Raw genomic sequence first — 59,575 nt, forward strand, 5'->3', positions numbered from 1 at the left:
GTTTAATTTGGGAATAACAAGTTCTAAAAAGGTTATATTTTTACAAATTTACAACCGATAGCGTCGTGATAACAAAGAACCAACATAAGAAAATTACGAAACGGCATAACAAGTCTAGTTAAAAATTCGATTATATATACTTGATCACATTAAAAACCCATTCCCACAAAAGTGAGTTTTGAGCCTTTATTGAGCATACAAATATACATCTTTAGACTAAATGCTCATTTTTCGTTTCTTGTGTGAATAGCCGCTTGGTTCTTACAACTCTAGAACTTGCCACGACGATACATTCCCGGTCCTTACCAACTTAAACCCAAGTAAGTAAGTGATGGAGGCATTAGGACTAACCATATTTTTCTTTCTACACCATTATTTTTCATTTTTTTTACCACCTACCCAAAATCCCCCTAGTTAGCCCCTTTGAGCCTAAACCTTTCATTTCATTACCCTAAAACCTTTTTACCCACCAAAAACCCTTTTTTATTTTTCACCCTTTATTTTAGTAACAAGCTCGGTTTTTCGTAAGCTCGCTATTTTATGTGACCTATCAAAAAAAAAAAAAAAGATGATGAAGTCAAAAACAAACAAAAGCTATATAAAAGCTTGTTTGGAGAAATACTTCAAAATAAAAAGTCACTAAAAACAAGGTGTGTTACGAAAACCGACGCTTTTTACGATTTTCGCCCTTTTACTGACCACTAACCCAACCACCCACCTTTAACCCAAGCCTAACCCTTCACCCAAAAAGTCCTCTTGATATTTATAAAGGTAAAAAGTCAAAAAGGAGGAGGATTGATTGCTTGGCAAGCCTATGGAAGGCGTAAGTTCCATGTCGCTCTCGAGTGATTCACTAAAAAAAAATACACCTTCGGCCGAGTGTTGAGTGATCTCCCGTGAGGTATGTGAACTTGTATATAAATGGAATTTTAATAAGGCATGCTATGCCCGAATAAGTAATTTATCTTGTGAAACGTTCTAAATAAATCATAACGAATAGGATTGTAAATAAATAAAAATAAAACTTACAAAGATCTTGGATTCCCGACACTCTATGACAAGCCAAAAACTTTCTCTTCTACCTATTCCATTTGGGAGTGTAAGCCACATTTAAAGAGTTTTGCTTGAGGACAAGCAAAAGTTCAAGTGTGGGGGTATTTGATGTGTGTAAAATACAACATATAAATCACATCAATTAAGGCATAAAACTAACCCTTTTTAAGTACTAATGTTGGAAAAAGAGTGTTTTTGTCTTTCTTTTGTATTTTCAGGATGAAATGAGCTCAAATTCACAAAAGAAGCAAAAAGACAACTAATTCTAGCATAAATACAAGAAAAGGAATAAAAGTAGACTGCCCGGACCCTCAACAGCATCCTCCAAGGCAAAGAAGAGAAAGCAGAAGTCTGAACACGCCCCGTGCACAGCCAGCACGGGGCCGTGCCCAAGAAGCAGCATAAAAGACAAACTTATAGAAGCTTCCATTTCCCACCACGGGGCCGTGTCCAGCGGGCACGGGGGCGTGGTGAAAGTACAACAGGTGCATTAATTGTAATTGCGAATTACAATTAATGAGGAGAGAGAATGTCAGACGGGCACGGGGGCGTGTCCAGCGGACACGGGGCCGTGCCCAGCCTTCTGTTCAGCCTATAAATAGGAGTGCTTGGTTTCATTCCATCTCATCCCTTGGCACACCACCTCTCTCACACTTCATCCACCACCCACCACCACCATAACACCATCATCCACCACCATCATCCATTGTCCATCGTAGAGTGTGTGAGTCGTCTCGGGATCCAAGATTGATCGTAAGAGTTCTTGACAATCAAGGCCATGTTTGCCTAAGTCTCTTACATCACTTGGTGAAGACAAGTGTTTAGTATAATACTTTTTATTTTTAATCTTTTGCACTTTTTATTTGGTTTTGTATTAGTGACTTTAATAACTAGTTGCTTATGTTGAAGGTGATCTTTCCTTATCGTTTGTCCGTGGTGTCTTGGCATTATTTCACTGTCTATATAAAATAAAAGATTTTCACCATTCATATCTCCACGGTTTATATGGAGGTATGTTGGCTACCTGGTCGGGGGTTAAGGGAACGGTTTGGTAAGGGTCTTGCCCTTGTTCAGCGTTTAGAGGTCCTGCTTGGGACCTGGGTCAAATTTAGTAGGATCTCCTTCAATGCCCATAGGTATTGGATGGCGGGGATCCAAACTCTTTGACCCCCTCATAAGTTAACTACTATTAATACTATAACCCGGCTATTTAGGACTGTATCCCTGCTGACTCAGACTACTTAGCCGAGGGTAACGTCACCGCCGAAAGCGGGGCCTATCACAATTTGCATTAATAACTTAATTCATTATCTTTCAATAATCCGACCCTTTAGGATTGTATACTTGCTGACTCAAACTACTGGGTTGAGGGTAACGTCGCCTTCAAAAGAGGGGCCTACTACAATAACTAAGATAATCTCTTAAACAAGTGCAAAAGTGCGAAAATAATCAAAGGTTATACTAATACACGTGTCGGATCCAAGTGATTCATCTTGTCTATCTATTTTTATTTTATTTTATTTTTCAGCATTTAGTTAGTTTTTATTTTCTTAGTTACAAACATTTTTCTCACTTTTTGATTTGATTAGACGTTGAGGATAAACCGGTATTAAAAGCTCTTGTGTCCTTGGACGACCTCGGTATCTTACCAACACTATACTACGTCCACGATGGGTGCACTTGCCCATATGTGTGTTTAGTGTTAGTAAATATCGTGTTTTATAAATTTAAAACTTGGCTAAAAGTGTAAAAGGGGCTTAAATATACATAAAAAATATAACACACTTCACGCACATCACAAACCACACAATATATGAATGCACAGCGGAAGCATAAAGATAATTATATTTCAACCATTGTTTGCAATATCAAAGTATTACGAATAGACGAAAATGTATCCACAGGGGATCAAATAAAAATATAAGTATTGTTCAACAGACGAAGGCATCTTAAGCTTGCGAGACTCTTTAAGATGCTAGGGAGCTATAGCCAGCCAATTTCGTTTAGTACCTGCATTTAATCTTTTTGGGAAAATACGTCAGTTTACACTGGTAAATACATTCAACTGACACTTTTGTAAAATGTTTAATAAATGGTTTAAATGCACAAGGCACAAACTCTTTATAACTTGGGATAATTTATAATTAAATCTTGTAAAGAATTACATAAGCCGAACCGTGCGCGCAAAAGGCGTAACGGGTAACCGTAAGAGTCCTACACTGGTTTTCTAAGTCAATATGCTTTAAAGAGGTTGTGGTATCAGTAGGACACCTTCCATAATGCCCGTAACGAGTTTAAGTTCATATTATGCCCCGTAGGGGTATTTCGGTCTTTTTAAAGATTATAAAAGAGGTTTCTGAGTTCTACAGGAAATCTGAGTTTCCCGAATAGTTCATAAAGTCTAAAATACTTTATTTATTATTTAAAATCAGTAGCAACTGGAATCGGGTCAAAAGACCTTGTAGAACTCAAGTTATGGCCGAAAAGGGTATATTCGGTATTTACCGAATCGTTGCCATAACTGCAGGTTATGAGCAGGTTAAAAAAATAATTAAAAATCTTTAAAAATCCCAAAATATTATTTTACATCAGTGAGTAAAAGGTTTGGTGTCGAAATCTGGGTTTAGATAGGCGTTATGCTAATTGCGCTACTAAATTACTAAAGTTTCCGTAATTTGCGCTATTTAGCATAACTCCTATTCTGGACCTCGGATTGAAGTGAAATTTTAGGGACATGCTTAGAAATCAGTAACTAAGGTTATGATTCTTTCACATGTCCGAAATTCTCGTTTTAAATCAAAAAGGGCGTTACGGTCAACTTTTAAGCATTTAACGGAAATGTGTAAAAGACTCGGACAAACAACGAACCGGTCACAGAGGTTTATACCATCATGTAACTTGGTCCTAAGAGAGTCCTAAGGCATATCTAAATCATACTTTAATGGGTCAGAACTGAAGTCAATGCAAAAGTCAAAGCTTTGCGACTTTCGGCTTCGAACCGGGTCAAAACAATAAATGGTCGGATCAAACAAGCTTAGACTAGTTAATATACTTATAATCATGTTTTATGAGTGTTTAAACAGGTTACATATCATCTACGTTACTGATTATGCAAGAAATCGCAAAATAACATTTCTGTTGACTTTTTCTAAGCACGTTTGACTCGACATTCGGACTAGTTAGAGTGGGAATCAGAGGGTGCCCTTTTAGGGGTTTAAAGCCCACATGATTACCAACATATAACTATCTTTGATTCGACAAACCACTGGACCATTTGTGATTTATCGCAAAGTCAATCGTAAATTACGACGGATTAACTTTTAAGCTAAACTAAGCAAAAACTAAGCCATAAAAGGGTTGGCATACTTACAGAAGCTTGGTGCACGATTTGGGATGATAGAAGAATGGTTTAGAGCTCCAGAGATGGACTAGAATGCAGATTTGAGGTGTGTTTCATTTGTGCATAATGCCTTGCCTTTTATAGTGAAAAATTTGGCTTAGGATCATTACAACTCACCCTACAATGGATCATGGATGATCAGCAGGTGGCCCTGGGTGCTAGGGGTCATGTAGAGGGCGCCCATGCTTCATTAATTGCCTCAATGATCGTTCACAAGCTCAAACAGCAAGTCTGTCCAAGTATTCTGCATCTGGGACTCGTACGCGGCCCGCATTAGGATTCAGCAACTCGGACGCGGGCCGCATGAATCCTAATGTCAGAAAACGTATCTTCAACTGGCGCGCGGCCCGCATTAGCTCACCCAAAACCTTAACGCGGCCCGCCTGAGGGTTAATTTCCAAGATTTTCAAATCTTTTGTAATGATTAACCTGACCTTTCGGTTTCGAAGGGGTAACTTTGCGATTTGGCCCTCGATTATTTACCACTAAGGGCCTCGTGCCTTTTACCCGCATTGTTAAGTCCCTGGTTAATTTAATTACTATCCGAAAAGCCTTAACTTTTATTGTTGACGCTTTTAACCCCTCGCATACGAATTTGATCATAACTTTCTCGTTTTAAAACGGAACTTCGCGAAATTTATATAGTATATTCTAGTGAGCGTATTTTACTGTTATAAAGCCTCGGGTTCGTCAAAGGGTCACTCAGAGGTACAAATTAAATATGTTGACACAATTAACCCCTGTAGCTTGTAATCTCTCACTTTCTCCCGCGTTTCGCTCCGTACGATCCATGATTTATTCGTTTGAAGGTACTAGCATTATTTAGGGTTACTATATAGTATATTTACCCTTCGTTGACATTTATAACCCTCGAATTTACATACTTTCATGGTTTGTCAACTTTAGTCCTTTATTTAATATTTAATGCCACGTGTAAACTCATGACACGTGTTAACACATTATTGGACACAAAATTTCACCGGCCGGACTTGGGTGATTCCTATCCAAACCGGTGAAGCAAGTAAGAACCCACGTTCTACGGTTTAACTCGCTGTCAAAATACCTTAAAATCATGACAAATAATCAAACAGCCAAGTGTTAGACGAAAGGCCGACCAGGTCAGAATTGCTGGCCGAACGGCTAGGCCGTTCGAACGAACAGCCAAGCCGAACGGACATACCCGCCGATCGGCCGGGCCAGCCGATCGGCTAGCACTTGGTTCCACACTATTCACTTTTCAAACTTCATGAAGTATGCTATTGACGAGGTGACGATCGAATATGCTAATCGATTGGTAAACATTACTCTTCGGATCATGAGATACTATGCTTCAGCACTTAATCGATTTTGCAACTCGTTCGTAGTATGGAGTGCCAGCCGATCGAAAAGGCTGTTCGATCGGGTGACATCCTGTTGAGAACTACTTCTGAAGTTCCTAGAAGATCGGTTAAGCCGGCCGATCGAACAGACCGTTCGATCGATCGACCTGAAAGGTAAGAACACTTCAGTGTTCTCAAACACTACAACGAAAACTTCAAAAGTTCAAACCATCATACACAAACACATCAGAGGAAGAAACAATCCACTCGAATGGCCCAGCCGATCGAGCCTACCGGCCGATCGAACAAGACTGTTCAAACGGACTTTCAAGCCGATCGAACAGCCCGTTCGATCGAACCTGCTGTTCGATCGACCAGGCTATTCGATCCATTCACACTTGTTTACATTTCCGCGTTACTCATCATTATGCTATCGAACTATTCAGGCTAACCCTACTCTCAGCGCTCCCTTCAATTCATAATCAATCACTGTGAGTATGCTCGAATCCCTTTTTGCTTTAGCACTTTTGGGTGTTACATACGTTACTTATCAAAATCACAATCGAACACACTATTCAAACTATTTGAACGCTAACCGATTGCATGTATTACGTGACTAAATGAATGCTTGTTGTTATGTTTACACGTGGACTGCTGTCTACCTGCCTTAGCAACATAGTACTATAGTTTGGACTCAGCACCCGTTCTCACGGGGGTTGTTAAGGACAATTTCTTGCATTGATTACGGTGGTAATCATGTATTGCGAACTGTCTTGGACAGTCAACCCGCAGTCGTTGGTATCGATAGATCCATGTCGATAATTAACATGCATCCTTTCTCTCTGTATACGTGCTGGTTATGTGTAAACTATTCGAACTCTATATGCTATTATCAAACTTGTATGCTCACCTTTACATTATATGTATTGACTTTATTTTAACGTATGTGACAGGTGGTTAGGATGCTTACTTGCTCTAACTGCTGTGAAATCGAGGCTAGGAAAGAGTCTAGAAACCAAGACAATTTATATTTATGTACTTAAATCTGAGTTGTCGGAACATGTTTTGTTTGAAGGATATCTATGTCTGTAATAACTAAATTTATCTTATGGGTCACGGTATGGGACGTGATATTTAAACTATTCGGTAATAATAGTTGTTATGGAATTTCTTTGAACAATCTGTTTCGCTCAGTGCCATGCCCCGATGATTCCGCCATCGGTTGGGGTGTGACAGTTCAAGAATCTCAAAATGTATCACAAGGTGCACCAAGTGAGAGTGAAACTTAGTTAGGTTGATTTCAATGGTTTAAGACTTGTTTATGTATGGTTTAAGACTTGTTTATGTATGTTTATGTATGGTTTAAGACTTGTAAGGCAGTTCAACTGCAGTTTATGTTTGTAATGGTTTAAGACTTGTAATGCAGTTCAACTGCAGTTTATGTTTGTGCTGCAGTTTATGTTTGTAATGCAGTTTATGTTATGCTGATCTTGTGCTGCAGTTTATGTTTGTAATGCAGTTAATGTATAATGCAGTTTATGTTATGGTGATCTTGTGCTGCAGTTTATGTTTGTAATGCAGTTTATGCAGTTAATGTATCATACACATTGAGTCTCAACCACAACTAAATTTCATTAAACATATCAATACAAACACATGCAGTTAATGTATCAATACAAACATTTAAAACCCTAACAATCTACTTCCAATGAGCATCATCATTTGACCATTCGGAGTCAGAAGAATGCTCCCCCGGGTACGGATCATGGTACCAATCATCCTCCGGTGGTTGAACTGCACATTCCCACCTATCCATTTCCAACTCTTCTGAGTCGTAGTCCGCTGCTGGATCTGGAAGAGACGCTTCATACTCTGCTTTCAACACTTCTATCACAGCATCATAGTCATCAAACCACTCCTCCTTCAGCACAGATGGCACTAAGTCCAACTCATTGTCAGCCACTTCCTCAACCAATTCGTTATTCTACACATTAACGGCAACATTCATAGCATTAAAGTGATACTAACCAAAACTTGTTCAATGTTCATTCATAACCAACACAAGACACATAACCAACATTCATTACATTAAGAGACTCTTACATTAAACTAAAAATACACATAAACAAGCACAATCATTAACCAACTAAACAATAAACACATCTTCAAAAACATCACTTCGTTAGCTTTCTTAATTGCCAAATCATATTTCTTTCCATGCTCCTTAACAATGCGGGTATTACCTTCTCACAAGCAGAGCATGAATTTGAAGGTGGAGATGAAGGTGTATCAGCCCACCTTATAAATCCATAATCTTTCTTATGTAAAAACAAATCAATCAGGAAATAGCTATATAAACTTCAATCTTTCTTCTATAATTTTAACTTACACAGCATAAGAAGCGTCGATTTGGGTTAGCTTCCGTCTTTGATACCTTGTACCAAGTAGGTGCACCACAAGAACACAGGAATTGAGAAGCTTCCCCGCCAGCTGATTTCTTGTTGGAGCTTGAAGCTGATTTTTGAGACATCTTCACAATAGTTTAAGACTGGATCAATCGATTAGGGAATTAGGGTTAGGGTTCGTATCATATCAGTGTTCTTATGAATCAGTTTGATCAATTTAGGGGATAAGGGATTATATGTATAAGGTCATTAAGGGTATATTGGACATTTAACAATAGTCAAACAGTCAAACAGACGGCAGCTTGACAGAAGTACTCAGAGTGTTATGAATTTATAAAGTCAGGGGCTCAAAAAACCAAAAATTTAATTTAGAGGCTCAAGTTGATGTTTGGGACATAACACAGGGACGCAAATTGCATTTTTCTCGATTTTTCAAATAATCGCTTAACTTTGCGACATAAATTTTATGTCCGTCACAAAATACAAAATACTGTCCGCCCCCTTTTCTTTCTTCTCGAACACAAAAGAACCCTAATAATTCTTTAAACCCTAAAACTGTTCTAGAAACTTGTCGTAAACATGTTTGGCTTAACTTATTTCTGACTTATTAAAAGTCCTTTTCCCTCAAAATAAGTAAGAATTTCTTACTTCTTGACTTCTTGTCTCACAACAACAGAAAATCCAAACACTAAAATAAGTCCTTTTACCCACCAATAAGTCAAAAGTCAGAAAAATAAGGAACCCCAAACACCCCCAATACTCATCTCTCCGACAAATTGATTGGCATCTGAGAAATGTTAGTCGGCAGGACCACCTCCCGGATTGCAAGGACCGTCGTTACTCGGTACCGAACCTCTTTAATCCTCAATGGCGGACTTAACAATCATCTCCCAATTTCAACCTTTAGAAATCAATTTCACTCGCTTTCTGATTCACAAAACAAGGTAATGAACGACATACTGATTTCTGTTCCTAGGGTTTATGTGTTCATTTGATTAAGCAGTTAGGGTTTTATTAGGGTTTAAGGGGTTGTTGTTGTATGTAAGGAGTTTTTGTAACCAATCTGTATCATGTACAACGGTTTCATGTTAATCTATTCCAGATTTGCTTTATATACTCCCAAGTTATTAGTTTTGATCATATTTTAGTTTTTAGTTTATTATCGGGTGTGAATTTCTGACACGGGCCGAAAACACAACACGAAATTCGCAGGTTTGGGGTTTAGTCTAAACGGGTTTGGGTCAGTAGGTTGAACCCGCAAACCCGTTTAGCTAAACGGGTCAAGTTCGGGTCAACCCAGTCGGGTTGGTGGATTGACTCATTTATGATTTAACCCATTTATATTATTTATAATTTTTTACAATATGTTTTTTGTCATAAATTAAATTGGATGTGTATTTTACCTGCCATTTGTTTACAATTTCTTGTTTTCGCTAGAACCTATTAAATTAAAGTATGTTATTATAACTTAAAAAGAGAAATTGGCATAAGATTTATAATTTATATGTAATTGTATTATATACATTTGTGTTTTTTTAGTAAATTTTATCTTTATAATATTAATTTGAAGAAAAAAAATAAAAATGTTAGGGATGAACGGGTCGGGTCGGGTCGTGTTCAGGTTCATATGTATGGCACTGTTTTCGTGTTTGGGTTCGTCTAAAATTTTCGGGTTCGGATCGGGTTGAACCTACCAACCGGTCCAACCCGTGAACACGACCTGTTTAGCACCCCTATTATTTGTATGTATATTGTCTGATGAGGCTTATTGTCAGCTTAATAGGTCAGCTGTTTAGTAATTGTATGGTGCATTTCACATAGTTGATCTCTAAGTTATAGATTTGGCACTCTTTGATTCACATAGTTTGTAACTGTTACTCTCAGTCTGATCAAAATTGCAACAATCTGTATATATTTTTTTCTAATTTTGCATGAAAATTGCTAGATTTTCTCAACCATAAGTTACCTGTTTGGCCAGTGTATATAAATGTTAATGCTATTACTTTTGTGCCACAGAAATGTTTGATTATAGTCACACGCTTCTATTAGATGAGAATATGATATCGCAGGAGCGACGAGTAGTTACTTCTCTTGATCTTTTGTGGTCTGCTGAAACCATAGTCGTGATGAATAGATTAGTGTCGGTAAATCTTAAGTAACCCTGTGTTTTGACTAATTGATTGGGTAACTAGTCCTGTTCTACCGTGTACGCAATGTTGTGGCTTACTAAAAATTGGTTTTTAGTGTTTTCATATAAGTGCATGCAATCATGTGACTTATTAATAATTGGTTTATAGTTATTCTATAAAGGCTTCTAATTGTAAGAAGTGTAAGAAGGATTTATAGAGTGACAAGTGTCCAATAACCTAAAATTAAACCCACTACATCACCACCCAAAACCTAAACACCCCACCACCACCACCACCCAAAAATAACCCCCCCCCCCCCCAAAAAAAAAAAAAAAAAAAAAAAAACCTAAAAAAAACTAAACACCCACCCCCACCACCACCCAAAAACCTAAACCCCCACCCCCTCGTTTTTTTTTTTTTTTTTTTTTTTGGGGGGGGGGGGGGGATGGGGGAGGGGTGGGGGTTTAGGTTTTTGGTGGTGGTGGATGTTTAAGGTTTTTTTTTTTTTTTGTGCGTAGTGGGTTTTTTTAGGTTATTGGACACTTGTCACTTTATAAATCCTTCTTACACTTCTTACAATTAGGATCCTCTGTATTTGATCCTAATCCATAGTTTTTAACATATTAATATTAAACGGAGTTCCGCGACTATAGTAGCGCTCTTCCTGATGTGTACGTGGTGTATTTATTATTAGGCCATGTGTAGTCATAAAGCCCTTTTGGGGGCGTTATGCGACACGTGTCGTGCCACGTCAGCAAGGGGCTTTATGGGGCGTTATGCAATTTGAGGCCGTAGTCATAAAGCCCCTACCCATCATTACCTATTTAATAATTTTAAGTTTTATTAATTAATATAAAAAAACTCTTCTATTTTTGATTGGCCAACTCAATTAATCAAACAACAATAACGCCGCGAAAATTTTCAAGCCCTCCACCCATTTTTGAAACATAGCGCCGGTGGGGGCGGTGTGGGCGGCGCCATAGCGGCGCTATGGCCCTTGGCCGCGCCCCACTACGCAAGACCTTACTATTATCATTCTAATTTGGACAGGAGAATTTCTATTTTATTACCAGCCTCTATATAGGAATAAAGTTCTTAATTTCTTTTGCATGTTTAACCAAATCTATATATACATAAATCAGAGGCCTTCTCAATGATCTATCATTATTTTTCTCCGAGTCCGTTACATATTCTGTAAATCCAAATTTACAATGAAAACAAAATGTTTAATTATTTTAAATGAACAGTAAATGTTGAGTTCACATCAGTTGTTGAAGAAACCAAATGAGGATGATTCTATTTTTGTTGGATTTAACACTCTCACTTTCATATGATCGCAATTGAGGCAACAAATTCATGCTTACATTTCATTTAGTGCGTGCGGAATATCTGAGCAATCTAGATTCTCATCCATAATATTTCCATGGAGATTGTCAGTCTACCGAATTGTTAAACTTGCTAATTCCGCCTTTTGTTCCAACAATCAAGTTGTTCTAGAACATAGTAGTGTCAGCAATTTGCCTTATCTTCTATATTCTAGTATTAACTAGTCACCATTTTTTGAGTAAATTACAAAAATCGTCCTTTATGTATGTCACTTATTGCAAACTGTGTCCTTTATCTTCAATAATTACAGAAAATGTACTCGATGTTTGCAAACCCTTGCAAGTTATGTCCTTTAGCCCTAACTCAGTTAATTTTTTGTGGTTAAATCTGACCAAATGGACCACACATGATGGTATTTTGGTCATTTTATTCTCATGTGGGGTCCATTTGGTCAGATTTAACCACAAAAATACCGTCATGTGGGGTCCATTTGGTCAGATTTAACCACAAAAATTAACTGAGTTAGGGCTAAAGGACATAACTTGCAAGGGTTTGCAAACATCGAGTACGTTTTCTGTAATTATTGAAGACAAAGGACACAATTTGCAATAAGTGACATACATAAAGGACAATTTTTGTAATTTACTCCCATTTTTTTGCACCAAGTTGAAAATGATATTGACATACTGTTATATTTCTGTTTTGGGCTATATATCATATGGTTGGCTAGCATTTATGCATATTGATTGATTCATACCTTCTGTTGTATACTAAATAAGATCCAGATTCTAGTTCATTTTCATGTTTCATAAAAAATATTACTTTTGTAGAGTAATAATGATAACCTGATTAGGTAGGTTGCTCCATCTGGTCCCACTTTTGGTTCAGCGGGTTGTAGGTTTCTTACCCGTGATCTATTTGTTGCAGGTGATAGCAGGTCAAATATCATCATTGTATAATTCTACTTGCAATCTGTCGGCTTTTCAAAGGTTCGGGTTCTCGTCATCTGCATCTCCAGAATCCAATGAGAAGGAAAGTGAAAATGGAAGAACAACTACAGGCAGCTCAAATGATGAAAAAGAAAGTGCAAATTCTGATGACAAAGGACAAGGTTTTTTTGTTATTAAAGACCCTAATTAATAATATTTTTATATGTCTAATTTTTATTAAAATAAATCATATTTTTAATATTTATTTGAGTGCCGTATAGGTGAGGAAGACTTGACAATGGAGGATCTGATTAAACTTGTAACTGAGAAGGAGGAACTTTTGAAGATAAAACAAGAAGAAATTGAGAAAATGAAAGATAAAGTTCTTCGAACATATGCGGATATGGAAAACATCATGGACAGGACCAAAAGAGAGGCGGAGAACTCAAAGAAATTTGCAATTCAGGTTAAATATTTTGTAGGGATCGGTTTGCTCAGGCTCGATACAAACAGGGCACAAAAAAGTAATTCGACATAGTCCGGTGGTCTAGTAATTAGTATTTAATAGGTATTAAAGTAATAACTTGGAGAAGGATTCTTATTGTTATTTATAGTGATTATTGTTTAGTCTTTTTGGTTGATGACAAAATTGAGTCAATCTCTTGTTTCTCGAATTACAGGCCCCTATTTTCTTTCTTGTTCTTATCAATAGTGTTCGCTATAGTTGTTTTTTTTTTCTTAATATGTTTCATGCACTTATATTGATGTTTATGCATTATATGTTGCAGAACTTTGCAAAGAGTTTGCTGGATGTTGCAGATAACCTGGATAGGGCTTCTTCGGTTGTAAAAGAGAGTTTCGCAAAGATTGATACATCTAAGGACACTGCTGGAGCTGTTCCACTTCTGAAAACACTTCTAGAAGGTGTTGAAATGACTGAAAAACAGCTGGCAGAGGTAACATATCCCTTTAAAACTAGTTGGGTCGGGTTGACTCGTCAATACGCTAATGTTAATAATAAAATGAGCTTTATACTAAAGTAATGTAATTTAAGAGATTGATGAATATGTTGGCTTCAGGTTTTGAAGAAATTTGGCGTGGAGAAGTATGATCCAACAAATGAGGAATTTGATCCAAATAGGCATAATGCAGTTTTTCAAGTACCAGATGATACAAAGCCTCCTGGTACAGTTGCAGTTGTGCTCAAGGTATGCTACTACTACCAGATCAATTTTCTTTCTTTTTTTTTTTTTATAAATATTTTGTTTTTCTTGATGATCTTTCTAGTTGTAATTCGAGACTTGATCAAGTTTTTCGACCTTTGGTTTTGCAGGCGGGATACATGCTGCATGATCGAATCATACGACCTGCCGAAGTTGGTGTGACCATAAAGGCAGATTAAAATAACAACTGGTGTTAGATCCTGATATATCGTCTCTTAACTGAGATTATATTAGATTTTGAACATTTTATCATGTTAGCATGGTGCACTCCTTTGCTGAGGAAAAAAAGCTTTATTAAAACTGAACTTTTTATTGACCTCATTTTTTGTAGAAACTGTAATAATACATGGTTACATTGAGGAATAGGGTATAGAGATCGTCTCAAATCGCCAAATAAGCAGAACCCAAATGGGTTGAAAGCAGGTTATTTTTTTATTACAGGTCAAAGGGTGTTTGATTGATAAGTAAGCGGATTGATATCGACATCTTTATTATAAGGTTTAGTTATGGAAATCTAAAGCTGGTTCTGCATTAACTTCACTTAAACACACACACGGGTTATTGCGCCTAAAACATAGATGAGATACTACTATCTACACCACACTGAAGGTTAATTACATTAGTCAAGGTTATACCACAAGCAGGCCTACTAGTAGATTACTAAATGCCATCTTTTCACAGTCTTGATAACATAATGGTGGTGACCTCAAGACGCAAAGCCCCTCTGTGCGGCTTTCACCCAATCAGCCACCTTGTTGTCACCACCTAAATCAAGGTCTTCATCGTCATCACCACCTGCATCTGAATCCATTGGCTGGTTATTCAAGTCTTTGGATGCTTCTACATTCTTCTGTGATGCCTGTTATATGCATGCTCAACCAGAAAATTGTGAGACAGTTAAGAACACAGATTTCCATATATGCAACAGATGCTTTCCACCTAACAAAACAATGCTCAACAAGAAATTCTTAATTCATGGGTCGGGTCGTCAGGATGACCCATATTACTTTTATCCCAACAAAACTTTGTGATAGAATCTGAAATTCAGATTTGATTGAAACAAGAACAAACAAGATAGATATCCAATTCGAGAAGGATTAGGTCTCCAAATACAAGGTTTAAGAACCATAATTTTTATATAATAAACATCGACCCTGAAACATTACCTATTCTGCCTTATTTAACATGAAAGAAAAGAAAGTAATTAACTGCTAGAAACTGCCCACTACTTGCTCCCAGAACCGTTCCCCCCAAAACCCATTATAATTAAATGGGTCAAATACCCATCTGGAGCTGCCCACAAGACATGGGTCGACCCATGGGTTTGTATCACTTTGTTTTATAAATAATAAGCTTTTTTCAATGAAGGGGTATTCTGGTATAGGAGGTTGTATATTTATTAGTTTTATTTTACTCATTTAACACAATAACATCAGTTGACCCATTTATTAGAAGGGTCGAAGTTGCCAACCTCTAGCGACTAGCTAGCGATCACAACAACAAAGATGCTGCTTAGGAAAAAAAAAAGTTGATAAAAAGTAATCTTATTTTTGCTTCATCACCTGAGGTTTTTCTGCAAGAGAATAATCAAAGCTCTTTTTTTCATTATCATCACTTTCTAAAGTATCTTGATCAGGAGATTTCTTTGGCTTGCTTGCTTCTTTAACATCAACATCACCCTTCTCAGCTTCCTTTCGCTTACCGTCTAGCACGACAATCTGCACAAGCATTTACAAAACTTAATATAACATATTATACAAATGTTGATCATCATTTCCAGGGCTAGGTAAACAGTAACAATAAATGAATAATTTAATAACTGCAGCCTAATTTCAAAGCAATTTCCACTACCAACCCCACTAAAAAAACAGAAATGACAGAATGTTAACTTGTCACCATCAGCTTTATGTTGGAATCATATTCCAACTGAAAACCACAACCCTTTTTACATAAAGAAAACCTAATATACATCATTCTGCACTTTCCACTTTCTAGTATTCTTGTGGTATGTTGTAATACCAAAATAATCCACACATTTAAGCAGGGTTTACTCTCCATTAGTGGACAAAACAGGGCAGAATATCCCCAAATCCACCAAAGTATATCACCTTGTCCTATAGTCACAAAAGCAACTAATACAAAAAAGTAACAATTAATTATAAACATCAAATATAACCATTAATTTTAAGGAATTTAATCACATACATGCGGTACATGGACTTGATATAGTCATATACCAAATCAAGACCATCAACTATCTTCAACTAGACATAATTTTGGTTATGATTCTCTACAAAATTCAACCTAAAATATAAAATTAAGATTTAATGATGCATATTTAATATCAAAATCTGTTTATAATTCTCTACAATACTCAACCTAAAATATCATAATCCGGTTATCTTCTCTACTTAGTTTTGCTATCCAGAAAGTGCTTGTTGCCCGTTTGCCTTCCGTTTCGATGTATTGAATAATTTATTTACCAAATATAAACCAATAATATTAATTACGTCATTAGAAATTTACAACATGAGCTGCGCCGCAATCCCTTTTTGAATAGCAAAACCGATCCCGAAGCCATAGCAAAATTAACTAGTGATATTACATATTTAATAGCAAAATTATCAGTACACAATCTCACTTAACATTAATTTGTATATACTAATGATGCATCTGTATATCTATAACATCAAAACAAGCTCATCAATTCGAGTAATAACCTATCAATTAACACAAAATTAAAGCGTTCCAACTCATACGACACAAATAAATCAAACATAACTTAAAACCCTAAACTGAGACCAAAATTCAATATACCGGTGCATAACGTATCTTCCGCTTCGGCCTCTCTTCCGCAACAGACTCCGAGTCACGACCGGACGGAACCGGAGTCCAGCGGCGAATACGAATAGCAGAAACGTTGCTGTTGTTGGAGCCATTAGAGTTAGAACTGTTGTTATGGTTGTATGTGATAGAAGAAGATGAAGATGAGACATTGACCCACTGCTTCTGCCATCTTCTGACCGGTCCGGTGAAGACCGGTGCCGAGCCGTAGCGGGAAGATGGACGGCCAGTACGCGAACCGATTCCTTCCATAGAGAGTGAGAGTAGAAATTGATTGTGTACGCACAGAGTACAACTGTCGTTGAGTATATGGTATTTGGAGGAGTATGTCTGTGGTTGAAACGACGTCGTCAGACGTGGGTTTAGCTGGGGGTTGGGACTGCCACGTGTGGGTAATGGAGGGAATTGTATGGATTTGGACCCTGTACTTGTTTAACATATGCAGTTTCGTACCTATTGTTTTTTAGTGATATTTATTTTCACTTGTCTCTTTCATGTAACTCATCTGCATTTCAATATTTTCATAACTGGACCAGAATCCGACGTCTCACCGGTTTACTGGTTGCATCGGTTAGATCAGTCGAACCGTGTTTAAAAACCGGTAGCTTAATAAATACCATATGAATATATTTGAAGAATACAAACTCTAAATCGTTTATGGAATTTCAAATATAATAAATTAACATTTGGTGAAAACATACTAAAACAAAAATGATTTAACAAGTTAATGTACGATTATAATGGTTTTAAAATTATTAAAAAACATGTAGTTAAAAATCTTTATATATTTACTAGTCACGTACCCGCGCGATGCGGCGGGAGTGGCAATTTACAATAGTATAATTGTTTACCGTTAGTTTATCCGTCGTCTCGTGATATATTGTATAGTACTTAAGTTAGTTTTCTTATTCGTGATATGATGGCACTGGTTTTTCTGTTAGTTTATCGATTCTTTGGTGATCTTCTACAAGAAGAGTACAAAACAAGGAAGTAGATGTAATTAAAAACAAGAAGAGTTCAAAATAGTCAAGTAGCTGGACAAAACAATAAAAACAAAATGTGGGGAGTCTCTTGTATCTCTTCCTGTTTTACCAATACATCCGTTCGCTTATGACTTTCTTGCATCTTCTCCTCTACTGTACCAGATTTCAACACATAAAAAAAATGTTAGACACTTACAGTGATTTAAAATAGTAATTAAAATGTAATTTCTGGAAGCAAATAAGGCACAACATCTACTAACTTACCTTCTTTTTGATAAGGATGCGATTAATTAATCACGCAACACTTCCTGGTAGACAACATTTGATGTGTAAACTCCGCGTTGTTTGAATTCTTTGGCGAGATGTACCAACACCTTCGTACTTTGTCTTGAAATCCCTCTTGATAACGCGACATAAAGTTGTCCATGTGAAAATACAGAATCCGGTAGATAAATATCAACGTTCGGAATTGTTTGACCTTGAGCTTTATTAATCGTCATGGAAAAGCTAAGTCGAATTGGAAATTGTTTTCTTTTCAGCTTGAATGGGAACATGTCATCTTCAGAAAGGGTTAGAGGGATTCTTGGCAAAAAAACTCTTTTTCCGGCATGTTGACCAACTGCAATTTCCGCATCAATAACATTTCGCATGAAACCCTTACATATCAACCGCGTGCCATTACACAGGCCATGTGATGGATCGATATTACGTAACAATATTATTGGGCATCCAATTTTTAAATGAAGCTTATGAGGCGGCAATCCACTAACATTTAGCGAATTTAAGAACTCGACCGGATAGAAGTTGCGCTGATCGTCTTCAGCTTCATCAAAACTGTAATAAACTTTTTCCTCCCCTTGAAAAATTTCAATCATTTGATTATTAATCTCGTCAACACTATCATTTTTAGTGGACAATATTGCTCTAGAGATTATATAATCTGAAGAATATACATTATCTTCAATTGATGGAAAGATGGCATGGATCAATTCTTTTATAGCGTTTTCTTTGTTGTTGCACTGAATTGTCATGTCATCGGGTATGCGGATATAGTTTCCTTCGATTGGTTCTTCAGTTCCATCGCCGACTCTTAAAAGAAATTTAGAAAACCATGGATCTTTCAGCGCTCTCATATTTATGGTCAACCGCATCTTCTTAGTCAAAGACCAAAGAGGTGACATTCGTACGCTGGAGTCTACAATCTGTGCTCGAGTGCCACGTTTGATAACCGGCAACACCTGTCTGAAGTCACCTCCCATAACCATTATCTTTCCACCAAATGGGAGACTAACACCTATAATGTCTTGGAATGTACGATCGACTGCCTCTATCGCTTGTCGTTTAGCCATCGACGCTTCATCCCATATGATTATTTTGGCAGAGCGAATCAGTTTAGCGGCCCCACTCTGTTTTTTAATATTGCACATTGAATTATTTTCAAGATTAAGAGGAATCTTGAATCTCGAGTGAGCCGTTCTACCTCCTGGCATATTATTAGCCGCTGCACCTGATGAAGCTGTTGCGAGAGCAATAAGACCACGTGACCGAATTTCAGCAAGCAAGGCAATGTACAAAAATGTTTTTCCAGTTCCACCTGGACCATCAATAAAGAACACGCCTGGAAGATCATTATCAACATGCATCATGATCTCATCAAACACATTTTTTTGGTCCGGATTAAGTGAATGTTTGGCACTCAAGTGTTCAGGTTCCAAAACAATCCCATACTCTTCTTGTAACTCACGATAACCTGCATCTTGTAAGTTAACATCGTCAGTTATCTTAGGAAGGTCGAATTCATTGAAATTTTTACCCATGGATTGTACCAAGACACTTATTTCGGTAAGAACCATATTTTGAACTCGTTCTATACTTTGACAGTGTAACCGATGATCTTCAGATAGTGAATCAAAGTGGTCATTCCATAACTTTCGAACATCTCCAGGTTGGCAAAAAATCATTATGGTCGCAAATAACCTTCTAAGAGCATTGGGAAACTGAAACGTAGAGGCTTCTTCGAGACATTGTGATAGATATTCATCGTCTTCTATTAAGCCTAACTCAAGAGCTGCTTTCCGAAATGTCGCACACCGTTGACCATTAACTGTGCAAAGATGTTCGAAAGAAGTAGGCCCTCTGACATTTGACAAAAGTAGGCGTAAGTAGTACCTTTCTCCTTCGGCTGGATTAGCGGAAACGATACGACCTCTTTGTTTTTTACCGAAACGACGACTCCAACGGCGTGTGCTTCCATTCCAAGTATAGTGTTTTGGAAAATCTTTATACAAATGTACCCTTGCTGTTTCATCGTTTCTATTCTGATCAAAAAATGCTGTTAGCATGGTTCTCTTATCCCTTTCCCTATCAACAATATTAGGCATCAAGTCATCATCTCTAAATCTAACCATCTGATTATTTGGGAGATGAAGTTGTAAGGCTAGAACAGCAGGAAAGATTTGAGAAAGAGAGAAGGAAAAAAATCGCCACATAGCCTCTGGGGGCGATATGTAGCGTGCATCTTGAAATCTTTTTATCTCATTAATAACAACCCCTGGCTCACTTTGATCGACTTGAATAACCTGTTTGTCATGTCCTTTATAAACATACTTGAAAAGATATTTCACAGATTTTATACTTGAGCAAACTTCAACATTCATGTGGCAGTTAAACATCATCAAAAGCCTTGGGTTATATGGGACCACCCATCTATTATCAAGTGTTTGTCCTCGTAGGTCCACTTCTATCCCGGTGTCTCTCCTTCGATACAACGGATACGAATCTTCTCCTTGTGTCGTCTGTTCGTTAAATTGTCTAGGATAGTGAAAACGACAAATTTTAGGATCACCCTGCATACAAGGACTGCTTGATCGTAAATTGCCGCAAGGACCGTGAATCATGTGCTTGACAACCATCTCATGCAATCTGGGATGTGTTAGTTTGTTAGGAATTTCAGCACACACAACCTTATCATAATGGTCCGCGTTATTGATCTTGTGTTGCGGGTACATGATTAGGAGAAAATGTGCGTGCGGCAAACCCCGCTTTTGAAATTCAATGACATAGACGTATGACTTAACTTCCCCGAGGACATGTTTCTTGAAGAGTTGATCCTTAAGATCTTCTAATTTAGCCCGGAACACTCTTGAAACAAGGTCTGGACGATCTGTAGCAGTTTGACCAACATGTAAGTTATCACATATCTCAGGCCACTTAGGATTACATGTCATTGTAAGGAATACATCAGGCTTGCCGTCGTCTTGAACTAACGTCATCGCATCTAGAAACCGACGTCGCATGTCGCGAGGCCCCCCGATGAAAGATGCAGGCAACACAATTCTTTTCCCGACTCTGTTTGCATGAACCTCGCCAGTATTGACGCAATCCACAATACCTTGGTACAATTCGGCTCGAATTTTTTCCTGGTTTCTCTCACAAAATTCTAAGCGTGACGTCTCAATTTTGATGTAAACATCAACCACAAACTGCTGTAGCAGCCTACCACCGAACAAAAGCACATTATCGGTAGATCGAATCTGGAACTTGTAACAGTAGTAATCTCGCATAGCCACGGTTGTTCTACCACTTCGTGTGTTAGCCTCTGAACGATGAAGATGTATTAAAAACAAACAGTTAATAAAAATAAAACGCATTACGCTATTTTTATGATCTTCACTTAAAAAGGATAACAAATTGTTGGTACCTTCCATTTCTCCTTCGATGTTGTCATTGTTGCGAACCTCATTGATTGATACTCCTTGACGTGGTATAACCACTAATCTCTTTCCATCGACGTCATGCCAAATAAACTCCACCTTAACAAAGATTATATTATACCATGCTCTATCATTTGTCAATGATGAAAATTCTTCAACGGAAAAATGATCAGACATATCCTATTAAGTGTTCAATATTAGTTAACTAAAAAAATAAAAACTCCAGAAATAAAATTTAAACTAAAACATGATTAAAATTAAACAGCAACAAATTTAAATTTAAACTAATACATAATTAAAAGTTACATAATTAAGATTCAAACTAATTCGAGAAAAAAAAAACTACAGTCATCATAAAAGTTGTTCTAAGGTTCCCAAACCATTTTTTCATCCAATGGTGGTTCGTAAACCGCCCCAGGGTCAGTTTCGTACCCTTCAGCCCAGGTCGGTAGTTCTTGTGTTTGACTGTAGTTTTCCACATAAGGGGGGTTTGAAGGTGGAGGATGCATAGGAAGTATAGGAGTGTTTGGCACCGGACGATGGCACCCCTCAATTTGTAGTCCACCAAATTGTAGTTGAGCGAAGGTATAGTCATACGCCCAATTCAACTCTTCATCCGTCCAACCAAATGGATCATCATATTCAGGGTTTGACAATGGAGGTGGGGTTGAAACCGAAGGTGGGGTTAAAACCGGAGGTGGGGTTGACACCGGAGGTGGGTTTGAAGTTAGAGGGTTTGAATCAGGAAGGTTTAAATAGTTTGTTGATCCTAGTGATTCAACGGGAATTGGATAACCACCGCCCATACCTCTCAATTGATATGTGTTTGGAGTGATTTGTAAACTGAAAAATACACATAATTACTATAACAATCAGCTTTGTGAATACAGTATTGTTTTGAATACAGTATTGTTTTGAACACAGTATTGTTTTGAATACAGTATTGTTTTGAATATACAGTATTGTTTTGAATACAGCTTTGTGAATACAGTATTGTTTTGTGAATACGGCGTTTTATTTTGTTTTGAATACAGTATTGTTTTAAAAAAAATTCCTGTAATGATGAAGGAAAAGATCAAAATATAACAGAACAAAGTAAATGAATGAAAAGATCATAATTATCACAAAACCATGACACATATCAGTCCCAAAAATGAAGGAAAAGATCAAAATATAACAGAACAAAGTAAAATCAAAACTACAAAAACAATTTACTATAATTTACACACATACATAATAACTATAACAATCAGCTTTGTGAATACAATATTGTTTTAAATACAGTATTGTTTTGAATACAGTATTGTTTTGAATACAGCTTTGTGAATACAGTATTGTTTTGTGAATACGGCGTTTTATTTTGCTTTGAATACAGTACTGTTTTAAAAAAAAATTCCTGCAATGATGAAGGAAAAGATCAAAATATAACAGAACTAAGTAAATGAACCTAAATATCATAATTATCAAAAAACCATGACACATATCAGTCCCAAAAATGAAGGAAAAGAACTAAGTACATAACAATTTATCTTTTCACTATTCCATAACAAAACTAAGTACACATATCACAAAACCATGACACATAACAGAACTAAGTAAATGAAAAAATATATCAAAACATCCCACAGAACAAACTAAAATAAAAAGTACATAACAATTTATCTTTTCACTATTCCATATCTAAAATTGACCTAACTATCATAATTTTCATTGAACTACAACACTTATCATCCCCAAAAATGACCTAAATATAATAAGTATCACAAAACCATGACACATATCAGTCCCAAAAATGAAGGAAAAGATCAAAATATAAGAGAACAAAGTAAAATCAAAACTACAAAAACAATTTATCCTTTCACTATCCCGAAAAATGAAAAAGTATATCAAAACATCCCACAGAACAAACTAAAATAAAAAGTACATAACAATCTATCTTTTCACTATTCCATATCTAAAATTGACCTAACTATCATAATTTTCTTTGAACTACAACACTTATCATCCCCAAAAATGACCTAAATATAATAAGTATCACAAAACCATGACACATATCAGTCCCAACAATGAAGGAAAAGATCAAAATATAACAGAACAAAGTAAAATAAAAACCACAAAAACAATTTATCCGTTCACTATCCCGAAAAATGAAAAAGTATATCAAAACATCCCACAGAACAAACTAAAATAAAAAGTACATAACAATCTATCTTTTCACTATTCCATATCTAAAATTGACCTAACTATCATAATTTTCTTTGAACTACAACACTTATCATCCCCAAAAATGACCTAAATATAATAAGTATCACAAAACCATGACACATATCAGTCCCAACAATGAAGGAAAAGATCAAAATATAACAGAACAAAGTAAAATAAAAACCACAAAAACAATTTATCCGTTCACTATGTCATATTTGAAAGAACTTACAACAATGCAAGAGGGAGATGTGAAAAGCCGACAAAAATTTTAAAACCTTGATGTGAGAGCCGAGAAACAACGCAAGATCCGAATGCAAAGAGTTGATATATTCTGAAATCGAAGCAAATAGAAGTTGTTAAGTTGATGTGTTGAAAGTAGGATTATTCAACTGAGATAAACTTACAATTTCAGTTGAGTGTAGTTGAGAGTTTGTAAAGTGTGAGTAGAGTGTAGATATCTCTGGATTATTTATAGAGACTGAAGGAAGCAGTGCTGTCTTTCAAACAGTGTATGGAAGAGTGTTGATATATTATAGAGACTGCAGCAAGCAAGCTGTCTTTCACACAAAAGTAAAGTGTTGCTTTTTCCTGTAGATTGTACTTCCCTGCTTTTGGCATCCCTTTTTGTCAGATGTGTGAGCATTGAGAGAGAAAGCAGATGGTGATCCGTGTGAAGTCAAATGGACGGTCCCGATCTTGATCCCTTTTTGTCTGTAGCATAAGTCAAATGGGTTGAGAGAAAGCAGATGGTGATCCGTGTGAAGTCAAATGGACGGTCCCGATCTTGATCCCTTTTTGTCTGTAGCATAAGTCAAAATGGGTTAAGATCAGTTAAAAAACAAAAAGCATAAAAATAACAAAACACATCAAAAAACAGAGAATATAGTGAAGTTTATATTCTAGTAGCATAGCATGTTAAAAATTAATATTCAAGGCTTAGAAATTACCAAAAAAGAGCGAAAAACCGACTGAATTCGAATCTCAGCCCATTCTTGACACTAATGCTCCGTTAGTTCTCGCAAAGTCAACCATCATAAAAAGAAATCAAGTATTAGTAAAGATTTGATATTAGTTATAACCAGTACACTATTAACTTAAAATAAATTTAATATAAATCACATTTTGTCAAGTTGCAAATATAAAAACCTTTATTATAAACAAAAAAGAAAAGAAAATTGATGAATGATGATAAACTTTACTTTACCTCTGATCAAAAAACAGAGAATATAGTCAAGTTTATATTCTCTCAGTAGCATAGCATGTTAAAAATTAATATTCAAGGCTTAGAAATTACCAAAAAAGAGCGAAAAACCGACTGAATTCGAATCTCAGCCCATTCTTGACACTAATGCTCCGTTAGTTCTCGCAAAGTCAACCATCATAAAAAGAAATCAAGTATTAGTAAAGATTTGATATTAGTTATAACCAGTACCCTATTAACTTAAAATAAATTTAATATAAATCACATTTTGTCAAGTTGCAAATATAAAAACCTTTATTATAAACAAAAAAGAAAAGAAAATTGATGAATGATGATAAACTTTACTTTACCTCTGCTTGAGTGAGCATGAGACCACTAAGTGAGGGAACATTCTGCATATGAAGCCCCCATCGATTCGAATGAAGCAGCGTTCAGCGTCGCCAAAGCCAATTCCGAGACTCTCCAAGCAGATACACTTTCTCCGGCAGCCAGAAGATCGGAGTGAGCTTGTTCTGTAATAATAGTGATCGTGACAGTCGTTAACCAAAGGTATAACTAATTAAATTCAGATCCTAAAAAAAGGTTTCCTTGCGAGTTGCGAGTGACATACCTGAGTCGATTCATCAGAAAACACATGCGAAAATCCTTCGTAAACCTCAGATTTCGTCCTTCGAACATCCGTCAACCGCTTCACCTGAAAAGTAAGAATCACAAAAGAACATGGTAAGATATATAACACTCATTGCAACTTATCAGAACATCAAACGGATCCCTTGTTCAAATCTGTGGATCCCTTGCCAGATAAAGCTGGTGATACATCTCATGAAACCCTAGATCTGCTCATCGAACATCCCACATAACAAACCAAAATCAAAAATACATAACAATCTATCTTTTCACAATTCCATATCTAAATGACCTAAATATCATAATTATCACACAACCATGACACTTATCAGTCCCAAAAATGAAAGAAAAGATCAAAATATAACAGAACACAGTAAAATCAAAACTACAAAAACAATTTATCCTTTCACTATGTCATATCTGAAATTAATCTAACTATCATCACCAAAAATACAAATTCAAATATCACAAGACTTTCAACCTAATTTGAAATAACCGCATCTACTAACAAATCTACATCAAGATTAAAGATAAGAATCACAAAAGAACATGGTAAGATATATAACACTCATTGCAACTTATCAGAACATCAAACGGATCCCTTGTTCAAATCTGTGGATCCCTTGCCAGATAAAGCTGGTGATACATCTCATGAAACCCTAGATCTGCTCATCGAACATCCCACAGAACAAACCAAAATCAAAAATACATAACAATCTATCTTTTCACAATTCCATATCTAAATGACCTAAATATCATAATTATCACACAACCATGACACTTATCAGTCCCAAAAATGAAGGAAAAGATCAAAATATAACAGAACACAGTACAATCAAAACTACAAAAACAATTTATCCTTTCACTATGTCATATCTGAAATTAATCTAACTATCATCACCAAAAATACAAATTCAAATATCACAAGACTTTCAACCTAATTTGAAATAACCGCATCTACTAACAAATCTACATCAAGATTAAAGATAAGAATCACAAAAGAACATGGTAAGATATATAACACTCATTGCAACTTATCAGAACATCAAACGGATCCCTTGTTCAAATCTGTGGATCCCTTGCCAGATAAAGCTGGTGATACATCTCATGAAACCCTAGATCTGCTCATCGAACATCCCACAGAACAAACCAAAATCAAAAATACATAACAATCTATCTTTTCACAATTCCATATCTAAATGACCTAAATATCATAATTATCACACAACCATGACACTTATCAGTCCCAAAAATGAAGGAAAAGATCAAAATATAACAGAACACAGTAAAATCAAAACTACAAAAACAATTTATCCTTTCACTATGTCATATCTGAAATTAATCTAACTATCATCACCAAAAATACAAATTCAAATATCACAAGACTTTCAACCTAATTTGAAATAACCGCATCTACTAACAAATCTACATCAAGATTAAAGATAAATCAACATTTAGAACCTAACCTGAGTCGATTCATCACAAAAAACATGCTAAACTCCTTCGTAAACCTCAGATTTCGTCCTTCGAACATCCGTCAACCGCTTCACCTGAAAAGTAATAATCACAAAAGAACATGGTAAGATATCTACTAACAAATCTACATCAAGATTAAAGATAAATCAACATTTAGAACCTAACCTGAGTCGATTCATCACAAAACACATGAAAAAATCCTTCGTAAACCTCAGATTTCGTCCTTCGAACATCCGTCAACCGCTTCACCTGAAAAGTAACAATCACAGAAGAACATGGTAAGATATCTACTAACAAATCTACATCAAGATTAAAGATAAAGCAACTTATCAGAACATCAAACGGATCCCTTGTTCAAATCTGTGGATCCCTTGCCAGATAAAACGGATCCCTTGTTCAAATCTGTGGATCCCTTGCCAGAACATCTCATGAAACCCTTGATCTGCTCATCAAACGGATCTGGTGATAGATTCAAACGGATCTGGTGATAGATCTCATGAAACCCTAGATCGCCGAGAAGAGAGAAAAGAGAGAGAGAAGAGAGAGAAGAAGATCTGATGTTGTTTTGTGAGATGTGTGAGCATTGAGAGAGAAAGCATATGGTGATCCGTGTGAAGTCAAATGGACGGTCCCGATGTTGATCCGTGTGAGAAAGTAGTATAGATGGACGGCCGATGTATACCCTTGTAAAGGGTAAAAGGGTTTGTGTTTTCTTGTGCCTTAACAGTTGTACATTGTGCATTCAGTGTTTTTTCAACACCTTGTTCAATTACCATCTTGTCCTTCTAATATCCTTATTAAAGTAGTATAGATAATTTATTAGAACATGGATTCCAGCAAAGCAAAGTGAAGCCTTGAAAACATAAATCTGCAAAATTTACTATTCCTTTCCCTTTTAAAGTGGAGGGTATCATTCAATCACCTTAGGATATTTGAGTTACTGTCTAACTAATAATATCATGACATGTCAAGTCCCCATTCAACTCCTCATTTTGCATTCAATCACTAGCAGTGATTCAAACACCTGGAGAGTGGTAAAAAAATTATGATTGGTTGAAAGGGGTTGGGTAATTCGGTATGGTATAACAACCGAAAGTGAAAACAAAAAAATAAAGTTGTGATATGCTTAAAAGTTAAAAGAATATCGCCACGTATTTTACATCGAACGAAAATCATAAAAATAAACACCGGTAACAATTCCGATAATATCGATACTAATGTTGTTTTGTTGGAATCTGGACCAATCACACTTACTTTGTAGACCAATTATCACTTGTCAAAATAGTAACCTATTTTTCCTCTACCCCTTTTAGCCTAACGCATGTAACTACATGACCGAGTCCGGACTTCTGCTAGAGGCCGAACGGATATGTACTCATGTTGAGTCTGGACACTCAAGGCACCTATACCAATACCAAGAAGGTCCGTCCCCCCTCACAATAAAAGGACGCACATCATAAAGAGCGTCCTACCGGATGACGTCATCTAAAGCTAGCTAATATAAATACCCTCTCAAAGTACACCTCAACTACGATTTTCTGAACCCTCGTCCCTATTCTATCTCAAAAAAAAATACTCATCCTCATGCCGGAGGGTGGTCGTAGAGTGGCCCTCCCACCTCTGCGGCGAGTCTAACGGTCTGTTACTTGTGTAGGTTTCACTTTTCAGACTTTCAAGATCTGATCGTGGTTGAACCAGTGTTCGGTCCACTTTTTGGATATTCACCGCCCATCTCAACCCAAATCAGGAATAAAAAATTGTTCATTTCAGCTTGTTTCTCTTTCTCTGGGTCTAGATTGCCGGACCTAATTGTATCTGTCATAAAATCATGACATATGAGCAAACAATGTAAGACTGAATTTTACCACAAAAGATAAAAAATGATGTTTAGATCTCTGGATTTGAACCTGACCCAAATCAGACCAAACCATATATCAAATCGTGCATAACTGGTCTGTTTCAAATCGGTTAGTGGATTCTAACCGGGGGGTAAGTGGGTAACTGTTTGGGTGAAGTTATCTATACTCCAATACCAGTATATACTATTACCAAAAATAAAAAAATAAAAAAATAAACCGGGAAAAAAACCGGACTAATTCAGAAAATGAAAACCGTATTTCAACATCATATTCCTATCCAATTAAGCTGCCTGCTATCTTCAACTACAGAGCTTCAAAGTTGAAACATCTGCTGCAACAATGGAGCTCTGCAGTTCAGCTCCTCCAAAGTCATTCTATTTCAAATCTTTTCTCATTTCTCCCCCAATTTCTTCAATCATCATGCCCTATTCCTTAAAACCCACCAATCAGTTCACTTCTCTCAAAATTTCTCCTACATTTCACCAACTATCTCATTCCCCAAGAAAGTTATCAGTTTGCCTCGCACAGGCCGTTAATGACGTCGTTAAAGACCCTCTACCCGCGGATCTTATTGTTAAAGAAATCCAAGAACCCAATTGCAGAGTAAGCTACTTTAGTTTCTTGTAATGTTTGATGGATGTTCATATATATTTTGACATACCCTTTGATCACTCAGTGTTTGATGGGGGAAAATTAAGTTATAGTTTAGTATGTTTTAACTTTTAGTCATATGCATTGAAGCTGTTTGTTAAAAGTCTTCAGTGAAATTATTATTACTATTGCTCCTTTTTAAACACAAGCATTGCAAATAGAAGCATGGTGGTGATAAATAAGAGACAAAATCCAATTTTGTATTTGAAATTTACTACGGTTTACATCAAATTTTGAAAGGTAGATGTTCTTTTGGAAAGCAAGGAGTATTGTATATCTGTGCCTGTGTAATTGCTGTTTTTTTTCTTGCGATTTAACCCGTTGAAGTCTGCAGATTCGGTTAAGCGTAGAAGTTCCAGCCGTTGTATGTGAAGATTGTTACGACATGGTCATAGATGAGTTTATGAAGAGGGCAGCGGTACAATTAGCTTTTCTTAACCGTTTTTTGGCGCTATTTTTTATTTTGCATGCTTCATTTTGTTTGTGTTCTTATAATGAGTTTTATCATGTTCATCGCTATGTTTTTTTTTTTTTGGCTATATCTTTAGGTTCCAGGATACCGTCCTGGTAGGCAAGTTCCAGAAGAGGCTCTCGTAAGGTATATTGGGAAGGATGGTGTCAACAAGGCAGCTGTTGAAGCTATTCTAAAGAGAACTCTTCCACATGCCATGTCATCGGTACGTTGTGTATCTTGTTTCAATTTTCGAATGCATGAATTTTGGATCGTAAAAAGAGGGGTTCAACAGTCGTCTAGAAATATTAATGCACTCTGATAACTAGAAACCAATAAGTGATGAAATTTGTTAATTATGCACACGTTTACGAAGCAATAAACTCTTCAAGTAAACTGTTTCTGCATCTATGATTCAAGTTAACATATAATGATCCCATAATCTTGAGCATCGTGTTTAACAGGTAGAAGGGCGGGCTTTGAAAGACTCGCTTCGCATCACAACAACATTCTCTGAAATGGAAAAAACTTATACTTCTTTGGACATTTTAAGGTATGTCAAAGATCTAATCCTTATAGTTAAATATGGGCGTCTCGTTTAAAAGTATTTATACAGGTTTTTAATCTTGATGTCACTATTGTTGTGGGTATAGATACGATGTTGTCGTGGATGTAGCACCTGAAGTGAAATGGGTTCCAGAGGATGGCTACAAGAATTTAAAAGTTGTAGTTGAGCTTGACAGTGAAATAGAGGCAAAAACAGCTGCTGAACGAGAGTTAAAACGTCGTTACAAGACTCTAAGTACAATGAGAATTGTCACAAATAGAGGACTACAGGTACTTATGCTTTAGAAGCCCTTCTTTCCAGTTTTCAATTAACATTCCCAAATTCTTGTAGAAATATTCAAGATTTGATTATATAATTTGGTATATAATCTTTAAAGGTGGCAATTCTGACCCATTTACCTATAAAAGATGATTTGGGTTGTGTTTTTTCTCTAACGTGTCAAATGGATCAAATAAGTTTTTAGGTAATAGGAAACGGGGTCAAATAGGTTGAAAGTCACCTGAAGTCTATTAGCCGGCAACAGTCCCAACTAACGAAATGCTTTGTGACAGTCCCAACTTTTAACCTTTTTTCTCCCAACGCACTTTTTCTAGCTGAGGCCTAAGTCTAACCCAGTTAGTTTTTGCTAACGTGGACCGCCACATAATTAAAACTTTGCCACATAAGTAGTCCATGTCATCAAAACATTGCGACATAAGCAGTTCACGTCAACACAAGTTTGACTTTTTTGCCATGTAAGCAGTCCACGTCATCAAAATTTTGACTTTTTTTGCCACATAAGAAGTCCGCCTCAGCAAAAAACTAACGGGGTTAGACCTTAGTTAGAAAAAGCTCGTTGGGAGAAAATAGGTTAAAAGTTGGGGCTGTCACAAACATTTAGTTAGTTGGGACTGTTGCTGGCCAATAGGTAATAGTTGGGTTTATTTAAATCCTATTTTCCTTATAACAATAAAATTTTTGTAATTATAACTGACGAATTATGGATTCATAAAAGCTTACAAAATGGACAAAAAAAAGTGTTTGTGGGTTGACCCACCCTGACCTGGCCCAGGAACCTTATTAGATTAATTGATCCATTTCAGCCATTACCAAACCCGTCCATCTTGCCACCTCTAGCATCCTTTAATCATGATAATCCGACCTTTAAAAAATAAAAATAAAAATAAATGGGCTGAATCGCAATGTCCATAGGTTGGTGATGTTGCCGTTCTGGATATATCAGCAACAACAGTGGAACAAGATGGATCACAAGTGAAAGACGTTCCAGCTGCAGGGAGTAAAGGTATATGCATCCACTCTTCTAAGTCAAACTCTAATTCTTTGACTTTTTCAGTCAAGTAAGGTCACATTCTTTGTATGTGCAGGTTTCCGTTTTGATACAGAAGATGGAGATACGGTCGTTCCTGGTTTTCTTGACGCCATAATCGGAATTCAAGGAGGTGAAACAAAATCTTTCCCGCTTGTATTTCCAGATTCGTGGGAACAAGAAGATCTCCGTGGTCTTTCTTGTCAGTTTACTGTAAGTTTCATCCTTAAAAACTATGATGATGAAAGTGTAAAGAGAAATTTAAGGGGAATTTATGTGCTTATTTTGTTGCTAGGTTGAATGTAAAGAGCTCTTTTATAGAGAATTGCCGGAGATGAATGATGCTATTGCCGATAAGCTTCTTCCTGGATGCACCAATATCAAGCAGGTTATATACAATTCACCTCTACCTTTTTATAGAGTAAAGTACACGGATGGTCCTGTAGTTTACCAAAATTTTGGATTTGGTCTCTGGCTTTCCAAAAGTACACGACTACACGGACGTTTCCTGTGGTTTGCACTTTGTAATGCATTTAGTCCCCAGCCAATAAATCTAAAGGTTTTAGCATGTCCAAGTTAGGGACTAAATGTGTTACAAAGTGCAAACCACAGGGACCATCCATGTATGTTTGGAAAAAGTTGGGGACTAAATGCATTATAAAGTGCAAACCACAAAGACCATCTGTGTACTTTTGGAAAGCTAGGGACCAAATCCAAAATTTTGGTAAACTACAGGACCATCCGTGTACTTTACTCCTTTTTTTTAACTGAAGAATGGGTCGAGTTGAAATGGGTCAATTTTCGTCACATTTACTAATATGAATCAATTTGGGTTGTAGTTTATCTCAAACAGGGCAAATGGGTCAAATAAAAATTTAGGTCTAGTCTGTTTTTAATACACACAAACACCTAAAATGTTATCATCCAAAGCTCTAGATTGTTATTTTAATAGTATTTCTTTTGTAATCGCAATTAATGCTTCTGAGTGCTTATAAAAAAGAGTAAACGACACGAATAGTCATTGTGGTTTACCAAAATTTTAGATTTGGTCCCTATATTTTTAAAAGTACACAGATGGTCCCTGTGGTTTACACTTTGTAACACATTTAGTTGCCAACTTTTTCCAAAAGTACATGGATGGTCCCTGTGGTTTGCACTTTGTAATGCATCTAGTCCCTAACTTGGACATGCTAAAAGCCTAAAACCTTTATATTTGTTGGCTGAGGACTAAATGCGTTACAAAGTGCAAAACACAGGGACCATCCGTGTACTTTTGGAAGGCTAGGGACCAAATCCAAAATTTTGGTAAACCATAGGGACTATCCGTGTACCAAAAAAATGAACAAAACGTGTTTGTGGAACAACTTAATTCAACTCGACCTGGCCCGTTGACCCATACAGAAAACGAACTACTCCAAGCCAAATCCATTAGACATGTTACCCAGCATGCCCGACACAACCATTTTTCACTTCTACAGATACTTCATCTCATCTGCATATTTTGGCATCATGTGGTTCGTATGTTAGATTAAAGCTTTCTTTTGATGTATGGATTTTTTCAGGTTAAGGAGTCATTGTTAGAGAGTTGTATAGAACTGGAAAAAACAGCTAAAAATCAAGCAACTGATAACGTTATTCTTGACCAGCTTCAAAAGGTGTTAATTTTCTACAAGGAATAATTAATAATTATTTACTTATTTGATATTAATAAGTTGTTGTGAATCTCTATTCCAGATGATTCAAGTTGAAATTCCTGAATCGTTGTTTGAAGAGCATGGCATGCAGGTTTATGGAGACAAACTACTACAAATACAGGTATAATATCTTTTTGAGTAAAATGCCATTTTCGTCCATGAGGTTTGGCCAGTTTTGCGAATTTCGTCCAAAGGTTTGTTTTTTCCGCATCTGGATCCAAAAGGTTTGAAATCTTGCCATTTTCATCCGGCTCGTTAACTCCATCCATTTTTCTCCGTTAATTCAGGGGTATTTCCGTCTTTTTTGTTAACTTACAAGGCAATTCGGTCCTTTTCACTTTATGTACAAGCATTTAGCATAATGTACAAGTATTCAAAAGACCGAATTGCCATTTAAGTCAACAAAAAAGATGAAAATACCCTTGACTTAACGGAGAAAAATGGATGGAGTTAACGAGCCATATGAAAATGGCAAGATTTCAAACCTTTTGGTTCCAAATGAGGAAAAACAAACCTTTGAACGAAAGTCGCAAAACTAGCCAAACCTCAGGGACGAAAATGGCATTTTACTCTATCTTTTTTAAGTTTCCTTGTATTTGCTTCTTTTGTAATATTTGTAGGTAGTTAAAAGAATTATATTGACCCTGAAAAGTCAATGTGTGATCCTGTGTACTGTGTTTCATTTTATGTACATGCAGTCAAATATGAAACTGAACGAAGAGCAAATAGAAGCACTTTCAAGCCCAAAAGCGGTAAAAGAGTTCTTGGAATACGAGAGGGGGAACATAGAAAATATAATCAAGCAGAGTCTTGCTGTTGCAGACATTTTTAAACGTGAAAATCTGCAGGTTCAAGTTTTTTTTTTCATTGATGATTAAATTTATAACCAAATACGTACTGATATAAAAGTTATAAATCACCGACATAAATCGTTTTTTTATTAGTTTTCAACTGATGATCTTGTGAAAGAGGTCGAGAACTCTATTGCCGAGTTTAAAAAACACAATCAGGAGTATGATGAAGAAAGCATTCAAGCACAGGTATTTTAATGGTTCCTAATAAAATTTTGTTTTTTTTTCTCTGCACAAATTTTCAACAACCATGTAAGTATTGGTGGGGTCCATGAGTTTATCGGTAACGGGTTCTCATGGTTACCAAAAAAATTCAACACCTAGTGTGCATCAATTATATATAAAACCATCATATTTTCTATATTTTACTATGAAAAAGCAAATCACATGCACTTTTGAAGAGAATTTCGACAGCTAGCATCTTACATGCATGTGAAACATAATCATCAGTGCATAAACCCTAAACATGTTACACGAGATACGCATTTTTGATATAGAATCTTAATATCTACCGTTCTACGTTGTCTTTTCATCGAATGTTGTTAGGTGCAAGAGATATTAGAGGGTGCAAAAGTTCTTGAATGGTTGAGAGAACATGCAGATATTCAGTATGTAACTAACTGACAGACATGCAAACAAAAAACAGCAGCAGTCAAAGACACATTTTTGTTTCTAGATGCCTGTATTTTTCTGTTCTTTTCATTTCTGGATATAAGGTTGGAATTGATTGTAGCTTGGCTATTTACTGAACATAACTTCTGTAAATGAACAAGAACCATGGTAGAAGAGAAGAGAGAAATAGATAAACATTTTTTCGTGATCCTGCTGCAGATATATTCATTGTAATTTCCAAACAAGTAATGGAACCATCTACTTATCTTCAAACATTAACGTAAATCACAATGAAGAAAGATGAATATGAACTGATCATTTTATGCCTTTGAGATAACGAGTAATAAGGTTTGTGGGCGTTAGTGCGTTACAATAAGGTTCACCGTTCATGAAGGGGGTGTATATAAAGACAAGCTTATTGAACAACATAAACAATAGGGTCTCACACGCGAGACGCAAGGAAGTTTGGATGAGCACTTGCAAGACCGCGATGAAATATACTTGGAAGTTGGGATTTGGTGTCATCTTGTGTGTTACATGATGCCATATCCGACCACGTAAGGATATTGATGTGTATAGTTATTAGAAGAAAGAAAGTAGAGACAAGGAGGTTTTAAGATTTAGTTCATTAATATCATGCTTAATTAAACATTCCACACACTTGGCATATTTATAGCTTTACAAGGATGTAACAGAGAATGACTACTAAGACTAACCACCACTAAGCCTACTACTAAACCACTACTACCACTAACAATAACCATTGAGTTCCATAGAGTTGATCGTCAGGGCAGTGTTAGAACTTAGAATAAGTGAGCCAACAGGAGAAGAAAAGTTGTTTTGTGGCCATCCAAGTGTAATATTGCCATCCAAGTGTAATATTGCTATTTTTCATTGTATAAAAATATTTGGGAGTGTTATTGTTAATTACCAGAAGAGATGTCATTCTATTCTATTTTATTAAAATAGAAAGTGTATTGCATATCACGTGTTGATTAAAAGGTTAAATTGTAGGTTTTTATATTTGATTAAATTCAAATTGAACTTTAAATAAGTAAGGTAGAGACAAAGTTGAGGGGTTGCTAGTATAATTAGAGGAAAGGTTTTTTTTTTAATAAATATATTTAGCTAAGATTATCCGTAGTGGGTGCTAATTTGGGCGTTTTTTTGCCCCATCCACGCCCCCAACAGGCTGGCGCACCACCCCCGGGGCGTTTTTTTGTTGGGTGTTTTGATTAAAACGCCGGATTGTTCAAAAGTTTCAAAGTTTGACCAATAACAAATTTCCAACTTATTTATTTATTGTATTTTTCTAAAAGAGATAATAATTGGGTAATTATTATTGGGGCATTATACCACTACACCAATTTTTAACTTCAAACCCTATAATGCTCTTTGCTGATTAAGCGGCCACATGTTGCTTCATGTCTAAGACTAAGACATTTGTTTCACATACCTAACTGATACCCAAAACGGTAACAATTGTTTTCCTTTTTATAATTTTTGAAGTTACAAAGTTTTATTTTAATTTTGATCCTTTGAAATTGGAGGCTTATAGTGGTTGAATCAAAAAAAAAATTACATACCGTTCAATTAACACTATTTAAGATTAACTTGAGTGCTTTTTTATCATAAAATCGTCATACGTTTCCAAACATCATTTGGTTGAATAGATCGATGGACGAATTCATAAGCATATTCGAATGTATATGAAATTCTCTTATATTATTGTTGAAAATATAAAAGTAAAAGTTCGAATATATATTTTTTATTCTTATATGTAGAACTTATGTCTTTAATATTTTGTCACAGTTTTTTTTTTTTTTTTTGAAAGGTAAATTTCATTCAATGTTTTGTCATAGTTATAAATGCAAATTTATATCATCATTTTGAATTGAAACATTTATTTGAAAAATTAAAATCATAATTTAAAGCCGTAAAAAAAGGGGTTGATTTTTCTTCTTTCTGCTTTAGGGTCCACATATTGGTCAAAGTTATTTAAATACCTCATGGCTCATAGTGTCATATTCGTAAATACCCCAAATTACGGCACCAATATATCAAAATTTTTACGACAACTTTACCTTTTTAGTAACCTTTGACCGATATTATACTTATACACACTAATTTAGAAATTAGAGTATTATAAAAGGTATTTCTGTAAAATATATATTTGGCCAATCTAACAAGTAATTATTGAAATAGTCCATGCATGATTAGTGAGGTCTATTGTCATATCTTTTACGTTTGTCTTTTATACTATAATAGCTTAGAACCCCGTGTATTACCCGAGTTGAATAAATGTAATTTTATATACTAAATAAAAAACAATATATTTTTAAAACCCCCATTTATTACACGTGTTGAGTAAATATAATTTTATATATTAAATAATAAAAAAAGTTATATCTTTAAGAACCTCGTTTATTGTTTGAATAAATGTAATTTTATAGTTATATCCAAAAAAAACTGTGTATTCACGGGTGGAAGAAATGAAATTTTATATACTAAACAATAAAAAATTATATTTGAAAAAAACTCCGTGTATTGTACGGGTTGAATAAATCTAATTTTTATAGCAAATAAAAAATGTTTTATTATTAAAAACCCTGTTGTGTATTACACGGGTTTATCTATTGTTAAAAAAATCTTTCTAAATCAAAATGAAATTTTTTATTATTTTTTAAATTAGGTTAATACTATTTTAAATTTTTGGTTTGATTAATAACTTGTTTAATATAATTTCTCATAGTTAACAATAATTACATTAACAATAAATAATAATATAATATGCATGTTTATATATGTTAAGTGAAACAATGTTTTCTAGTTTAAATAAGACTTTACGATTTGAAGTTAAGTTTATGCCAATAAATTAGAGTTGAATTAAGATTTATGTTAATTTAATTAATATTTATTTAAATTAAATAATAATTATCTATAATTAAGGGTGATCTAAAATAATGACAAATGTCTCTTTATTGGTTTCTTTTATTATATAGTATAGAAGATATAGATATGGCGGATGAGCATATATAAACACCCATTATCGTTATAGCCACGGATTTAAATGTGGTTCGGAAGTTAGTAGCTCGGATTTCATATATAATAATATTGTACTTTTCATTCACGTTATATACTTTTATATATTGTTTAAAGTTATATATGATAATAAGTATATCAAGTAAATTAAATTATTAGATTAAAACTAAAATATATACTAAAGAGATGATAAGATTTATATTAATTTAATTAATATTTATAATATAAATTAAATAATAATTATCTATAATTAAGGATGATTTAGAATAATAACAAGTGTCCCTTTATTGGTTTCTTTTATTATATAGTATAGATGTATCGTTAGTATAATAATATATATTATCTAAATATAATCTTGTGATACAACCAAAACAATAATGCACATATAAAATGTGACTAGATATAGTTTTTAGAAGTGTAAATGGGCAGAGTCTGACCAGAGTTTGGTTTGTTTTATTCTCAAAGCTCAAACTTGGCTTATAAATAGTTTTTCTTAAACTCGTACTCGGTTCATTTATTATTTATTATTTAACTTATATACATTTTTAATTACTTTATATATCGTTAGTTGAATTTTTTTATATACCACATGATATATATCATTTTATTATTTTTATCATAGTTTTTATAAATGATAATTATTATATAAACATATAATAAATAAAATTTGTATAATTAGCAGACTCATAAGATAGCTAGAGCTTGATAAGTGAAACTCGGGTCTAGGGTCGGTTATTAAACAAACTTATTTTAGGCTCAAACTTGTTTGAAATTAACTCGATTCTAGCTTTCAGCTTGACAATATCGAGTAGCTTGCGAAAGGCTTGCCCCTACTAGATTTAACTATTAACTAGTAGGTTTCTTTCATGATAAAGAATTATTAGTTGAGGATTTTTTTTTAAATAATAATCTTTAACATTATGATTTATGCCTATAGACTTTTTATTAAACACTTATCATCAATCATGAGAGCAATTAAGTGAGTAAATCAACACAAACCATCTATTTTTCTTTAATTTTGAAAAAGACACATCATTACCAATAATTTTACATTAGTACTTTTTTCTTTAAATTATATCAATATGATAATAGAGAAAGGTAATGAACAGTTAATTATATCAACTACTAAATTTCAGAGTTATAACTTAAGGCGTACGGGGTGGGATCGGCAAAGGCATTCGCAAGCCCTTTGCTGATCAGGAACACTGCCGCCGTCTTCATTTGCCGCGCGGGTAGGTCCAGGTTCGGGGAATGTTTGCCGCATGGGGGAAAGGTGAGTTGATCGTTTGAATATGACCGTTGGTTTTGATTTTGAAAGTTTGCATTGATTTGAACGACTATATGACCGTTGCATTATAAAAAAAAATAGTTAAACATCATTATAAATGTCACACTCCAACCGATGGCGGAATCATCGGGGCGCGGCACTGAGCGAAACAGATTGTCCAAGAGAATCCATAACACTATTAGTGACAATATATTTAATGTTCACGTCCCATACCATAAACATATAAAGCATAAATAGTTATTGCATACATTGTTCTCAAAGACAAATAATTGTTCCGACAACTCAGATTTTTCTTGAATGACGTTTCTAGACCACCTAACTTGATTCCACAAACGATCAGCAAACATAGCATCCTAGACACATGTCACATACGTTAACATAAAGTCAATACACATAGTGTAAAGGTAGTACACAAGTTTAATAAAATATAGTATAGCGAAAACGTTTACGCATAACCAGCAAGTAACACGTAGAAATGTGAAGCAAGTAAGCTATCGACAATGACATATGCAACCGACATGACTGCGAGTGTAGAATGCGCAACACATTGTCACCACTGTGACCATGTGAAGTAAAACCCTTAACAACCCCTGTCCACGATAGGTGCGGAGTCCAAACTATAGTACTATCGTTGCTAAGGTGTCAGGCAACAATCACTGTGTAAACATAACAAACAAGCATTCATTGAAAACACGTATAACATGCGAGAGCGGTCAGCGTATGAAAGTGTTTGCGTTGTGTGTTGATGTGATTTGATATAGGTAACACCGTAACATATGTAACACCCAAAAGTGCGTTAAGCAAAAAGGGTTTGAGTATACTCGCTGTTCGTGTTTAGTAAATAAACACAATCTTGGATTGAACGGAGTGCGTGGGAGATTAGCCTGATCACAGAACGATAGTGTAAGCGTTGAACATCGTGTAACAGTGCGTTGAACGAGATAAATGTCGAATGGTGAATCGATCGGATGACCGTCTGGACGGATGGTCATCCGGACGGATGACCATTCGGTCGGCTGGTCATTCGATTGGAGCGGTGAGTTTGTAAAATGTTTGAACTTTTGATTTTTTCGTTGTAGTATAATTCAAGTCATTCGATCGGATGGTCATCCGGATGGATGGCCATTCGATCGGATGGCTATTCGATTGAAAAGCTGATATTCTTTGAAGTTTTGGAAAATTGTTTAAGTGTTGAACTTACAAGTCCGATCGAATGACTATTCGATCGGCGATCTGATGTTTTGAAACCTTGTAAAATCAGTTAAGTTGAAAAGTTTTGCGGTTTAACCGAGACGATGTGACGGCGTGTCAAACAACGGAAACCACTCCAAGTTCAGCCCAGTCGATCGGATGGGAATCACCACATTCGATCAGACTTAACTGTTCTTGACGGGGTTTCATGTTCAACCCGTGAATCGGTCGTGTCTTTGGTAGAAATCCGTTCTCAGACCGTTTCTCTACTAGAGAATGAGTAGAGAGCCTGAACGAGTCCAGATTCTAACGGTTTTGAGTAAAAAGTGAAGAATGTTGAAGAAAAGTTAAATCAGTTGAAAAGTGTTTAGATCTAGTCGAAATCAGTGTAAAAAGATGTAGAAATTGTCACACCCCGACCCGTAGCGAAAAAGGTGATCGGGGCATGATTGGGTTGATCCAAGAGCTTATGACTTGCTATTACTTGTTTTAAATAATCATTAATTCATAACAAAGGTTTCATGAAACAATTAAATTCAAATACACAATTACAAACACAAGACATTGTTCATAACTACACTAAGCTAATCTGTTTCTTGTTAACTAAGGCCCATCCTATGTCCAATCTTCTCTTCGTACCTGTTCACCTGTATCATGTGTAAAAATGGTTTTTGGGTCAACAAAAGTTGGCGAGTGAACCTTATTGTTATTGGAAAAATAATATGTTTAAGTTTGATTTATTGTGAAAACGTGCGTTAACCAATGTAAGTAAATATGTTGTATGTCGTATATCATAACTCATAACACAATCTCAAACAATAAACAAACCAACTGAAATGATTCAATAAATGCACGCATGTTACACGGTATTATGGTGTGCCAATGAATGAATGTATGTTGCACGGTATTATGGTGTGCTGCAAGGTCTAAGCTCAATCAAACGGAGCTGACCTCGTATGGGTGGCAACGTCAAGTTCCGCCCATAGGTAATGGGGAACCGATGAGCCTATGATGATGTGATATCCAAAATGTATGAAATGCACCAAGTGATAAACAACCAAACAACACATAACACATCCTCGCAATAAACAAACCAAATATAATGATTCATATGAATGTATGCATGTTGCACGGTATTGTGGTGTGCTGCAAGGTCTAAGCTCAATCAAACGGAGCTGACCTCGTATGGGTGGCAACGTCAAGTTCCGCCCATAGGTAATGGGGAAACGACGAGCCTATGATGATGTGATGTCCAAAATGAATGAAATGCACCAACATCATAAACAGTCAAACAACACATAGCATAGATACTCCACATAATGGTAATTGCACGGAATTGAACTTGTAAAATTCAATAAAAACATTGTGACACATGACACACCCCAAAACATATAAATAAAATGGAAAAAAGGGGGGAGTTGTAAGATTCACTCACAGTGGTTGCGTTTTCGATTCCTTGTAAAATAGCGCACGAGTAACAATTTAGAAACCGATGGAACGGGAGCGGTTATCCTAGATAATTAAAATAATACATAACGAATCTCGTTAAAATTTGTAGGTTAAATATAATTCCTAATGTTTATTGTTTATAAATTAATTTTAGATATTATATTTTATCTCCTCAATAATATTTAATGTTATAAAAGAATTGTTAAAAAAATGTTAACTGTTATTTAGGGTATAAGGAGTGGTTAAACACTTTAAAGTGGCAAAAGAAAAAACCGACCAATCAGAGCGCGCCATGTCAATTTGGCAAAAGTGTTTAAACTTTGCTGAAAATTGTTGGCATTGGTTTAAACACTTGCTGAGTGGCAAACTTTATTTTTATTTTATGTTTTTTTTATATTTAAGATAAAATGGAAAAAAAAATAAACTTTTTAAAAATAAAAATAAACCATTACATTTTAATTAAAAATAAAGCATTACATCTTAAATAAAAATAAAACATTACATTTTTAATAAAATCTAACTTAAAAAAAAAACTAAAAATCACAAGGCCATCCATATTTTTTTGCGATCTCCCGTTTTCTACCATTTTCTTCTTGCCTTCACCCTTCTTTGAGCCTTCCATATTTTTCAAAGTGTAGAATAGATTGAGAGAGTATAGAGAGAAATGTGTATTTTTTTAAAATGTGTGAGTGGTATATATATAGGGTGAAAAAAAATTTAAAAAACATTTTTTTTTACATCAAACGGTAATATTACCGTTAGGGGGGTAGTAAATTTGGCAGCTTTCTTCTTTCTCGCTTCGGTAATCCATCACCGCATTTCATCTTTTGCCGCGACCAATGTTGGTCGGCGGCGGTGTTTGCCGCGCGGCAAACGGCTTTGCCGCTGCCACTCCGTATCCCTTAATGTTTGATCATAAAAGAGACATGAAAGAAAATAAAAGAAAGAAGAAAAAAAATATTTAAACTGTTAGTTATTTTTAGGAATTCTAAGGTTTTTAAAAAAGAAGAAATATAAGTAAGCGTTAAACACTATTTAAGGCAAATTGAGGAGGCCTAGCATCGAACCCAAGTCCTTCGATATTTTTGTACACCTTCCAACCACTAGGTTATTGAAGTATCTTGTTCGAAATTCTAGCCTATGGTTTTAAATTAAGAGCACTGCTCGATTGTTTGTGTATCTAAAAAAACAAAGTTTATGTCCATGCTTAATCAAATATACTTTTCATACAACTTGCCAAATGCTAATTCAATTACTTTCACGGCTCCAATATACCTAGATTAAGTATTATATTTTATGAAATATGGATACTAGTTAATTATACTTTTCAAAAAAAAAAATAATAATAATAATAATAATAATAATAAACATAGTATGGATGAATAATCCCAAATCATAATATATGTTATGATTATTAACGAACTGAAAGTGTTGTTTATTTTTTTTTTTTGAACGGCCAACGAATCCTCCAAATGGGTTACTGGCGAAATTCACCACATCGGGATACACTCGCTCTCCGAACCGGGGAAAACCCTCACCTAGGGCCGAAGCCCGTGAACACTCGCCCGAAGGCACGACAGTGCGGTGAGGTAAAACCCGCTCAGTTCAAGGATCGAACTAGTGATCGCCGCCTACTCGCCTAGTCTCCCATCATCACCAGGTGCCGCAGAAACTAAATGCTAGGGGCAGGAATTGAACTTGGGTCACTTGGAACACAAGGTCTCTCCCTTACCACTCCATCACTAGCTCATTGACGAAAAATTATACCGAAACGGCGTCGACAGGATTTCTGGTCGTTTCTCCGATTCTCCTTCGAGTTTCTGGCGACAACTCGTAGCTCCGGCAGGAATCCGGCGAAATATTTCAGGCGCGTTATCAGTGATTTTTGAGTGGGTTCGAGGGTGGCAAACGTCTAGTGTTCGTGAGGTTTTGTATTTAGAGAGGTTTCTGTTCTTCCAAAGAACTTGGGTTGCGATATATGAAGATTTGATTGTTGTTTTTAAGGAAAGGATTAGAGTGTGGACTGAATAGTGTCCATGTTCGTAATCCTTAACTTATAGCAACTTCAATAAAAAAAAGGCAATATAGCTAAGTTCTCGCTGTACGTTTTTGGGCGGCAATATGTTAAACAGAAAGGAACACCAATTTTAAGCGCCTAATTATCTTCATATTGGTGGTATGTGGCACATATTATTGAATGGGAAAAAAAATGCTAAAACCATATGTTAATAAATAATGAAAGTCAAATCTATCTATTATACTAAAGCAAAATAAAGGTTGACTATTTGACCATGATGTGGCAGCTCTCTTTGGCCAGAGAATTGAGAATTTGGGCGGCATTTTCCTTTCTCTCCTTTCTTATTCAATTTCACAAGCGCCTAATTCTCAATCAATAGCTGTTTCCCTCATTCTCTCTTCTTTCCAAAATCACTTCAAAGAAACCCTAAAACCATGTCGTCTTCTTCTTACCGGAATCATTACACGAATCGGATGAGTTGATATTGAATTTGACGTTTGAAGTTTCGGCAAAGCTTAAATCTCAAAGAGAGCTTATTGATTGATTAAACTCCGGAAGGCAAACCTCTAAAGGTTATTCCAGATTTTGACTTTCTTTTTTTAATTTTTTTATCAGGGTTCTTCTTTATCTGATGTTTGGGTATGTGGGTATTCTTGATTTTATCTATATTTAACTCATGATTATAACAGATTTTGACTTGATTTTTCTTTTTTTTTTAACAGGGTTCTTCTTTATTTGATGTTAGGGTTTGTGGGATTATACCAGATTTTGATTTTCTTTTTCAAAAGTTTAAACAGGGTTCTTCTTTATATGATGTTAGGTTTTGTGGGTGTTTCTTGAATATTAGATAGAAATATATGAGAAGGTTCGGATTGGATTTTGATCTCGTCGTCATCTATCACGCAATGATTCCAGGTAACACTAATACCAATTGAGGCGTCTCTCATATGAATCAAATGTTAGATTTTCGGTTTTCTAATTAGGGCTTATCTGAGGTCCTGATTACTTATATTATGTGGTTGTTTGGTTCTTATATTAGGGCTGATTAATGGATCTTGATTTAATAATATATTTTCGACCTTATGATTTTTGTGTGCTAGGTGAGCTATGTTCGAGTTCTTATTAACAAACACACTAACTAAAGCAAGTACATCGATGTTGATGTCAACGATTGTTCAATCAATGGAGATGAAGGTAAGTTGTTCGTTGCAATTTTTTGAATTGTATGACCCGGATCTGGATATTTTCAATTTCAATGGCATTTTCGTTTGATTTTGGAAATGATTGTAGGTTTTGCTACATTAAGCTGCGTTTTCATTTGAAATTTGATCTTCATTTTTTATTGTAGCTTAAGTAAGTACATTGGTATTTAATCGGGCTATTTTGTAGTTTAAGTGAGAAACCATGTTAGAAAATACCTTTATTTATGTGACTTGAAATCTAATTTGTTAATGCACAGGGGTGGTGGTGATCTCTTAAGGCAACTTCATGCTTTGGCAGAGGCTGAATCAGAGGTTGCTTTACATTAAAAGCGTCTATCAGAAATCGAAGCAAAGGTTTAACTTTAACCTTCAAGGCTACTAAATGTGTTGAGTTTCTAACTTCTGGATGCTAGACTATTGTGATATTGTAAACCTACCTTCAGTAATTTCTTTTGTATAAAATAGATAATAGGTTATTCTTTAACTGCGTGTCGTTATTCTTTTCGGTTATCCAGTAGAAGTGGAGGCACAATTATGCTCAGATTGCTTCAGACTCTGCCCACCAAATCTACTCCAGTTTATTATTTAAGAGCAAGTAATCATTAATCAACTTTTAATTAAGTGGATTAGACACTTTTAAGGCGTAGATTAGAGACCCACCCATTGTTGCTTTTTTCATGTGACTGGAAGAGTTCAGACACCTTATTTCTAATTCTTATTATAGTCACGCGAATAAATTTTCATTTTGATGCAGCAACGCTTTCCACAAATATATGAAACGACATTATAATAGGTTATGTTATGGCTCAACATTAGTCTGTATGGGTCGTTGACTTGTGAGAATGGGAAGCGAAGGCGTGCGATTGAGGATTCTTATATTAAAGTAATTCTTCTAACCTTTACTACTTATTATTTACTCTTTTTTGTATGGAAATTATTATTTGTTTACTGCGGAGCTGTTCATATATTCGTATCTGGATATCAAGAACGCTTTCTAAATCTTAGCTTTATGATTTTGTGCTTTTATTTTGCTATCACGGATATTCATTTCCAAGTTCAAGCAAAGTTAACGAAAGTAAATGTAGATGGGAACAAATCTTCTAATACAGTCATCATTCAAAACATCTTACGCTAAAATCTGGATCTTTCAGCCCCAGTCAGCCCGTTTAGATGAATATTTTGCTGAAACGTAAGTCGGAAAGTACATTATGAATTACAACCTCTTTTGTTTGCAAATGTTTAACCCAAAGCAGATTCTTTGAACTATATGCTTAGAAAAAGTCAAGTAAATGTAGGTTCTTTTATAGTGGTTCTTGATTGGAGCATATGTGTTACATGTCCGAAAAGGGAACGAATTAACCCATTTTAATAGGTCACATGGGTAAAATAAGTTATCCTAAGCATGATTGTTAAAAATTGTATATCAGGGTGTTTGGATATTTAGACAGTTGATTTCAAGTCCCAATAATCATTTTTTAATGTTTGGAACTGTTAATAAACTTCTGTTTCAGATTGTTTAGGGCTCAGATAAGCGGTTTAGGATAATGATTTTCACAATTCATACACCTTTTCACCTACTGTTAGACTTTTACTCCTATTTCACAAGGACATGTCTACTTTACAAAAATATATATTTTGGTTATTTTATCTATTATTCCATCTAAACCCAAAATATGTCCAACTCCAAGAAAAAGAACATTTTTTTTTTTTTTTGCATTTCTTCGATCATATCAGATCGTATCGATACCATATCTGTCTGATTGTTATCATTATTATTATTATAGATACGATTCATAATGTTTTAGTCATTTTAGTCTTTTTATTGTTTCACTAGATCTGAATGTCCGTATCTTTAAAGGCAGAGATGATGGCTCTCGTATTGAAGAAATCAATTCCCATTCGACAGTTATTGTGGATTAATCAGTAAAGAGGTATTTCTTAACATTATAATCATTCTTGTCAAAGACGTAAGGTGCAGGCGAGGCGCATCGGCCTCGCCCGGAGCCTAGGCGCAAGGCGCAAAAAAAGCGTGGGTTTTTTTAAGAAAAGCGCACATAGAGAAAAAATATAAAAAATACGTTATGCTTTGAAAATAAATAAGATTCCACATATAAAATTAAAAAACTATTATATATGCCATTTAAGATCATGTAGCTAATAGTCGGTTTCATTTTTTTCAGTTTTCCTGCTTATCCACTGCGCCTCGGCACCCTTTTTGCGCCTAGGCACGCGCCTTTTTGCGCCTCAGCAGCGTTTTTTTCAAAAAAACTCATTTTTGCGCCTAGGCTACCACCAGGCGCTATAGGTGCGCCTCGCTGCGCCCGGGCGCCTAGGCGCGCGCTTTTTGCGCTTTTGACAACATAGATTATAACATTCTATGCTATTCTATTATGTTAACTGTTACCCTAATTCATTACCGTCATTGCTCCGTGTAGCACATATCCGATGATGACTTGAAGGCGCTTTTTGAGGATTGGGCAATTGATTATGACAAAGTCTACAAAACCGTTGACGAGAAGCATCGAAGGTTTTTGGTTTTTAGAGACTGTTTTTGGTGGGTTAAAAAGCACAACAGTTCCGGTTCGCCTAACAGGGTAGGTATCACCCAATACACCTATTTCACCCCTGCAGAGCATCGCTTGACCGGTGGGAGCTGCTGCTACCAAATGAAATTATTAAAAGTTTTATATCTCGACAAGGTAACTGTAAGTTTAATCAAATTGATTGGAATTGATATAACTTGCATTTGATGAACTCGATGCGGAAACTGCTGATGCGATGACTGGTAATCAATCCTGATTATGTTTCTAAAGATGGTTCGGTGGCTAGATCTGAAAGTCGTCGCCGATTCAAATCATCAGCGTCTAGGGTTCGACTGGTAAGAAATATTAGCTTAAAAGTTCCTCGATTCTTGAGTTTAATGACTTCTGAACAGATTAGGGTTTGAATATTGATGTATAACTGGTTGGTTGTGATTATCGGCTAACAAGAGCTATAATCTGACCTGTTTAGTGTTCTTGGCTTGCATATCCGAAATTTTAAGTTGGAGAACTTATTTATAGCTAAAAACCTGTGGGATATATAAAAAACCATATAATTTGCGCCTCAGATAAGAAAACTGCTTTTGCGCTTGGCAATTTGCGCCTCGATTTTTGACCTCATCGCTTTTGTGCGCTTCGTGCTTTTTTATACCAAGGTTTTAAGTTGTTCTGTTGTTGATGTTTATAAAAGGTGTTTTTTGTTATGTCCTGAATAAGGGATAAAAAAAGTTGTAAGATGAGATGTTGAACAACTTAAGGATTTTACAAATGGAAGAATGAGTCTTTGATAAAAAAAAAATAAAAAATTGGAAATTGATTAGAGTGACATGATATATAAGAGTTTAAGAAATCTTCATAAGGTGGTTGCCTAAAGTTTTTTATGTTTATAAATGAGTCTAAGATGTTGGCAAATGAAGTCGATCAGGTAAGGTAGGGCTGGGTAACGATTCACATGTTCCGGTCGAAACACGTTCTGGCCAAAATGGGGTTGTAATAGTGGGTTGTTTTAATGAAGTATCAGTTTTGTTCGGGTCAAAATGGGTTCCAAAATTATTATTTAGGTGTTATTGTATGGGAGACTATTTGTTTGTTGACCCATTGACTTCCGAAAGTCAACTTATACCAGCAAAAAGAAAGTTTTGAATTCAAACAACTTGTGACTCCAGTTTGTTAAAAAAGGCTCGTTTTGGTCAAAATGCCTCATTTTAGTTAAAATTGGCCTACATTTTGATAATCTACATTAGAAACTTGTGGGATACGAGGGACAAGGCCATTTCACTAAAAATTCTTAAATTATTGTCGAAACCCGTTAAAGTTGCATTAAATTGAAACCATGCATACAAGAGATATAAAGTATGATCCACCCAACAAACTAATGATCTTTGTGTTTATTTCTTTTGCAAAACTATAGCTTGGTGGGAATTTGGCTTGGGTTGAACCTTCTCTTTAGAGGCGGCAATACGGACGGGTTGGGTAACATGTTAAAATGGCCATGTCATAGGGGCGGCGTGAGTATAATAACAAACACTTTGTTTCAAACTTTAAAGACTTTAGTTAATAGTTAGTGCGTTAATCATGGTTACAAAAACTTTATTATTAGAATAAAATAATTCAAGTGGCTGAGCAACTCTGAGCCGCTTATACCTTCTTATTTGTACTTATTGTTTGCAAGCGAATGGTGAAGATCAATGCATGTTTGTTGTAGATCATATGGAATCTTTTTTGTGCCCATTTTGACCCGCATATTTTGCTCAGAATTTGTTTGTTGGGTAAATGGGTCAAAACAAGTTCGTGCCAAAATGTGTCTTTATTGGGACGGGTAGACCCGTAACTCTTTAGTATTTTAGATTGGTTATGATTCACTGCTGGATTTGTGTATATTTGTTGAATTTTTAATTATGTTGCATCTGCAGTTTTAATACTTATGCCTTTTTATGTGATACCCCCTAATTAAAGAAACTTACACCAGTTGAGACAAAAAAACACTAAGCTCGTACTATGCCGCAAACACATTAACATAGTTAGGCATAGATAAAGAGAAGGATAATAGTGTGTCACACGTTGCGGTGTAAAGTCGTAAAAGTTATTTAAACAAAATGAGGTATCAAGTTATTAAGTAGAAAATGTTGGTGGGTCAAGGTTTTTAATTGTCAACAGTTAGAAGTGAAAGATGAAGGTTAATAGTATTTCATATTAAAAGTTTAAGGGTAAGAAGTGATAAAGGTTAAAAGTATATGGTTGTTTTTGGTTGGTGGCGACCTTTTCGTTTAAGATATATAGATTATTAAACAACTGTTTTATTTATATGTAATTTAATAACTATTTACAAAATTAGGTAAAACTGTTGCTGGTTCTTCTTGCAGGTCCTAAAGACCATCTCTATACCTATCTTGAAGGCATGGCAGCCACTAATGATGTGAAGTATGTAGAGCAACACCATTTGTTTATTGAAGCCGTCAGAGCTGAGGTATGGTTTGTTTTTTTTTTATCAAAGCTTATTGAAGATGTGAAGGTAATAGGATTTCCATGGATCTGACATTGAGCTCGAGCTACAGCTATTACGTGGGATTGTATTAGTCAACTTTCTCTTGAACAATGGAAATAATTAAGCTTCAATGCTCCAAGCGTCCAAGTGTCAAATTAACCAACGGAAAAAACTCCATTACAAATGCAACTCCAAGGGAATAATGCTTCTTTTTAAGGTCATCCGTAGTCATAAAGCCCCTTGTGGGGCGTTATGCGACACGTGTCGTGCCACGTCACACAGGGACTTTATGGGGCTTTATATCACTAGAGCCCGTAGTCATAAAACCCCTACCTATCATTAATTTTCAATTTTATTAATTAATCAAAAAAACACTTGCTTTTTTTATTGGTCCATTTTTGAAATCCTTCCCCCATCACGGCGCCATATATATAGCGCTCCCCCCTTTTTTGGCCTCAAAACGCCCTTCGTAAAGGTGTTTGGGGCTTTATGTGGGCCCTATGAAGGGGCATACCGCCCCACTACACCCTGTCTAATAACTATTGTGGACTTCTTTTAAGACATGATGTGTTTAATTACTACGCTGAAAAAAGATATAGTTGGTATTATTTTGTTGTTATGGCTGCAATTTTGTGGATTATTTGCATGTTTTGCGAACTTTTTTGGCATTTTTTATTGGAGCCCTTTCTTCTTTTTAGATTTTAGATTTTAGATTTTTACTTTAAATCATCAAATTCAAATCAACCTGAATTCGGACTCGAACGTAGGTATGAGCTTGATACCATCCGGTACCGAAAATCCAAATAGATGATTGATAAAGTAACAAACTACTATACAATATTCCATGGTAGGATTGAAGAATATAGAATACGGAGGTGGCAAGATGGTCGGGTTGAAAAGAGCCATTCCAGGTCGGTTGAAGAAATCTTTAATGAGTTATTATGTTTTCTCAGTATTTCAATTATTCAGTGTACTCTAATATTTGCGTTAGTAGTTTAACATTTATATGATTAAAATATTTGTGTCAACATTGTTAAAGGAGATATTTTTGTTGAAAGTCGCCCGTGTAATACACGGGTACTTAGACTAGTGCTATTATAAAAGCGATTTAAGAAAGATTTTGTGATTGAAAGTTAAATGATTAATTGAGAAATTTGAAATAATTTGTATTAAATTCGTAAATCTAATTACCATATACAAGATCGTCAAATTTGAATTTAAACTCATTTGGAATAGTGGAAATAATTATTCATATTAATGATGATTGTTGTTTTTTTTAGTGACTTTTAAAAGGTTTTAATTTGGTTGGATCGTAAGAATGACAAAAATATAACTTGAAAATTTTCAAAACGGGTTGGATTTTGAGAGCCCATTTTGACAGATGTTACAGAAATCCTTTAGATCTAAACCGTTATTGATGAGATGAGGTCATTCAACAATGTTCATTGGAACCCGTGATGACGTCACCTTAGAACAGCCCAAATCAGGTGATTTCATGGTGAAAGTGTAAGATTTGATGGGGAAGATGATGAGAAAGTGTGTGCTGATGATGGAAGTACAAGATTTAGGGTGAAATACTTACGGAATCGCGTGGAATCGAGAGAAAAGTGCTTGAGAGCATGCTGGTCGGATAGGGTTGTCGCATCAGTGAACACTTGATGTGACAGGGGGTATTTATAGGTGAGAGGTGAGAAACGCGGTGTAGAGTGAATGGGTCGGATGGCCAGCCGATCGGATGGCCATCCGATCGGATAGTCATTCGATCGGTTGGCATTCGATCCGATGGCTTGTGCGGGTTAGTGTTCCGACTTTCGTTTCGTGCGTTGAGCGTTGCGTTGCGTTTAAGCGAGTTGTGAGTAAGCGATGCAATAGTATTAAACACTAGTTACACAAATAACATAACTCATAAAATGTATAAAAGCCAATCTTAATTTCGAGTTCGCGATGAGATAGCGTTGCGATAGAGTTGCGATTGTGTTTGTGTTTGTGATTAACATCCCAAAACATATACAAAGCACACATAAATAAGCACATAATAACACACACACATAGAATAATACCCGTAGTTGCGTTTCGAGTTGCGATGCGATTGCGATGTGATAGCTTTTAGTATAATGGCGTTTAGTTGTGTTTATCGCATTGTTACTTGACATAGTATTAAATCGTAGTTTAAAATAGCGTTAACTAAGATATCGACCAACACAAAGGGCTAAACTATTTATCGAGTCTCGAGAGTACAAGCAATAATTAAGTAAGGAAAGACAGATCTGAATAGCAACCTGACTTTTGCTTTGACTTTGACTTGTACTTTGACTTTGACTTCGGAAAGTCGGGTTGTTACAATAAATATCATTCCATTCTATAAAATTCTCACCCCATTCTAAACAATTCTCACCCAATTTAAAAAGTTCTCAAGCACATCATGGATAGACAAAACAAGAGCGATGACAAGAAAAAAAGTAGCTCGAAAACGCGAGATTGCAAAAAAAATATTGATGGCCATGTAGTTTTTAAAATTTATGTAATGTCTTTCTTTAATGTTATTTTCGTTAGTTTATCTTAATATAATGTTTTTCATTTATTAATTAGGTAGATTAAAAAAAATACTTTGCCTAATCTCAATTTAGCCATGCACCCCTTAAATTTTTTGGGTAATGGGTTGGTTAAATATACCCCCTCTTATTACTTTTTATACCCCCTTTCTATAAAATCACTTTAAAACTTTTACTATTTAACCCCTATACAAATCATCATTTCAAAAAATATTCTTTTTGTTACAAAACAAATTCAAAATTGTAAAAAAAGATTACTGACGTTTTTTAAATATTTTTTTAAAATTTTTATTTAAATCATATTTTTTAAAAGTTTTCATATATTGTTTCTAAAAACACTTTCTCAAATAGTATTTTGATTATTTTTTTTATTGAACATATTTACAAATAAATAATAACATTTTTTCTTATAAAAATTATAAAAAAGGTTTTGAAGTTTCTTTTTGAAAAAAAGTCTATATTATGTTTTTTTCCTCGTCTAGTTTGTATTTTAAAGGTCTTACTTTTATATTTTTAATACTTTTGACGTGTTTATAAAATAATTAACAATTTTTATTTATCAAAAAAGTAAAAAAAGTTCTTTTAAAATAGCGTTTACAGGCCATTTATCTATGTAAGTGAACAAATAAACAATAGATACTAAAATTATATTATCAAACTATAAATTAACAATCTATATAAATTCAAATTTAATTAGTATAAAGAATATGTTATAAACAAGTTAAAACCAGTTTAAGACTTGGATCGAAGTGAACACTTTTCTAAAACAAAACAAATGGATAGGGTTGATTCACAAATATTTTCTCTTCTTCATTTAAAAATTATATCAAACTGATTGATTTCAAAAATATGTGTGGATTTTTTTTGTAATCAAAAGTAGGTCATTCGAAACCAAAAGTCACGTAAAAGCATAAACTTAATTACGAAAATCATCGGTTTTCGACCACTCATCAGATACCCACTTCAAGTCATTCCAAAATTAAAAAAAAACATTTTAAAATATTAAAAATAATAAATATAAGACATTTAAAATACAAACTAGACGAGGAAAAAAATATAATGTAGACTTTTTTCAAAAATAAAATTCAAAACTTTTTATATTATTGTTTTTATATGAAAAACTTTATTAGTAATTTGTAAAGATGTCCAATAAAAGAAAACATAATTGTCACACCCCAATTTCCACGTGTCTCACCGGTGGGCCCGGTGGGGGATTACCGTGACGTAGTTGGCAACAATATAGTCAAACCACACAATTATGTGAGTGCACAGCGGAAGCATAAAGATAAATATATTTCAACGTTAAATGTAATATCAGAGTATCACCATTGTTGAAATAAAATCCACAGGGGATCAATAATAATAATAATAAAGTATTGTTCAACAGACTTCGGGCATCTTAAGCTTGCGAGACTTCTAATGATGCTAAGGAGAAATCCCAGCCAATTACGCATAGTAACTGCATTTAGTCTTTTTGGGAAAATACGTCAGTTTACACTGGTAAATACATTCAACTGACACTTTTGTAAAATGTTTAATAAAATTGGTTTAAATGCACAAGGCACAAACTCTTTATAACTTGGGATAATTTATAATTAAATCTTGTAAAGAATTACATGTTTGCTATGCGTTCGGTCGCCCGGGTCGTGCCGGGTTAAAGGTTAATAGACACGCCACAAAGCATAAAGCCGTGGCGGGAAAACCAACGGTTATACCTTTAATTAATATAGACACAATGTCGGGTGTACGCCTACACCCGGATGTCGAGGTAGTGGCCATTTCGTAAAATGATGCCAAGGATATTCGGGACATGGTCATTAAGCTCCCAAAGGCGTAAAGCCAACAAAACAAGTTTTTAAACGGGTCACATTGATAATACCCAACTACTAATGAGTTGGGGTCAATTGCCCGACCAAGCGGTATTTTAAATACCGTAACCCAAGCCCGTATAACGGAAAATAAGTTAAAAGTATTTACCTTTGCAAGTATAAATCCTTAATCGAAATAAATTGCAGACAGCTTTTACTGGTCTCCTATTCTGGAAAGAAGGTTTAATATAACCTATTAGAATCCTAACGGGTCTTTAATCTAGCCGTAGCTTAGACCGGTCAGTTTCAAAGGATAGATACGGTTTAATCGCGTGAAAGGCGAAAACCGGGAATGGAATGTGATTTTGACCCAACAAGTTTGAAGACTTGTTTTATAGGGGTATAATAATCACACTCTGTATTTTGGGGTCAAAACAATATGGTTTGACCCGTTTCGGCTAGTTTATGTAAACTAGTTACATAAGCCGAACCGTGCGCGCAAAAGGCGCAACGGGTAACCGTAAGAGTCCTACACTGTTTTCTTAAGTCAATATGCTTTAAAGAGGTTGTGATATTAGTAGGATACCTTCCATAATGCCCGTAACGAGTTTAAGTTCATATTATGCCCCGTAGGGGTATTTCGGTCTTTTTAAAGATTATAAAAGAGGTTTCAGAGTTCTACAGGAAATCTGAATTTCCCGAATAGTTTATAAAGTCTAAAATACTTTATTTATTATTTAAAATTAGTAGCAACTGGAATCGGGTCAAAAGACCTTGTAGAACTCAAGTTATGGCCGAAAAGGATATATTCGGTATTTACCGAACCGTTGCCATAACCGCAGGTTATGAGCAGGTTAAAAATAATTAAAAATCTTTAAAAATCTCAAAATATTATTTTACATCAGTGAGTAAAAGGTTTGGTGTCGAAATCCGGGTTTAGGTAGGCGTTATGCTAATTGCGCTATTAAATTACTAAAGTTTCCGTAATTTGCGCTATTTAGCTTAACTCCTATTCTGGACCTCGGATTGACGTGAAATTTTAGGGACATGCTTAGAAATCAGTAACTAAGGTTAAGATTCTTTCACATGTCCGAAATTCTCGTTTTAATTGAAAAAGGGCGTTACGGTCAACTTTTAAGCATTTAACGGAAATGTGTAAAAGACTCGGACAACCAACGAACCGGTCACAGAGGGTTATACCATCATGTAACTTGGTCCTAAGAGAGTCCTAAGGCATATCTAAAACAATCTTTATCGGGTCAGAACTGAAGTCAAAGCAAAAGTCAAAGCTTTTGCGACTTTCGGCTCCGAACCGTGTCAAAACAGTAAATGGTCGGATCAAACAAGCTTAGACTAGTTAATATACTTATTATCATGTTTTATAAGTGTTTAAACAGGTTACATATCATTTACATTACCGATTATGCAAGAAATCGCAAAATAGCATTTCTGTTGACTTTTTCTAAGCACGTTTGACTCGACATTCGGACTAGTTAGAGTGGGAATCAGAGGGTGCCCTTTTAGGGGTTTAAAGCCCACATGATTACCAACATATAACTATCTTTGATTCGACAAACCACTGGACCATTTGTGATTTATCGCAAAGTCAATCGTTAATTACGACGGATTGACTTTTAAGCTAAACTAAGCAAAAACTAAGCCACAAAAGGGTAGACACACTTACAGAAGCTTGGTGCACGATTAAGGATGATAGAAGAGTGCTTTGGAGCTCCAGAAGTGAATTAGAATGCAGGTTTGAGGTGTGATTCAATTGTGTGCAATGTAGTGCCTTTTATAGTGAAAAATTGGGCTTAGGATCATTACAACTCACCCTACAGTGGATCATGGATGATCAGCAGGTGGCCCTGGGTGCTAGGGGTCATGTAGAGGGCGCCCATGCTTCATTAATTGCCTCAATGATCGTTCACAAGCTCAAACAGCAAGTCTGTCCAAGTATTATGCATCTGGGACTCGTACGCGGCCCGCATTAGGATTCAAGCAACTCACACGCGGGCCGCCTGGATCCTAATGTCAGAAACCAAATCCACAGATGGCGCGCGGCCCGCATCAGCTCATGCATATCTTCAACGCGGCCCGCTTGAGGGTTAAATTCCAAGATTTTCAAATCTTTTGTAATGATTAACCTGACCTTTCGGTTTCGAAGGGGTAACTTTGCGATTTGGCCCTCGATTATTTACAATGAAGGGCCTCGTGACTTTTACCCGTAATGTTAAGTCCCCGGTTAGTTTAATTACTATCCGAAAAGCCTTAACTTTTATTGTTGACGCTTTTAACCCCTCGCATACGAATTTGATCATAACTTTCTCGTTTTAAAACGGAACTTCGCGAAATTTATATAGTATATTCTAGTGAGCGTATTTTACTGTTACAAAGCCTCGGGCTCGTCAAAGGGTCACTCAGAGGTATAAATTAAACATGTTGACACAATTAACCCCTGTAGCTTGTAATCTCTCACTTTCTCCCGCGTTTCGCTTCGTACGATCCATGATTTATTCGTTTGAAGGTACGAGCATCATTTAGGGTTACTATACAGTATATTTACCCTTCGTTGACATTTATAACCCTCGAATTTTCATACTTTCAAGGTTTGTCAACTTTAGTCCTTTATTTAATATTTAATGCCACGTGTAAATTCATGACACGTGTTAGCACATTATTGGACACAAAATTTCGAGGTGTTACATCCTCACCCCCTTAAAATAAATCTCGACCCGAGATTTACTGAAATAAATAAGGGTATTTTTCTTTCATCGTGGCTTCAACCTCCCACGTGAATTCGGGACCTCTACGGGCATCCCATTTGACTTTAACAATAGGTACATGCTTCCTTCGAAGCTTCTTCACCTGTCGATCTTCAATCGACAAAGGTTTTTCCACAAATTTCAAGCTCTCATCTATATGCACATCTGTATGGGGTATCACCAGTGATTTATCAGCGAAGCACTTTTTTAGATTGCAGATGTGGAACACATTGTGAATTCCATTGAGCTCATCTGGTAAGTTCAACTTGTAGGCAACTGACCCGACACGTTCGATAACCTCGAAAGGTCCTATGTATCTCGGGCTTAGTTTGCCTTTATTACCGAAACGCATCACCCCCTTCCAGGGTGATACTTTAAGTAACACTTTTTCACCTACTTCGAAGTGAAAATCTTTACGCTTCGGATCCGCGTAACTCTTCTGCCTATCTCGGGCAGCTTTGAGACGGTCTCGAATCTGGACAATCTTGTCCGTCGTTTCGAAGATTATCTCTGGTCCTGATAATTGGACATCTCCAACTTCCGCCCAACAAACAGGCGATCTACACTTTCTACCGTATAATGCCTCGAAAGGCGCAGCTTTTATGCTGGTATGGTAGCTATTGTTGTAGGATAATTCGATTAATGGTAGGTTCTTATCCTAACTACCACCCAAATCGATAGCACATGCACGTAGCATGTCTTCCAACGTTTGAATAGTACGCTCACTCTGACCGTCTGTCTGAGGATGGTAAGCCGTACTAAAATTCAAACGTGTGCCCAAAGATTGCTGGAAGCTTTTCCAGAAATGAGACGTGTATCTAGTATCTCTGTCGGAGATAATAGACACAGGTATGCCATGCAAGGCTACAATCTTATCAACGTATAACTGGGCTAACATGTCGGAGCTATAAGTCTCCTTGATGGGTAAGAAATGAGCTGACTTAGTCAGTCTATCGACTATAACCCATATTGTGTCATTTCCTTTCCTTGTCTTGGGTAACTTGGTAATAAAATCCATAGTTACACATTCCCACTTCCATTCGGGAAGTTCAGGCTGTTGTAGCAAGCCTGACGGCTTTTGATGCTCAGCTTTGACTTGCGCACAAGTCAAGCATTTTGCTACATAAGCGGCTACAGACTTTTTCAAGCCTATCCACCAATAATTTGCCTTTAGATCCTGATACATCTTATCAGCTCCCGGGTGAACAGAATATTAGGAACTATGGGCTTCCTGGAGGATAACATCTCGTAGTCCTCCATGAATTGGAACCCATATTCGTCCATTTAATCGTAAGATTCCGTCCTTGCTAAGAGTTAACTGCTCCTCAGTTACTCCCAGCTTCTCTTTAGGATAGTTAGCTTCCAAAATAGCTTCTCTCTGTGCAGCTAACAATCTTTCAATCAAATTATTCTTCACTTCAATGCTCTTGGCATTGATTCGGATGGGTTTCACCCTTTCCTTTCTACTCAGGGCATCAGCGACTACATTCGCCTTGCCGGGATGATATCTGATTTCACAATCATAATCATTTAAAGTCTCCATCCAACGGCGTTGCCTCATGTTTAATTCCTTCTGATTAAACAGGTGTTGAAGGCTCTTATGATCAGAATAGGTCACAAACTTGATACCATACAGATAATGCCTCCACAGTTTTAGTGCGAACACAACAGCACCCAGCTCCAAGTCATGGGTGGTGTAATTCTTCTCATGCACCTTTAACTGTCTCGAAGCATAGGAAATAACTTTGCCTTTCTGCATGAGCACACATCCCATGCCAGTGTGTGATGCGTCGCAGTAAACTACGAACTCTTCGGTACCTTCAGGTAATGTCAGCACAGGAGCGTTGCTCAACTTTTGCTTCAGAATATCAAAGGACTCTTGCTGCTTAGGGCCCCACACGAACTTTACTTTCTTCTTGGTCAGGGAAGTTAAGGGCGCAACAATCCTTGAAAAATTTTCGATGAAACGCCTGTAATATCCTGCTAACCCCAGGAAACTACGAATCCCTGTAGGCGTCTTTGGCTCTTGCCAATTCATTACGGCTTCTACTTTAGCGGGATCCACTTGGATACCACGCTCGCTGACAACATGTCCAAGAAATTGGACTTCTCGAAGCCAGAATTCGCACTTGGAGAATTTGGCATAGAGTTTCTCATTATGCAGGAGTTTGAGAATACAACGAAGGTGTTTCTCATGGTCAGCTCGGTTTTTCGAGTAGATAAGAATGTCGTCAATGAAAACGATGACGAATTTGTCTAAGTACGGCTTGCAAACGCGATTCATGAGATCCATGAACGCAACCGGTGCATTTGTGAGCCCAAAAGGCATCACTAGGAACTCGTAGTGACCGTTACGAGTCCTAAATGCGGTTTTATGTACGTCTTCATCTCTGACTTTCAGTTGATGGTGACCT

General features: G+C 35.8%; 4 protein-coding genes and 1 long non-coding RNA gene across 5 annotated transcripts; 2 read left to right on the top strand and 3 right to left on the bottom strand.

Moving 5' to 3' along the window:
* Positions 1-8,736: 8,736 nt before the first annotated feature.
* Positions 8,737-14,218, top strand: LOC110929712 (grpE protein homolog 2, mitochondrial). The gene is made up of 7 exons (XM_035988492.1): positions 8,737-8,757; positions 8,934-9,121; positions 12,560-12,743; positions 12,843-13,027; positions 13,350-13,517; positions 13,641-13,769; positions 13,895-14,218. Exons 2-7 carry the CDS (start codon positions 8,972-8,974, stop codon positions 13,961-13,963), a joined length of 885 nt encoding a protein of 294 aa, XP_035844385.1. The 5' UTR covers positions 8,737-8,757; positions 8,934-8,971; the 3' UTR covers positions 13,964-14,218.
* A 70-nt stretch (positions 14,219-14,288) lies between these two features.
* On the bottom strand, positions 14,289-16,953 carry LOC110929713 (probable DNA-directed RNA polymerase I subunit RPA43). The gene is made up of 3 exons (XM_022172891.2): positions 16,602-16,953; positions 15,347-15,502; positions 14,289-14,643 (listed from the first exon to the last, which is right to left on the bottom strand). Exons 1-3 carry the CDS (start codon positions 16,878-16,880, stop codon positions 14,491-14,493), a joined length of 588 nt encoding a protein of 195 aa, XP_022028583.1. The 5' UTR covers positions 16,881-16,953; the 3' UTR covers positions 14,289-14,490.
* Positions 16,954-17,901: 948 nt separating this feature from the next.
* LOC110932074 lies at positions 17,902-22,130 on the bottom strand. The gene is made up of 3 exons (XM_022175435.1): positions 21,705-22,130; positions 21,312-21,504; positions 17,902-21,209 (listed from the first exon to the last, which is right to left on the bottom strand). The coding sequence occupies exons 1-3, from the start codon at positions 22,128-22,130 to the stop codon at positions 17,902-17,904; spliced, it is 3,927 nt and encodes a 1,308-aa protein (XP_022031127.1).
* A 1,526-nt stretch (positions 22,131-23,656) lies between these two features.
* LOC110928002 lies at positions 23,657-24,646 on the bottom strand. The gene is made up of 3 exons (XR_002586062.2): positions 24,477-24,646; positions 23,934-24,328; positions 23,657-23,860 (listed from the first exon to the last, which is right to left on the bottom strand). It is a non-coding gene; the product is annotated as an uncharacterized LOC110928002 (long non-coding RNA).
* A 4,281-nt stretch (positions 24,647-28,927) lies between these two features.
* On the top strand, positions 28,928-35,033 carry LOC110929714 (trigger factor-like protein TIG, Chloroplastic). Its single transcript, XM_022172892.2, has 13 exons — positions 28,928-29,295; positions 29,678-29,761; positions 29,892-30,020; positions 30,259-30,347; positions 30,448-30,631; positions 31,554-31,644; positions 31,727-31,881; positions 31,964-32,056; positions 33,231-33,323; positions 33,403-33,483; positions 34,061-34,210; positions 34,307-34,402; positions 34,760-35,033. The coding sequence occupies exons 1-13, from the start codon at positions 29,032-29,034 to the stop codon at positions 34,835-34,837; spliced, it is 1,587 nt and encodes a 528-aa protein (XP_022028584.1). The 5' UTR covers positions 28,928-29,031; the 3' UTR covers positions 34,838-35,033.
* The last annotated feature ends 24,542 nt before the right edge of the window (positions 35,034-59,575 follow it).

The sequence above is a fragment of the Helianthus annuus genome, chromosome 3, assembly GCF_002127325.2.
Source record: "Helianthus annuus cultivar XRQ/B chromosome 3, HanXRQr2.0-SUNRISE, whole genome shotgun sequence".
Classification (NCBI taxonomy): Eukaryota; Viridiplantae; Streptophyta; class Magnoliopsida; order Asterales; family Asteraceae; genus Helianthus; species Helianthus annuus.

Bases quoted from the DNA above. Each gene is read 5' to 3' on its own strand.
- LOC110929713 (XM_022172891.2), bottom strand. From the start codon at position 16,880: ATGGAAGGAATCGGTTCGCGTACTGGCCGTCCATCTTCCCGCTACGGC. The intron at 15,503-16,601 runs GTATATTGAATT...ATGCTTGTGCAG, and splicing joins GGAAGATACGTTATGCACCG to ATTGTCGTGCTAGACGGTAA. The intron at 14,644-15,346 runs GTGATGAAGCAA...TGCATATAACAG, and splicing joins CTCTTGCAGAAAAACCTCAG to GCATCACAGAAGAATGTAGA.
- LOC110932074 (XM_022175435.1), bottom strand. From the start codon at position 22,130: ATGGGCGGTGGTTATCCAATTCCCGTTGAATCACTAGGATCAACAAAC. The intron at 21,505-21,704 runs GTTTGGGAACCT...AACACTTAATAG, and splicing joins CACCATTGGATGAAAAAATG to GATATGTCTGATCATTTTTC. The intron at 21,210-21,311 runs GTACCAACAATT...TTCATCGTTCAG, and splicing joins CATCGAAGGAGAAATGGAAG to AGGCTAACACACGAAGTGGT.
- LOC110929712 (XM_035988492.1), top strand. From the start codon at position 8,972: ATGTTAGTCGGCAGGACCACCTCCCGGATTGCAAGGACCGTCGTTACT. The intron at 13,028-13,349 runs GTTAAATATTTT...TATATGTTGCAG, and splicing joins CAAAGAAATTTGCAATTCAG to AACTTTGCAAAGAGTTTGCT. The intron at 13,518-13,640 runs GTAACATATCCC...TGTTGGCTTCAG, and splicing joins CTGAAAAACAGCTGGCAGAG to GTTTTGAAGAAATTTGGCGT.
- LOC110929714 (XM_022172892.2), top strand. From the start codon at position 29,032: ATGGAGCTCTGCAGTTCAGCTCCTCCAAAGTCATTCTATTTCAAATCT. The intron at 29,762-29,891 runs GTACAATTAGCT...CTATATCTTTAG, and splicing joins AGTTTATGAAGAGGGCAGCG to GTTCCAGGATACCGTCCTGG. The intron at 32,057-33,230 runs GTTATATACAAT...GGATTTTTTCAG, and splicing joins GATGCACCAATATCAAGCAG to GTTAAGGAGTCATTGTTAGA.